Below are 72,089 nucleotides of genomic sequence, written 5' to 3' on the forward strand. Positions count from 1 at the left end.
TCTTCAATTAATTGATTAATACTTTGAGTACAACTTAATACTTAGCCAAGGTGAGCTGTTAACAGCACCGTCACTTGGATCATCTGCTAACTAGGAGTTTAAGCTCCCACTTTACAAGATTAAACCGGGCCGTTAACGACACCGAGACTTAACAAAATTTTTAATCAATCTCTAGCCGATGACGGTGATGGTAGTTATCTCTTCTACCACTTTAACTGCTTCAACTGCCCTGTGGATTCTGCAAAAGTTAATTATGCTCACTGCTTCAATTACAATCAATAAGTTTCAGACTTCTGCTTAGACCTCTGCTTAGACTCCGTCTTCGGCTTCTGCTACTACGATTTCTACCCCAACTCCTCCTTGAATTGCGACTGTAGTTCCACCCTCTATCTCTTCTTTTTGCCTTACCGTTAGGCTCCCCTTCTTGCTCAAGCACAAGAGGGAGATATTGTTTTCTTTTCTTCCTTGCTCGTCCGAGAACGAGAGAGAGAGAGAGAGAGAGAGAGAGAGAGAGAGAGAGAGAGAGAGAGAGAGAGAGAGAGAGAGAGAGAGAGAGAGTTGTTTCCCTCCTTGCTTGTCTGTTGTGCCGTCAAAGAGAGATAAAGAGAGAGATTGCTCTTCCAACTGAGGTTGAGAGCGAAAGCACACCTCTTTGCCCCTTCCTCTTCCGAGTTGTACGTCTTGTCTGAGTTGAAATGCTCAGACAAGAGGTAGAAACTATAGAACAACAAACATTGGCTCAAGAAACCCATTAATTGGGTAGCACTAGAAACAAGGGAGGGTTGGGTAGCAGAGGGGAATTGTGTATGGTTGTGATCTCTCTCTCTCTCTCTCTCTCTCTCTCTCTCTCTCTCTCTCTCTCTCTCTCTCTCTCTCTCTCTCTCTCTCTCTCTCTCTCTCTCTCTCTCTCTCTCTCTCTCTCTCTCTCTCTCTCTCTCTCTCTCTCTCTCTCTCTCTCTCTCTCTCTCTCTCTCTCTCTCTCTCTCTCTCTCTAATCGGTAGTTTTTAATAGAGCAATTTTTCTTTAGAAAATTTATGTATAAAGGTGCGTTTTCACACACACATACACACACTATATCTACATAAAAAGCTCAGCCTCAATTGAGAGAGAGAGAGAGAGAGAGAGAGAGAGAGAGAGAGTCTTCAACTTGAGACACACATCCCTCGCCGCCACCTTAGAGCACCAAAAATTCTTCATTGATGAGTCGGCTCAGACGTTCCCCAAGCATCCATTTTTGTTCGACATCTTTGAGCATCGACAAGTTTTCGGTGGCTTTGGTGTACAAACAAGAGAGAGAGAGAGAGAGAGAGAGAGAGAGAGAGCATACCGGCTTTCTCAGTGCTCCACATCGGCATTCGATACCGACATTGGCGACACTCCTTACACACAATGGTGTAGAGAGTAGACACAAGCTTTGGGGAAACACACGGCACTATCAAGTTTAGCTTGTGTGTCTCTTTGTTTCTTTTGTATATAAGTGAATGTTAGTGAGTTAGTGAATGCATGGAAAGTGTCCAGATGGCCGGCCACATGGTGATGAGTCCATGTGCTTGGATGTGTGTGTGCGTGGTGCGAATACGGTGCGGTGTGTGTGTGCGAGGGAGAAGGAGAGAGTAGGCCGTGTGTGAGTGGATCAAGACTCTAATGAGGAGCTCCTTATTGTTGTATATATGTACAACCAATAAGGTGAGTAGTGAATGGACTCCCATAACACGGACAGTTGGGCAAGGCACAGACGCCTATACCACAACAATCTTCCACTTAAAGGCGAATGTGCCGATAAGTAGGCTCTACTAGCTAAACTACTAGTATGTACAAGAAAAACAGGTGAGAGACTCTCTCTCAACCTACGTCCACTCGCTCGCTCAGTCAATCTACATGCAGCCGTACGGCTCTAGTAGTAGACGAGCGTGCATACCCACACTAGAGACTACATGTAAATCCCATAGACTATTGTGTATGGTGTGTAAAACTGCACTATGCATCATGCTAGCATCAGTCATCAGATGACTGACAATCCCTGCTACAAATGCTTCCACTGTAGCTGCTAGGTCGGGCTTGATACTAGTAGGTCGTACATGAGATGCCCAAACGTTGATGAGATCTACCCAAACCTAGTTGTACTCGCCTCCCCTGCGCTATCTGCAATCACTGCATCATTAGTACTACTCATTGCGTATGGATGTGTCAACACCAACACTGGGATGGCTATGTCCCTCTCACTCATAGGCGGAACTGTGTGTCCTGGCACCAACTCATCTGCCTCTAACATGATAATATTAAAGAACTCCATGTATGTCATCTCTGCTTGTGGCCCTACGGAGCAGATCCGCTCTACCTCTACTTGCACAGACTCTAATTACAACACCTGTTGTGTCTCAATAGAGCACCACCAATCTACCTCTATCTCTACAGAGTCTACTGGCACATCCTGCACACCTAAATGCTTTGTCTCGTGAGCATGGTGGAGCTCACCCATGAAGGAGATATATCTAGTCTCTTGCTCAAAGCATGCCATCAACAAAATTGAGACTATGTAGTCTTGAACCTTAGACACATGCTAGGATATAGCAAGCCGTTGTTGGCTCCTCTAGCAATCACTAATGAACCGTAATGCATCTAGAAATACTGTTGTCTAAGTAGTGTTTGACAACCAAAACATCCTAATTGTCTCACTAAGATCAAGCTCTGTCTCATCTGAGGAACACAGCGTACATGTCGCAGTGTGTATGGTGCACCACAAGGCAATGACAAGCAAATATCTCCTGCACCCTCTATGTCAAATGCCAAACCATCAGCCAAGTGTACACAACCAAAGTGCCCACTAGAGAAGGTGCTAAACCAGTCACGATGTGGTGTGACGTGGAAAATTGCATCCTCGTATAACAACCAATGGGGAGAAGTGTCACTACTCAAAGACATGTAATCAGGAGGAACGGTAAAGGAAAATGTGACATCATCATCACTGGTATATGAAGCTATCACTCTAGCATGTGTCAAAACCTCATCTACACCATGCATAGATCTCCGATGTTGTCTCATACGTATGAAACAACAGCACATAATGTGCCCTGTGTGACCATAATGCCAACGTCGCATGTATTGGCAACTACGAGACTGTAGTCTCTCACGAGTCATCACTGTAGACTCTAAACTATCACATATGTCTGCAAGCATAAGTGAATATCAATAAACCATGGCAAGAAAACCTAGGAGAAACTAGCAGAGTCTCCCCTATAAACTGAGCAAAACCTCAAGTACGATATCTACCATAAACGATGCCAAACTGGCAACAAAATGGGAGATAACTCAACCACTACACAAACATGAAACCCATGATCAAATGCATAGAAATCAATGCTGACATATGCATAAAATCAACTCCACTATTTGCAAACTACAAGCATACAATCTGGGACAAACAACTCAACTGAGCATAAAGCGCATAACCATATATGCAAGTAGTGAGCAAGCTAGCTCAAAATTCATTCCACAAGAGAAACTGCTTGCAAAAAACTGCAAAAAGATATGTGAAACCTATGGACTGAGTGCGTGTGTGCAGATGCGGTAGAGTGTGTGCATGCGGGAAGGGGAGAAGGAGAGAGTAGGCTATGTGTGGGTGGAGCAAGACATTAATGAGGAGCTCCTTATTGTTGTATATATGTACAACCAATAAGGTGAGTAGTGGGCGAGTTCCTATAACCTAGGTGACTAGGCAAGGCACAAATGCATGTACCCCAACACATGGCCTTTACATGGCAATGACAACCTTGTAGTCTTGTAGATGCTCTCGCGACCCTCAAAGTGGGTTACACATTGCATTGAGATGATGGGTGTAGGGTGAATCCACTGGATTGCTTCACGGTTGTACATACATACGCCACTAAGGCCATGTTTGTAACTCTTAATGCACTAGTAACTTGTGTGTAAGTGGAAATTGATAACATAGTGAGCATTTGACTAAGAACAAGTTCCTAATGAGCATAGAGAGAGTTCTTAATTTGAGAAAGCAACATAGAAATTTACACCTAGCTAATTTGGCATTGACAGTAGTTGAAAAGAGAGAGAAATAGAACAATTGACAACATTTGAGGACCGGATTTATATGGAGCCGGGGTCCCCCCTCCATAAAGGCTTTGTATTATAGCTTCTCCCATCAAAGGAGACTTTTGTACAATACAATTCTTGTGTTACTTGACAAAACTTGTTGGTGCAATAAAGATGGAAGCTTCATGCACCAAATTATGCTTAAAAAACACACCTAATGTCCCTAGCCTTAGTGTCCCAAGACCTCACACACCTTCAAAAATGGTGAGAGCTAGCAATGAATGAGGATGATTGAGAGGAAGAAGATGTATCTTACAAGAAAGAAGTATTCTCCTCACATAATCACTCTAATACCATAGCTTAGCTTAGTATTAGCATGGTAGATGAGATGAGCTTGCCATTGAAGCTTAGCTCTTGGTTGGATTTGCATTCCATAGCCAAGAGTTGTTGGTGTAGGCCTCTACTTCTCAATGCTTGGAGAAGGAGATGGAGTTATTCTTGCACACATGAGGTGTGTGTGTGTGTGTGTGTGTGTGTGTGTGTGTAGCATTCTGTTAGACAAAAATGCAGCCCTCTCTCTTTTCTTGGTCGACTCCTCTTGCTAATTACTCATGATGGCCTTCCATTAGCTTTTGTAAAGCTTAGCCAATCACAAAGTAGAAGCATAACTGATAGCCTTGTGACATGTGTCCCCCTTTCCCCTTTTGTGAGAGCTTTAGGTAATTAAATAATTCATTTAAACTCTCATTGGACCTTTTAGTCTTCTGGCCAATAGGAATGAGGCAAGCCATTGGGATGTTGGATGCTCATTGGACCCCTTGGTAGACTATCCAATAGTCTTCTAGGGAGATTAATTTATATTGGTTCTTTTATCAAATTTTCAAATTGATTAGACTAATTTTACTCTAGCCTAATTCTCATTGGTCCACCTCTATGGCCATCTAATAGGTTTTGAGGGTAAATTGGGGGCAACTAGCCTAGGAGCCTGCCATGTGTCCATTCTTCCCTTTGGGAAGAGCTTGGGAGTGTGTGTGTGTGTGTGTGTGTGTGTGTGTGTGTGTGTGTGTGTGTGTGTGTGTGTGTGTGTGTGTGTGTGTGTGTGTGTGTGTGTGTGTGCACGCGTGTGTGTGTTTGTTTGTGTGTGTGTTTCTCTCTCATCCCCTACCATTAGGGCCCACCCCCTCCTTCCTAGGGATGTGGGAAGACTTTTTAGTCTTCCCATGACCATCCAATTTTCCCCTACTTTGACCATTGGACAATTGAATTAAATATCCCTATTTTCCCTCCTTTAGATCCCTGCACAAACCGGTTTGGCAGCCTTACCAATATTCTAGATTTTACTCCCTTGGTACTTCTTCATATTAAATGATCAGTTTAACATGAGAAAATCATTTGGGATAATTAGATATTAGTTTTGACCATTGGACAATTGAATTAAATATCCCTATTTTCCCTCCTTTAGATCCCTGCACAAACCAGTTTGGCAGCCTTACAAATATTCTAGATTTTACTCCCCTGGTACTTCTTCATATTAAATGATCAGTTTAACATGAGAAAATCATTTGGGATAATTAGATATTAGTTTTGATGACATTGCCTCTCTCTTGAAATCATAGTTGTCCTCGACTATGAGGTAGAGAAGATAAAGCCTAGTCATTAGTCTGTTTGCTAGCAGGTAGAGGATCCCTATTTTACCCTATGACACCGTTCCAGAATGGATGACTGGTCCATTTGGTGCTTGAGAGCCTTAGCTGCTGCAAGCATGTCAACACATTAGTCCGTATCAATCTTCCATAGTAGAGTGACAAAATCTACTTGGTGTTCGGGAGACATCGTCTCCACAAACATGATCCTAAGCATGCATACTTATTAACATGTGTGCACAATAAAGAAAAGAGAGTCTTATAGAAACTTTGTTCATTTATACGTATTTACATTTGCTTACTCTAGGGAATCCTTATAAGCGTTGACAAGATTTAGGTTATCCTTTAATTGTATGCCTTGCATCCATCTAGCATCTTCAAAAGGATAATTTTCAAACTTGATAAGATATCGTCGGATAGTCTTACCACCTCGTAAAACCTTGTCTTCGTGTCGGAGAATGGAATCGAGCTGCAGCACCTCTTCTTGGTCCTCGATCTCCAGTGGGTCTTCAAAGGTTGCTTCTTGAGGTGGCTCTCCTTTGTAAGGCTTTAGTAGGCTCACATGGAAGGCATTGTGTATGAGCCAATGGTTGGGAAACTTGAGTTGATAGGTCATCTCATTGATTGGCCTAAGAATCTGAAAGGGGCCATAGTACCTTTTTGCTAACTTAGCATAGTACTTTTGGTGTCTCGTAGGATTCTTGCCTGTCATGTGCCTTAATCGAGCCTTGGGAAACTTAAGCAAGACCCAATCATTTTGTTTAAAGGCTAGGGCTCTTTTGTGCTTATGAGCAGCAGCCTTTTGCCTTTGCTGAGAGATGGATATAGCATCCTTAATCTTTTGAAAAGATTCTTGCAGGTCTCGGCTATATTCATCTACAACGAAGATCTTCCCATGTACCTTGAGTAGCAGGGGCCTATTTTATCTTCCCTCTATAACCTCAAAGGGTCCTTTTCTCGTGGAAGTATGTACAGTGTTATTGTAAGCATACTCCACTAAAGGTAAGTACTTCTCCCAATGGGACTTTTGATCTACTTCCGTGACATAAGCTAATAGATCAAGAATTGTTAGGTTAGCTATTTCACTTTGGCCATCCATTTGCAGGTGATAGGCCGAAGAGAAATTTAGCCTTGTACCTGAATTCTCAAAGAGACCCTTCCAGAAATTACTGGTCACTCTAGGATCACTATCTGACACTATGGACATTGGCAAGCCGTGGTACTTGAAGATTTGTGATAGAAAGAGGGTTGCCATTTCATGGGCCTTGATAGTCTTTTGAGAGGTATAAAATGTGCTTGTTTGCTAAACCTATCTACTATCGTCTATATTCATGTATTCCCATGGATAGACTTGGGCAATCCAAAGATAAAATCCATGGATATGCTCTCCCACAATGAATTAGGGATTGGCAAAGGTTGAAGCAATCCAGGTTGCTTCCCTCTATCAAACTTCGTCTTTTGGCATACCACACATTTTGAAACATACTCTTGTATGTTTGCTTTCATGGCAGGCCAATAGAAGTATCTTTCTATCCCTTTTAGGGTAGACTGAATACCTCTATGCCCCGCATAAGGAGGAGCATGAGATTCATACATTACTTTCTCACATAGTGAGTTAGTAACGCATAGTCTATTGCCATAGAGAAGGTAACCATCTTGTAGGGTAAATGGTTCTTCCTTCTTCCCTAGTGCAAGGGCTAAAATCAAATCTTTGAAATTGGGATCCATAGCATACTCATCTATCATAGAAGATAGATCATTGTGAGTTGCTATGGATACCGCATTCACTCTCGGTCGTCTTGAGAGTGCATTGGTCACTTGATTATGCTTGCCAGCAATGTGAGCAAGATTTAAATGAAATTACAAAAGGAAATTTGTCCACCTCATTTGTTTGTCGGAGACCTTGGTCTGTGTCATGAAGTACTTAAGGCTTTGGTGATCCGTTCACAGAATGAAAGGAGTCCCCAATAAATAGTGCTTCCACGAGTCTAGAGCATGTAGAGCTACTAATAGTTCCTTCTCATATATCCCTAGAGTTTTCTCAACTGGGTCAAGCCTTCGACTTTCGTAGGCTATGGCGTGCCCTTCTTGTAGCAAAACAGCTCCAAGGCAATCACCACATGCATCGCATTGGACCTCAAATGGATTTTGAGAGATCCGGTAGTGTAAGCAAATGTTGAGAGATAAGACTTTTGTTACCATATACATGTGGTAGTGATGTGTGTGAACACACTAGGACCGCCGGGGTATTTTTTCCCTCTTTAGGAGGTTTTTCCCCCGTGCATTGTATATACGCCCATCACTCTAGGGCTATCTATCTTTCCATTGCACACTAAGTAACACACTCTCTATTGTGTGCCTTGAGCTTCCTTCATCTTCTCCAAGCTGTGTGTGTTTCTCTGCGACCCTAATTCCAACAATTGGTATCAGAGCAGGTCACGTCCTCCCGGGCTTAGTCGTCAGCTGCTCCAGCACACGCCTGCTCACTTTCTCCGATTTCAGTGAGCTTTGGCAAGCGTTCGCAGGTCTGCTCAGAATTTTGATTTGGGCTCATTTCGACCTCCATTTCCACTACAGGCTACTTACTGCACATGCTATTTTGTCATTTTGTGCAGAATTTTTGTAACTGCCATTTTCTGCATAACAGGTGCCTTATAGTATTCTACGGTTTGTGCTATATAGCGCAGGTTGGTCCCGCTCCGTTCCTCCTATTTTCGAGCAGTTTTCACATCAGGTGCAACATTTACCATGGCTGACAACAACAACACAGATGTGTTCAAGATGTTTGCTGCTGAGGACAGGTTGGATGGGGACAACTACCCTATGTGGGCTTATATGATGCAACATGTTCTTGTGTCAAAGGGTGTCTAGAACATTGTGCAAGGCATTGATGTACGTCCTGGTTCTGAGGATGTAGGCGATGTTGAGGATGTTGTAGGTCTTGCTGCAAGGATTGCAGCTATTAGAGTTGTTTTGCCTACGGCAGAACAAGCTCGTTGGGATGTTAAGGATGCGGAGGCTCATGCATTGATTGCGTTTTCTGTGAAGCGCACCATTGTTCCTCACATCCGTTCAGCAAAATCTGCAAAACAGGCTTGGGATATTCTAGCAGGTCTTTATGCAACCCGCAATGAGGCTAAAATTGCTTTGCTACGTAAAGAGCTGGAGTCGAAGATTATGCATGAGGAAGATGATATGGACACTTTCCTTGCTAGTGTCAAGGATATCAATGAGCAACTTATTTTTGCAGGTACAGTTCCCTTGTGCAGACTGTTCTTGATGCCTTACCAGATTCTTACCAGACTTTTGCTAGTACTTGGAGACTTATGACCCAAGGAAATCCAGAAGTTGTCAAGTTTGATGCATTATGTACATTGCTGTTGCAAGAGTCACTTTCTAGAAAAACGAGACCAGACAACGTGCAGTTGAACATGCTTTTATTGCTTCTCAAAGAAAGGGTGGTAACAGCAATGCAGCCACTTCTTATGGTTTTGCTGCGAGTGGCAAAAATTCTGTTCCTAATGCTTCTACTGGCAGCAATTCGTTTGGAAATTCTGGTAGTAAGGGAAAAAAGAAGATGTGTTGCCATTATTGTAAAGCCAATGATCACTTGATCAAGTCGTGTCCTAAGTTGAAGTCCAAAGAGGCTAAGAAGAAAGAGGGTGGTTCCATTGCAAATGCTGGTTCCACTACAAATGCAGCCATTGTTGAGTCTTCTGTGAAAGGAGATTGTAATGCTGATGTTGATGCAGAATGGGCTTTTAGCGCAGAGTGCACTTACAATCCTGCTGTCCATGATGCATGCTTGTCAGTTGTTGTTGCAGATTCACATGTGTGGTATTTCGACAGTGGTGCTACAAAGCACATTACCTCACATCGTGAATTGTTTACCTCTCTCGAGTCTGTCCCTCATGGGAATTCAGTCACTTGTGCCAACAACGCCGCTTATCCAATTCAGGGAGTTGGAAATATTGTGCTCACTACTGCTAATGGCAGTTCCTTCACACTTGTTGATGCACTTTCTGTACCTGGGATCAACAAGAATCTCTTGTCTATATCTGCACTTGCTAGACTTGGACTTGTAGTCACATTTGTGGATGACAGATGTACAGTTCATGATCTCAATTTTGGTGATGAAATTGTTGCATTTGGGCTTTTGTGCCGTGGGCTGTATAAGCTCACTTTGTATGACAAGTGTGGATAAAATTTTGCAAATGTTGTTGCAGATTCAAGGGCTATTTCAGATACAAAACTTTGGCATGCACGTTTTGGTCATCTGAATTTTTCCAGTTTGCTGCGTTTACAGAAATCTGATATGCTTGCTTCTTTGCCGCCTCTTGAAGCACCTGTCAAACATGTTTGTGAAGGCTTTATTTTGGATAAGATGAAGCATTCTAAATTTCCAAAGGATGGTTCAATTCGGGCCACATGTAGGTTGCAACTTGTGCATAGTGATGTTTGTGGGCCCATGCAAACTCTGTCCTTGGGCAATTACCTGTACTTCGTGACTTTCATTGATGATTACTCTAGGCATGCATGGGTATTTCCGCTTAAAGCGAAGTCCGAAGTTTTTATGTGCTATGGCTGAAAATGTCTCGAAATGTACTATGGGCACCCTCCATTCCGATCGAGGGGGGGAGTATATGTCTCATGAATTTAATGCATTTATGGCTAGTCGTGGGATAAAACACCAATGTACAGTGCCTTATACGCCTCAGTAAAATGGTGTGGCTGAGAGGAAAAACAGGTCACTGACGGAAATGGCACGATATGGTCAAAAGTCAAGCTTTGCCGCATTCTCTTTGGCTTGAGGCCATCATGTGTGCCACTTATGTACTTAACAGGTGTCCTACGAAAGCTTTGCATTCTATTACTCTATATGAAGCATGGCATGATAGAAAGCCTTCTATTGAGCACATGCGTGTTTTTGGCTGTTTGGATGCACCTTTGTCTAGTCGTACTCGTTCAGGCTCTCACCATGCATCTTATGCATCAGATTGTTATGCTTTGGCTGTGTCTAGCTTACATGATGTTGAGGAGCCTCTGTCTTTTGATGAAGCACAGAATTCATAAAATTGGATGGCTGCCATGCAATCAGAATATGATGCACTTATAGAAAATGACTAATGGACTTTATGTGATTTTCCTCCTGGCAAAAAGGCCATTGGTACGAAGTGGGTTTACAAGTTGAAACGCAAGCCGGATGGTGAGATCGATCGCCATAAGGCTCGACTTGTTGCAAAAGGTTATGCATAGCAAAAAGGCATAGATTATGAAGGGACTTTTGCTCCCACTTGTCATATGACTACTGTACGTTTTCTATGTGCACTGGCAGCTCATTTTAGTTGGGATGTACATCAATCTGACATTGTTACTGCTTTCTTGAATGGTGACATATTTGAGGAAGTTTATGTAACGCAGCCTCGCAAAGTGTGCAAATGTAACAAGGCTTTGTATGGGTTGAAGCAATCTCCTCGTGCTCGGTATGAGAAAGCTGACACTCATTTGGTCAAACAAGGCTTTCATAACAGTCCAACAGAAAGCACATTGTATGTAAAGCGTGAGGGTGATGTACTTCTCATTGTGGTTCTTTATGTTGATGATTTGCTGATCACTGGACCAAATGAGAGACATATTGCTGAATTTAAGGCTGATTTGAATGCTACTTTCAAGGTAAAAGATTTGGGGCTGTTGCATCATTACTTGGGTATACAGTTTAAGCAGTGTGATGGTGGTATTGCCTTGTGTCAGAAAAGTTACATTGAGACATTGCTATGTAAGTTTGGACTTGAGGATTGCAAACCTATTGCCACTCCCATGGAAACATGTTTGAAGTTGAGTCTACATGATGCTGGTGATCCTGCTGATGTCACTCTTTACCAAACTGCTGTTGGCTGCCTCATTTATGTATGCAACACGAGGCAGGATATTCAGTTTGCAGTCTCACAGGTGAGCAGATTTATGCATAGCCCAGGGTCTAAGCATTGGCAGGCTGTCAAGAGGATTTTCCGCTACCTTAGTGGCACTTTTGAAGGAATACGAGCGGAAGTGCGACGCGAGAGAGAGTGCGAGAAGAAGAGCACGACGATATGGTGAACTCGCTCTACTGTAATGTGTAGAGCATAGTGAGTTCTTATTAGGTTTTAACAAAAGAATATGTGTACATACCTGGCAGCCCGCCCACTTACCTAGGCGACCACATTGGGCTTTATACCCCAACAACCTCCCACTTAAAGTCCAATGTGGTACTTTAAGTGTGAGAGAAGCTACTATACAAGCTAATATACAAGAGATGTAGAGAAGTGATGTACTACCCTACACCTAACTGCTTGCGAAAATGCGCAAAGCTCTTTGAGGGAAGTCCTTTTGTAAGTAGATCAGCAGGATTTTCTGTGGTGTGAACTTTGACAAGCTGAAGTTTCTTATCCTCGAGCATTTCCCTGATGAAATGATACTTCACATCCACATGCTTTGTCTTTGAGTGATAAACTGGATTGCGAGCCAATTGTATAGCACTTTGACTATCACAATATAACACAAGCATCTCTTCTTTGATTCCCAAATCTGTTACTAGTCGATTAAGCCAAATTGATTCTTTGCATGCCTCTAATGATGCTACATATTCAGCCTCTGTAGTAGACTGAGTAACACAATCTTGTAATCTAGAACGCCATGATACTGCTCCACCAGCCAATGTAAAGACATACCCTGACGTAGACCTTCGGTTGTCTAAGTCACCTGCATAATCTGAGTCTGTAAAACCCTTTAAACTTAGCTCCTGACTCCCATAGCATATACGCATACTCTTTGTAGCTTTCAGGTATCTCAATATTCCTTTCACTGCCTCCCAATGTTTCTTGCCTGGGTTTGACATGTATCGACTTACTACTCCCACTGCAAATGCAATGTCTGGGCGAGTAGCAATCATTGCATACATCAAACTACCCACTGCAGACGCATATGGAATCTTATCCATTTCAGCCTGTTCTTCCTCAGACAAAGGACAATCTTGTTTGCTAAGTTTCACATATGGTGGCAATGGAACACTCAATGCCTTTCCCTTCTCCATATTGAAATGTTGCAAAACCTTGTCAATATACTCTGTTTGAGATAACCAAATCAACTTCTTTGATCTCTGTCTCTCTCAATGCGCATACCAAGTATATGACTTGCCTCACCCATGTCTTTCATGTCAAACGATTTTGCCATCTTTGACTTCAAAGCTGAAATTTCTTCCAAGTGCTTGCCAGCAATCAACATGTCATCCACATACAAAATAAGGATCATCCAACTACCATCCTTAGCCTTCTTTGTATATAGACAGTGATCGAACTCACTACGTTTGTAGCCTTGAGAAAGCATAAACTTGTGGAATTTATGGTACCATGCCCTCGGTGATTGTTTTAAGCCATAAAGACTCTTTAACAATTGGCATACCCAATCTTCCTTGCCTTTCTCAACAAACCCTTCTGGTTGCTGCATGTAAATTTCCACATCTAAATCACCATGCAAGAACGCTGTCTTGACATCCATTTGGTGCAACACCAAATCTAATATGGCAACCAATGCAAGAAAGCATCTCAATGTAGTCATCTTGACCACCGGAGAGAAGACTTCATCAAAGTCAATGCCTTGTTCTTGCTTAAAGCCCTTGGCAACAAGCCTTGCTTTGTACTTTGGCTGACTATCATGAGCGGTGATCTTATACCTGTAAACCCATTTACAAGGTAGAGCCTTTTTGCCCTGTGGTAATTTAACTAGCTTCCATGTCTTGTTTTTATGCAAAGTTGTCATCTCTGACTGCATGGCCAATTGCCAACTCCCGGAGTCCTTCATTTGCACTGCTTCCTTGTAACATGAAGGCTCATTGCAATCAGTCACCATGACATAGTTCATAGATGGAACAAACCTATCAGGAGGTCGCGTGACACGTCCAGATCTATGCACAATAGGTGGCTCAGGCTCAGCCACAACCTGTGGTTCCACTCTATCGTGTCCTTGCTCCTCTTGAGCCCTAACATTTTGTCTTGCACGTGCAGGTCCATCTTCTTGGAAGACAACTCTTCTAATCTCCTCAACCCTCTCTGGTTTAGAATGATATTTGGATTCATTAAAGTGAACATCATTGCTGCGGACAACCTTTCTGGATTCGGGATCCCAAAGTCTGTACCCCATCTCACCAGAATTACCATAGCCTAGAAAGATGCACTTTCTACTCTTTGGGTCAAGTTTGTTCCTAAATTCCTTTGGAACGTGAGTATATGCCTCACAGCCAAAGACTCTGAGATGCTTGTATGAGGGCATTTTGCCTGACCATACCATCTCTGGCACTAAATCCTTCTGCAAAACCTTGCTAGGAGATCTATCTACAAGATGAACAGCTGTTGATACAGCTTTAGCCCAAAACCCATTTGGCAGCTGTGCATTAGACAACATACTTCTGACCTTCTCTTGTATGGTCCTATTCATCCTCTCAGCAACACCATTTTGAGGAGGATTGTAAGGAGCAGTAAGTTCACGTTTTATACCTTTTGACTCACAAAAGTCCTGAAAGGCCTTTGAAACATACTCTCCACCATTGTCAGTGCGTAAGCATTTAAGCTTCTTGCCAATCTGATTCTCCACAAGTGTCACAAACATTTTGAAAACACTAAACGCTTCATCCTTGTGCTTGAGAAAGTAAACCCATACTTTCCTCGAGTAATCATCTATAAATGTCATAAAGTAAGAAGCTCCCCCTAGAGATAGGTTGGGCATAGGTCCACACAAATCACTATGAACAAGTGCCAACTGTGTATCTCTTCTACTGCTTCTATGCTTATGTGGCTGCTGTGTTTGCTTACCATACAGACAGTGTTCACAGAATTCAAAATCATTAAATGAAAAGCCAGGCAAATAACCAGAACGAGACAAGATTTCCATTCCCTTCTTGGACATATGTCCTAACCGGCTATGCCACAAAGAAACGTTCGGCTGCTCGGTTACATTGATTACATTTTTAGAGATATTTGATACATAAATCATGTAAAGTCCTCCAGACTTTACTCCATGTGCTACTGTCATAGAACCCTTGGATATCTTCCACATGTTCTGTCAAAAAGTGGTGATGTAGCCAGCATCATCAAGTAAACCTGTGCTAATCAAGCTCTTTGTAATTGCGGGAACATGTCTCACATTCTTCAGCGTGAAAGAAGAGCCATTCTGAAACTTCAATTGAACATCTCCAACACCTAAGATCTCACATGTCTGCCCATTGCCTAGCCGAACATGATCTTTAGTGGTCACATAAGAGGTAAACCACTGCTTGTTTGGAGACACATGAAGTGATGCCCCTGAGTCTATAATCTAGTCACTCAGTGCATTTCCATCAGATGCTGTAAGAAGAGCTGAGTCCATTGTATTCTTCAAGAAGTAGATGTCTCCTGACACTAGACTGTCATCCTCTGCAACAGTGTTTGTCACATTTATTTCTTGAATCTTCACTGAGGACTTGTTCTTCTCACCATGTTCTTCAGCTTTCTCTTTGCCTTTTTCTGCTTTCCATTCTCTGCAATCTCTTTTCATGTAACCCTTCTTGCCACAATGGTAGCATTCTATGTCACTCTTGCCTTTAGCACTGCGGGACTTGCTACGAGACTGATTCCTCTTTCCACCTTTGTACTTTTCTTTGGTCCTTCCCCTGAAAACTAAGGCTCTGGTGTACTCAAAAACAGACCAAAAAATAGCTCAAAACACACTGTCTCTCTGACATTGTAAGCTACGGGTAAACCTGTCCTGCACCTGTACTGTCTCTGAATGTCCTGCCACTGTCCTGTAAGCATAGACTGCGACAATGCCTCAACGGCAGTAAAGCAAAGATGCAATCCCAACTATCTAACTCACAGTCAATACATCCTAGCTGCCTATTTAAGGGTGCTCGAGGGATCGCTCCAAGACCTGTATCACCGAAAGGATCTCAACATTCGAGAATCCCCCAGCTCAATAAAACCTCACTCGACCCTCAACAAAGGCTGCAGTAAATCTGACAGTACATAGACTTCCCACAAAGTCATACATCCACAAATTTCCCACTGTATGCTGTAACCGCAGCGGCGGTTGTTTGCTGCGTGACTCACAGCTAGCAAACCCTCAACAGACATACATCATCTCTGACAATACATCCCATGTGGAAGTACCTGCAATGTCAGGATGAAATCTGGAATATCAAGCAGCAAACACAAGCTACCTGATGAACTAGTGGATGTCGCCTACAGTCTGTGTGTAGATACGCCCGTGTCGTATGTGACACGCCTCCAAGAACTGTGAGCCGTCCTTCGATGTGTAGACAGCCACAAATCAACACTCTGGGAGTGTCGATATCCTCAGCACCTGCAATCGTAGGCCAAAAACCCCAAATTTGCAGAGTCGGATCTGCACCCGTCGAGACCACGTAGTCGAAAATGGCCTGCGTAGACCTTTGTCAAAGCCGAACGGTGGCCGAGATGACCTCAGAATGAAATTCTGACAACACCAAGACCTTCGCGCTCACCCACGAGATTTGGGGCCGTGTCTTCGCCTGTCGAATTTCACTCCAATCTGAGTTGGTGACTCTAGCCTCCTGCAATGCTGCCCCGAGCCTCAATCTGAGCTCTGATACCAGTTGAAGGAGTACGAGCGGAAGTGCGACGCGAGAGAGAGTGCGAGAAGAAGAGCACGACGATATGGTGAACTCGCTCTACTGTAATGTGTAGAGCATAGTGAGTTCTTATTAGGTTTTAACAAAAGAATATGTGTACATACCTGGGGGCCCGCCCACTTACCTGGGCGACCACATTGGGCTTTATACCCCAACAACTTTACATCTTGGCTTGTTTTATCCCAAGGGGGGATCATTGCCACCAGACTTACATGCTTTTTTGAACTCAGATTGGGATGGTTGTTTTGACACGAGAGTGTCCACAAGTGGTTTTTGTTTCATGCTTGGCAGTTCATGTATATCTGGTTGAGCAAGAAGCAACCTACTGTGGTCACTTTGAGTTATGAGGCTGAGTACAGGGCACTCTTCACAGCTACGGTTGAGTGTGTATGGCTCAGACTCCTTATGGTTGATTTGGGTGTTGGACAGGACACTGCCAACACTATCTACACTGACAGTCAGAGCGCATTGGGAGTTGCGAGGAACCCAGTTTTTCATGCTTGCACAAAGCACATTGAGGTGCATTACCACTATGTCAGGGACAGGCTCTCAGCAGGAGAGATCGGCTTGGCTTATGTGCCAACACAGGACAACCTTGCAGATCTTTTCACAAAGGCATTGTCTCGTGAGAAGCTTGAAGCTTTCCGCAAAGCTTTGGGCTTCCTCCTCTTTATGGACTGATCCTGTCCTCGGGGCATGGCACTTCCCTTTACTCATGTGCCACCTCTCGTTCACCGCATCACTCTAGGGGGGATTTGTTACCATATACATGTGGTAGTGATGTGTGTGAACACACTAGGACCGCCGAGGCATTTTTTCCCTCTTTAGGAGGTTTTGTCCCCCGTGCATTGTATATACGCCCATCACTCTAGGGCTATCTATCTTTCCATTGCACACTAAGTAACACACTCTCTATTGTGTGCCTTGAGCTTCCTTCGTCTTCTCCAAGCTGTGTGTGTTTCTCTGCGACCCTAATTCCAACACTTTTCTTTAAGCTTTTTGGAAGCATTGTTCTCCTTGGTTGACCATATATACCTAACGTTTTTCTTTTTTAGGTCATGTAATGGTGTTGCAATTTGTGAGAACTTTTCTATGAAGCGTCTATCGTATGCACACATACCTATAAAGCTTCTTAGTTCATGAAGATTCCTTGGATTAGGCCATCCTTTTATTACCTCTAAATTTGATGGATCCATTTGGATGCCATCTTGAGAGATTATGTGACCTAAATAATGAATCTCTTATAACAAAAATTCACTTTTCTTTCGATTAATATGAAGTTTCTTCTCTCATAAAACTTGAAATATATTACCTGGAGGTGTTGCTTGTGTTTGTCTAATGAATTAGAGTAGATGATTATATCATAAAGAACACTCCAGTAACGGTTCAGTGAGGCCAGAATAGCTTCTTCATCAAGCAGTTACCATTAAGCGGTTAAATGTGGTTGGTGCATTGGTCAAGCCAAAAGGCATGACAATGTTCTCGTAAAGACCAAAGTAGTGCAAAATGCGGTCTTTACAATGTCTTGATCAACTATCCTTATTTGATGGTAGCCACTTTTTAGGTCAATCCTACTGAAGTAGGTCGACCCCTATAGCTTATCAAATAGGTCTTCTACCCATGGAACGGGAAACCTATTCTTGATAGTGATCCTATTTAGTGCTCTATAGTCAACACACATATGATATGTGCCATCTTTCTTTTGCACTAATAACATTGGTGAACAAAATGGAGATTAGCTAGGCCTAACTATGCCTTTCTCAACCAACTCATGCACTTTCCGCATAATCTCCTCTTGTTGAGCTTGAGAAACTCGATAAGGAGGTTTATTAGGCGGTGAGCTTCCTGCAAGAAGTTTAATTGCATGGTCATCATCCCCTCGTTTGGGAGGTAGCTCACAAGGGATTTTGTCAGTAAAAACATCTTGGAATCCCTTGAGGAACTTGGATAACTCTAATTCCTTTTTATTGGGTATATCTTCTTTTGCTAAAACATAAGGTTCATTTTGAGAATATTTAACAAAAGTCATGTACACGGTGTCAAGAAGTTGGCGGTCTTGCCAGGAAGGCACCGGGCCTCTTGCTGTGAGAGTTTGTGAGGAAGCTCAAGGGTTATGAGAAGGAGCTAAGATGTAGATAACATAGCTTCTAAATCTAAAGAAGAAATGTAGCCAAAGAAGCCGCTCACTTTTACACACGTGATGGAGAGAACTCATGAAAGATAGTCAGAACAAAACAAAAATGAAAACATCGAGATTACGATCATATCGTATCATGGGTAGGATAAAAGGGTTAATGGATGAGTTAATGATATTTAATCTTTGTTGTCCAAATAAGCTACAGATTGCTCTTTGGAACTGTAGCTTTGTGCTTACTATAATGTATATGTTTTGTCTAGCGATTGGGATTAGTTGTGAGTACAAATCCTCTTGATTCATAATAAAATAACCACATTCACATCAAAAGAGAAGTCATAGTCAATAATAGGTAGTATGATGGGATATGGTGAGAGAAGTATTTCGTTGAGCCTTTCAGGACCAAATAGAAACACTATGCGTTGCTGAAAGTGAATCTTTCGACTAATCCAAATGTTGACCCTAATAGATTGCATTGAATGGAATTGAAAGAAATTACCTCTATGTGGATTATGGTTATTCATCAATGATATACTTAGTATGTTCAAAGATAAAGGTGTGAAAGAAGTGAAAGGAGAAGAAGAAGAGAGTTTCTCTCCCAAGCCCTATTGTTGCCCTTAGGAAATAAGGATACTGCGGGGAGAGAAGTGCCTGTAGCAAGGAGATTCTAGAGTTTGTGGAAGAGAATGAGAACCTTAAGAGAGAGAGATACTTGTGGAATATGAAGATATGGTTACTAACCTTGTGTAGATAATTGTTTCCCGCAAGAAGGTTGTACCCATTACATTGACAAGGTTGCTGCTTGAATACCTTCCAATGAAACAATTAGGACACAACAAGAGAGATCAAAGGAGGAGTAAAGATATAATTAGAGATAGATCTAAGTGTGGTGGTGGTATTAAAGATAGATAATGAGAGATAGAGATAGAGTTAGAGACAAGTATTGGACTAGATATGCAAATGAAAGTAAAACTAGCAACATATATCTTACATGAGAGCAATCGCCACCACCTTAATGGAGAGAGAAGATGAGGCAAGACTTTAGCCTTTCTTCAAGAGAAATTGTGGCACTAAGATGAGTGTGTCACAATGGAATTGAGCTAACTGAAAACAAGGACCGTAACGAGCCTAAGGGGAAGGACAATGTCCAAAAGTCTCCCAAAGGCAACGCCAACAACAACAAAGCTAAGGAGAAGGGAGTTTTTAAAGGAAAAAATAAACTCTCTCCTGAATAGCTAGAGCGTTATCGGAAAGATAACCGTTGTTTCAAGTGCAGGGAGCAAGGGCATGCCTATCGTGCTTGCCCCCACAAGAATACACATAATGAGCCTCCTAGAGCTACCTTGGTCAAAATTCAAGAAGAGGATGCTCATCACTAAGGATCTCCTCTATGTCATGCTTGGGGAAAGGTAAGAAAACATGATGCTTTCATTCTCTTTGACCCTGGTTCTACTCATAATTTCATATCCACAAAGTTGGCCACCAAGATAGGCATCCAAGCCTATGAGATGGGAGATGTCCTACCTGCCGATGGTGCTTTCAAGGGGCAAGAAGCCTCAATCACTCCCTTAATTGCGAAATTGAGGCTCCATGTCCAAAGCTATGTGGGCAAGGAGGATTTCTTCATCTCTCCTCTCAAGCATGAGGATGTAATCCTAGGGGCACCATGGTTTAATCACATGGCTACCAATGTTAGATTCCCTGAAAGACAAAATCTACTTTCGGTTCAGGGAAAAATATATGTACATAGATGCTAAGGAGTTGGGTAGTACCATACCCATTGTACATAAGCAAGCTTTCAATAAGTCAATAAAGAGCTCTATTTCCGTTGTCGTGCTGTGGCACGTATATAGTGGGAACGGGCATTAAACGATTTATCTTGTGACTTTTTGATGCATAACTATACTTCATATAATACTCATATGCATAAATAAAAGCTTTCTACCATACCTTAGTATTACCTTTGAAGTAATATAAATGTACATTACTATTAGAAAGTACTGCAAGAGAAGTATCAATGATTGTGCCTCTTTTTGTCTGGGGGAAAATAATTTTTATACTTCTTCTAATATCTCAGCTATACCCTACCATATATAAATTATTTTCTTCTTTTCACATTTATCTAATAATATAACCCTTCAATAATGCATACCTTCTTGGATACATACAAGAGGGAAGGGCCTACTAGAAGACTTTATGAAAAGGAAGATCCCAAGCTTCTTGGACCATCCCAATTTGAAAATTCCGACCTAAGGTCGTGGAGAAAAGGCCAAAACCAATTCAAGCTCTTTTAGTAGGCCAATCTTGCTTTTTGAAGCATGTCAATCCGAGTTACAGGTCAAAAGTTACAGGGAAACCAGTGAAAAACCCTCTCACAACTACACTGCAAGAAGAGATGGTAAACAGGTGAATCAAGTTAAAAGAGGTAATCTTGGTCTTTTTCCATAAAATAAGATATTTGCAGGATAAAAGACATAAGCATGTGAATGTGACACCTCAAAGATGCCTTGAAGGACAAGACACACAAGTTGGGACCCCCTGCTCGAGCCACACAGAAGATGCCTAGGTGGGGCCCACATACATCATGCACCCACATGGAGCCTCAACGACCAAAAATGCTGAATTTCATGATATTTTGAGTCCTAATATTGCCCATTTTAAGAAATATCCAAAGAACATTTGATTTGGGCTAACTCTTTAGCCTAATCAAGTGATTATGTAAAACATGGCTCCCTCACCTATAAAAACGGAAACCTTCTCTTAGCCCCTTGTTGAAAGTTGATTCTTGAAGACAATGTGGTATGGTGTATGACCGCAGATATTTAAGATTTCTCTTAGCCCCTTGTTGAAAGTTGATTCTTGAAGACAATGTGGTATGGTGTATGACCGCAGATATGGTGTGTGGCCTTTGGGAGCTAACATACTCCGCCATATCCTCAATTAAACCCACACAAAATTGTTGTTTTTTCTCTCCAAAATCCATCTTTTTGAAGACAGTGGCTTTGAGGTGTAAATCCCAAAACTTGTCTACATATTTGTGAATAGATTCGTAGGGAGAGAGCTTCAAGCTTCGCCATTCGGTGAGTACTTTGTCTTTGGCATCAATAGCCAAAAATTGCTTCATGATGGAAGCTCTTAAAGCTTTCCATGTTCGTAGAGCTTCACCGTTTGCTCGTAGGCTAGACCACCATTGTTTGGTGGAGTTTTGAAAATGCATAGCTACATGACGTAGCTTAGAGGACTCTGTGAAGCCCTCATCTCCAAACGCCACATTGAATTGTTGGATAAAGCCCAAGACTTTGTCCATAGCACCAAAGGTGCCATCATAGGTAAGGAAAGAGATGTTCTTTCCTCCCTCTTTGAACTTTTTGAGCTTGGATGGCCTTTTCTAGGTGACATAGGATTTCCTATGGCCTCTTCTTTTGGGTGGTTTGAGAGCTGCACAGCTGCACAACTGCACCATCACTTTCTTCAGAAGAAGAAGAGTATGAGGAGGATGGAGAAGAGGGTGACCTCTTTCTCGCCTTTTTCTTCCCTTGTTCCTCCTTATTTGCACCATCACTATCTTCAGAAGAGGAAGAGGATGAAGAAGATGGAGAAGAGGGTGACCTCTTTCTCGCCTTTTTCTTCTCTTGTTTTCTCTCTTCCCTCTTTGAATTATGGTGTAGAGAAGTATGAGATGGTCTTCTCCGTTTAGGGGGTGCTGGAGAGCGTTTTGCCCACCGTCTTCGTGGAGCCATCTCCACTGAGGTGGCAGGAGACTCACTTCTTTCTCGTTCTTTTGGTGGGGGCTCTATCGTTGAAACTTGGGTCCTCCTTTGGGAGGGAGATGCCTCATTGAGTAGTAAGTTTTTGAGCCCTTCATATGGATCCTCCTCTTTTTCCCTTATCAGAGAGAGTCCTCTTTTGGAAGTCTCACCAGGAGCTTTCCTAGTTACTCTCTCTTCTTGATGGGGAGTTTGGAGAATACCATGGGTGTGCAATTGCTGTAGCACTTCACCTTGGAGGGATGGATTGCCCAGGGCTTGTTGAAGCCTAGAAACAAGATAGTTCACAAGCATAGGGGTATCATTAATTTCTCTTTCATTAGCAAAATCAAAGCTATCAACATTCATTTCAATCTCTTTTCCCTTGTCAACCATACTAGCAAATTTTAGGTGTAAATTTTTACTTGTACTTTGGCACTTCAAGCCCTAGTTGCTACTCCTCTTTACCTTCAAAGATAAGCACTCAAGCATCTATATCCGTGGCTCCATTATCCCCGTAGGACTCCATTATTAAGACCATAGGTCTTGATGGTATCCCTGTTAACTGCATAAAGCAGGCATGCTTCAAGGATGAAAAATCCCTATTCTACTTACTCTTTTGTAATTAATAACACCAACCATTTGTAGCAAGCTTGAGGACCTCTCTTCTTGAGCAAGAAAAGAGAAACCAATAGCTCTGATTCCAATCTAACATTTAATGCACTAGTAACTTGTGTGTAGCAAAAATTGATAACATAGTGAGCATTTCATTAAGAACAAGTTCCTAATGAGCATAGAGAGAGTATTTAATTTGAGAAAGAAACATAGCAATTTATAGCTAGCTAATTTGGCATTGACAATACTTGAAAAAAGAGAGAAATAGAATAAATGACAACAGTTGAGGGCTAGATTTACATGGAGCCGGTTCCCTCCATAAAGGCTTTGTATTATAGCTTCTCCCATTAAAGGAGACTTTTCTACAATACAATTATTGTGCTCCTTGACAAAACTCATTGGTGCAATGAAGATGGAAGCTTCATGCACCAAATTATGCTCGAAAAACACACCAAGTGTCCCTAGCCTCAGTCCCAAGACCTCACACACCTTCAAAAATGGTGAGAGCTAGCAGGGAATGAGGATGACTAAGAGGAAGAAGATGTATCTTATGAGAAAGAAGTATTCTCCTTACATAATCACTCCAATAGCATAGCTTAGCTTAGTAATTAGCATGGTAGAGGAGATGAGCATTCCATTGAAGCTTGGCTCTCGGTTGGATTTGTATTCCATAGCCAAGAGTTGTTGGAGTAGGCCTCTACTTCTCAATGCTTGGAGAAGGAGTCTTCTTGCACACATGAGTTGTGTGTGTGTGTGTGTGTGTGTGTGTGTGTGTGTGTGTGTGTGTGTGTGTGTGTGTGTGTGTGTGTGTGTGTGTGTGTGTGTGTGTGTAGCATTCTGTTAGATAAAAATGCATCCCTCTCTCTCTTCTTGGTCGACCACTCTAGCTAGTTACTCATGATGGCCTCCCATTGGCTCCTATAAAGCTTAGCCAATCACAAATTAGAAGCATAACTGATAGCCTTGTGACATGCGTCCCCCTTTCCCCTTTTATGAGAGATTTAGGTAACCAAATAATTCATTTAAACTCTCATTAGACCTTTTAGTCTTCTTGCCAATAGGAATCAGGCAAGCCATTGGTGTAAAACCCTGGGACTGCCATAGCCTTGATCCTCCGCCCAACCTCCCTTTTATAGATCTTGCCTCTAGAATCCCTGTCTCCATTAGCAGCCGGCCCTTGGCCCGCCCTTGGCCCGGTCCTTGACCTCCAGGGTAGCCCTTGGCCTGACATTACTTCCCCCTTGGAGAAGCATTTTCATCCTCAAAAACAAGAGTGATGCTACATTAATGTTTTCCACAGTGGCATCCTTCATGGATCCAACTATTTGCTTGACCAGAGTACGGTTCTGTACGAGGTTCAATGAAACCAAGAGTAACATCTTGATTTTCCATATTGGTGTCCCGTGGAACCGTCTTGGGGTAACTGTCGCATAGATAATATAGCGTGTAAACTCCATGTAGAACTCACTTAAGTAGCTAAATGAGTTATCACAACTAAGATGTACACAGAGAGTACCCCTCTTTCACTTTCCGTGAAAGTAACTTGCTGATGTAACTCATCGGTCAAGTTGAAGTCCTTGACTTGTTCGCAAACTTCATTAGTTAACAACCCCACCATAACTAGTGTCCAAGGTTGAGAACCTGACTTATACATGAAGAGACTAAACCTAATCGCAAACATGATTTATCTGATGGTAAGCAAACTCCAAGTAGAGCAATAAATGCTTATTAATTGGATTGCTTGGTGCTAATGTACACACTTTGTATATCCTTTAGTACAAGATCACACTTTGTAATCTGCCTATCCCCTTGGATAACTAACAGTACTGAGGTGTGTTTCCCCCACAGTTTACAGACAGTCTTCCCAGATGACTGGTAAACGGGATGACAATATCGTACAACATTGTTGAGGAATCAACAATGTCCGGAATAACCATCGTGGTTACTTGAAAAATCCACAAGCACCCAAACCAAGCCATGACCTTTATTGGTGATTGGTAGACCCAAAAGTAAGCTCATACTGCACATAGAGTGCAAAAATGTTTCATAAGCAACAATTGTGATGAATATGCATGCCGCTCCAAATCAACCTTTGCTAAACACTAGGGCCCATAACACCTAGTGTGCATGCATTTAGCAAAAAATAGATTTGAACCTATATATCCATGATCATTCTGGCCAATACTTATGGTGAATGTGATGCTCCTAGCACACATGAAAGAGGAATGTAAGTAGTTTTGGAAAGAAACTAAATACTTTCAGCTGCAATCAGTTGCAAGCCTTGCTGAAACATTGGAACCAGAATAGAAGGTGAAACAACAATCACTTTGAGGTACAACCAATGAAACCTTTTCATAGCCTTGCTATTTGCATAAACAACCAACTGTAATGTTGTTTAGCTGCACTTGTACCGTAACAAGTCATTCTAAGTATCCGACAATTTTTTGCCACCAAAATTTCTCTTGGTACGTCAGGCTGAAAATGGTCTAGAAAACAAATTTGACCACCACCTAGGGACTTTGTCATGACAGATACTTAAAATAGTGGGCGCCAGTGTCAGTCTCGAAGACTCATATTCTCCATGTGGAATATGTCTCATGTAAGGATGTCTAAAACAAGATCATCCTTGAAGTACAAGATGTACTTGTGCGTGGAGATAACTGAAAACACTCTACGACGGGAGTGAGAGGGACCCCCATTAGCCTTGCTCCACACTGGCTAAACTGAACTCCTTGAGTTCCTAGACCATGTTGCATCCCATGTGACAACATGTGCCAAATAAAACCCTACAAGTGGGTCTATAACTGCATAATGTAGAAACTGATTTTGGACACCACAACCCAAAATGCTTGGCTCTTACATGACCTTGTCATTTCTCGAAAGAGCAAACATAGTTTATGCATTCTACGTAGAAAAACAAACCAAAAGAAACAAAACCAAAACAGATGTGTACGTGTAGGTTAAACATAGTGGTCACTTATCCGGAGTGAAGAGTACCTGCCCAAATTTCCCGCTTGTAAAGGCCTAAGAACACTAATTGAAAATTAGCGTAATGCAAGTAGTATTGCACATGGAACCTTGGGCGTTGCTTGTGCAATTCAGACCCCTTGGTGAAAATCAACATTGGAAAACCCCTTGGTTAATCTTTGCATTAAAACTTCTCCACTAGCAGCAAGCCCTTGGCCTATGTCTGTGACCCCCCTTGGGTTTGCCCGTGGCATTACATTCATGTGGAAGTTGAAATTTGGACACTACCCCTTGGCAGTCTGTGGACTTCTTTCCTTGAAAGTGCAAGTGTGAAGATTCCAAGAAGTGACCATCACACTTAATAAGTGATTTAATAATCAAGAGCTGGGTCTTACCCCAAAACTGGACTTGTACAAACACTCTTAGTGCCGTAGATAAAATAGAAGATCCACTCAAGTTGGAATCGTATTCACAATGGGATCTTGTCTAGACTCAAAATCCATAATCAAGGAGTTTTGTGAACAACCATGCTGTCTGAATTGCTTGGGTCATCTATAAACCTTGGTAGAGAGACACATTTGCGAGTGTGAGATTTTCCAAAGCCCAACGTGATCTTCACACTCAAAGTGTGTAGTGCTAAAAAAACACCAAAAATTAGTAATGGCAAGACGCTTGCTTGTTCATTAAAATCAATGGGTACTCAGTTGAAGAGATTTGTTCGATGTTGAAAGCAATCACTGATGGATTACAAACAGGTGGCGCTTAGCCATTCCAAAATAGGTGGCTCTTAGCCCGGCAAAAACAGATGGCTCTTAGGCCTGCCTGTTACCATATCGACATCATAGAAAGATTTTAGAAAATTCATGCCTAGTTTCACCTTTCCCGCATAGAAGTTGGGAAGAGAGAGAGAGAGAGAGAGAGAGAGAGAGAGAGAGAGAGAGAGAGAGAGAGAGCTGGGCTGAGGAAAAACCTGTATTTGAATGTGTTGTATGTCTCGTGCATATAACCCAGTGCAGACCATGTCTGTGTCTTAGCTTATCCTATAAGCTTAGAATAGTGTACTGGCACCACGCCCTCGTAGAGAGAGGTATCAGAAGTCACATTTTGACCGGCTTATCGTGTATGTGAACGTGATGATATCAGGGTGCGTGTGTATGGCACTTTGCCTGTGATTAAACATAAAAAAATATTTGAAGAAATCAGTCAATTACCTTGTTTTTGACAGAGTAGTGAGTGTTATAGCGGAAACGTATACCACGATGGAGTGTCCGATGTCCAACGGACTAGTACGTCATGCATACATAGCAAAAAATAGAATAAAAATCCTGTGGCTGCAATGATAGTCTCAACCTTGTGAGCTGTTAGTATACGTGCCGTGCAGTGCGCCATTACGAAATTGTGAGCTTATATCCACATAGTGCCAAAGATGTGTGCCTGATAATGATCAAAAGTCCATCGATAATACGTGGCACATAAGAGAAGTTGTACTTCACATGAAGTCGGGCAAAGCACTTTGCTTTGTACAACAGGGTCTTATGGAGTTTGCCCAAGCACTTTGCTTTGCACAGTAGAGAAATCTTGTCCAAAATGAAAAGTAAAACATAAGCAAGAACAAACATAACTTGAAATGTACTAACCTTGTCACCCACTTGTGGCAAAGTTGTTGGTAGTGTGCTTGGATCTGCTCTAGTGAGTGAGCGCATGTATCATATACACTCACATGGGATGTAAAAACCTGTAACATCTTGGCAAGTTTTTCCAAGTTCGTGTGCGAATATCATATTCCAAACTGTAAAAGCCGCGATGCCAAATTGCAAAAGGGAAGCCTTGCTTCTCATAAGTACTTATGGACTTTTGGTGTTTAGAGCAAACAGATACTCTTGCCAAAGAAAGTCGGCCGTGTCCAGCAGTCACAAATAGTTGACCTTGTCGAATTGTGCAATGGATTGAAAAATAGAAAAAATAATGTACCTGTCTTACAAGAGATGGACATGTGCTTGGCTTAATTACTATTAGCATGAGGATTAGACGAAGCCTTGCCCCTGTAATTGCAGGCTTTGTCGCATAATGAAATCTTACAACTCACATGCCCTGCCTGGCTTGCCGGTGTGTCTAGGCAACCTTACATATACGCAGTAGCTATGATTGAGAAATGAAAATAAAAGAAACTAAAAAAGTACCTCATCTTGAATTCCAAGCTCGTAGCCCATAACCTTGACGGTTTTCTCCCGAACATTGGCCATTAAGTCTGCTCACCATTGTATGTTGAGCGAGTGGCGGTCCTTGACCCCTATAGATTCTGCTTGATCGAGGGAAGCTCAATTTGCCATGCCTTTGCATGATACAACGCAATAGCTCAACGTTGGATGTTTGGCGACCCACAAAAACTTGTCGAACAAAGGCACCTTGTGCTTGTTGTGCAAGTATTATGATAATGTATGCCGCAACACGTAGGAAATTTCCTTATTGAGGACCCAATCCTCATCAAACTGCCTATAGTGGGCATTGTAATGACCCTTGCTGTAGCGATTGGATCCATGCATGAACATGCTCTGTGAAATGTTCAATAGCAAGCCAGACAAGCCTTGCTCAAGGTATACGACTTTGGCAGGGTTTTTTTTTTTGTGTTAGCCCCTTTGAGAATTGTACCTACTCTGCAATTTTGACTGCCCTGTGCGGCATTGGACCATGCAGCCATGGAACCCCTTGCAAAGGCCTTGACATGAGCATGGAGCCGTGCATGATTGCATGCAGCCGTCTTCGCGAACCCCTCCAAGCCCAATGCGTGGAACCTGCTCCCTATAATGGAAATGGCCAATACAGGCCGTCCAAAGTCAAAAATAAATTTTAAAAAAAAGTCTAAAGCCTACATCAGCAACTCTGCGGGTTCTACGCGAGGGAGAAGATCCCCGTTTGAACGTTGTGTGCTGCTCGCCTAGCATGCTCCATGTGAAGAGAACGGAATTGTAGGTTGTGGCGAATTTAACAAGCCCACCCACGCCCCATTTCGTCATGGTGTCAAGCTTCCCTCTTCTCCTCTAAGCGGCCATGCCCTCAGCTTTGTCGACTCCTTTCGGCTTTGCAAGGGTGGTGTCCCTGCTGTGTGTCGGGTTCTTGAGCCCACCATGAATTCCATGCATGCCCTCATGGAAACGAGAGAGAGAGAGTGGGAAAGAGAGAGAGAGAGAGAGAGAGAGAGAGAGAGAGAGAGAGAGAGAGAGAGAGAGAGAGAGAGAGAGAGAGAGAGAGCATGCAAGGTTCCCCTTCCTCCATAGCCCCTCCCTGCTTTGAGCTCTGATACCAGTGTAAAACCCTAGGATTGCCATAGCCTTGATCCTTTGCCCAACCTTCCTTTTATAGACCTTGCCTCTAGGATCCCTGTCTCCATTAGTAGCCGACCCTTGTTCCGCGGTCCTTGACCTTGAGGGTGGCCCTTGGCCTGACAATTGGGTTGCTGGATGCTCATTGGATCCCTTGGTAGACTGTCCAGTAGTCTTCTAGGGAGCTTAATTTCTATTGGTTATTTTATCAAGCATTTTGAATTGATTAGACTAATTTTACTCTAGCCTAATTCTCATTGGTCCACCTCTATGGCCATCCAATAGGATTTGAGGGGAAATTGGGGGCAATTGGCCTAGGAGCCTGCCATGTGTCCATTCTTCCCTTTGGGGAGAGCTTGGGTGTGTGTGTGTGTGTGTGTGTGTGTGTGTGTGTGTGTGTGTGTGTTTCTCTATCATCTCCTACCATTAGGGCATGCCCCCTCCTTCCTAGGGATGTGGGAAGACTTTTTAGTCTTCCCATGACCATCCAATTTTCCCCTACTTTGGCCATTGGACAATTGAATGAAATTTAGGAGCTTTAGCCTATGGAAGTATTAATGGAGCTGAACCTTAGGTCTTTTTAAGCCCCATTGAAGCACATTGCTCTTTTGCAGAGTGTCCCCCTTTGGATCCCTATTTTCCCTCCTTTGGATCCTTGCAGATACCGGTCTGGCAGCCTTACCAATATTCTAGCTTTTACTCCCCTGGTACTTCCCCATACTAAATGATCAGTTTAACATGAGAAAATCATTTAGGAGAATTAGATATTAGTTTTTATGACAATGTTGGCCTTCAAGTAGGAGATTGTTGGGATTCATGCCAATTGGTTGGATGCCCACTAACTTACTAACCCATCACTAATCTTATTCTTTGATAGCTAATAAATTAAGGAGCTATGAGGTGTGTTATCCTCACTCTATGCTCCACCCACTTTGTGTGCCTGCTCTTCGTCTCTCTCACACTCCACACACATCGCACACTCTACACATCATCTGATTATTATCTAATTTGGTCGGCTCACCTAGGTGCATACCAAAAATAGAGAAATATGGAGCTTGGATGATTGGGCTTTGAGCATGTAATACAACTAAAGAATTTTAATGCTATAGCATATGAGTTAATGAGTAACATTTATGCAGCTTTGTCACACAAGCACTGGCATAAAACATCGAGAATTTTAGTGCATGAGAATCACGAGTGGTTCTTGCAACAAGCTGAGACGTAGTTGTTGTGGATTACTGCAAGTGGAAAGGCCCATTGATCTGTAATGCCCAACATGGCCATGGCAAGAAAGATTTGGGCTGTTTTAACCTGATACAAAGGGAAGGACTTTTTCCAAATGCAAGCACCTATGCTTGCACCTTGAAAGAGTGCGGCCATATGCAAGACCTTTGCATGCATGAGAGAATTCATGATGAGATTGCTACTCAAGGGCTCTTGGAGAAATTATTCGGTAGATATATGTGGTACCTTTGCAAAAGCACAAAAGTTTCTTGATGAGCTTTCTGTGCAAAATGTTGACTCTTGGAGCGCATTGATTACAGGATATGTGCAACACGGCTGTGGCAACAAAGCTCTAGGCTACTTTAACCAGATGCAAAGTGAGGATTTTTTGCCAAACAAGTCTCTTTGGAGTGATCTTATAGCATGATTTTGTTGTGTTTTGGAAGCTCTGGGTTGCTTCTAATAAAATACAAAGTGAGGGTTTCTCGACAAACGAAGTCTCTTGGAGTGCTCTTATAGGAGGGTATATATTTAGCAAGGACTACCCGAGGAAGCTCCGAACTATTTTGGTTGGATGCAGCACAAGGGCACCTCCCTAACTGCAATCAATTTTCTTAGTGCTCAATGCATGTAGTCACTCATGTTTTTTCGATGAGGGCCAAAGGCTTTTCGATAGCATATGGCATTCTACCAGACAAAGAGCACTACACTTCCATGGTTAAAATTTCTTGATGGGCAAGGTATTCTTGGCAAGGTTGAGGAGTGAATGTTTGTGCGTGGCTAGTACAAAGGGTATATGCAGGCTTCATATGTTGAAAGAATGAGTGTGGCCAATGGAGAAGAGAAACTTAGCTGAACACAATGAGTAGCAATGCTTGGATGCAAGGGTGAGATGGGGTGCTGGACCAAACAATTATGAGCCAAGAAGGACATATGCCATCACCGAAGTATGCTTGCATCTTGAAGGGATAGCGTAGTATGCAAGATGTTGACTTGGGCAAAAAAAAACCATGATGAGATGGAGTCAAGGGAGGAAGGTTTATCACTTGCTATGCTTTGATCCTCATGTCTGTCAAAGGTTGGTATACTTTTGATGGTGCTTAATGAGCTTTGTATCCATGAAGGACTTCTATACTACATGCAATTGTCAAATATGCCGGACATGGGTAAGGCTGCAAAACTTCTGACATGAGCAGGGCGGTAAAACTTTAGTGGCTTCTGGTGCTCATTGATGCCGTGTAGCTGCAACTACTCCACTGTCATTTCCCCTTGCTCCACAACCCATGATCCCACCTCCATTGTCATGTTTATTTTCATGCAGTACGCCATATTCCCATGTATCGTGTAGCTCTAGCATCTCCAGCATCATTTCTCCTTGATTTGTAGTTCACAACCCCACTCCCACTATCATGTTTATTTTTAGCAGTGGACCATACGGAAGGTTGAAATGCAACTTGTATGCATTAATGTGAAACATTCAATCCTACGGTGAGTAAGCACTACCATCTTTTGATCTTTGACACTAAGAACGCATTGAATTAACATAGTAAAAATTGCATGCTACCATGGGGATGGCACATTCTCACGTATTATGATAATTTGAAAAGGGATGTGCAAATTCTCCCACGCAAGAAACTTGCATGTTTTCTTTTTTTTAACCCTTCTTGTGGTTTTTTGCGAGGTACACCTCACACTATAAGAGGAAAATTCAAGAACCGCTAGCATTGCCGCGGAGAAACGAAGAAAAATAGAAAGAGAAAATATTGTGTGTACGGCAATAACAGCGGCAAAATATGCGGTAGTGGTTAAACATCAATATATGTAGTAATAGTTGCAGGAATATATCCGTGACTATTACCACGTATATTACCGCTAAACACCTTTTCAAAAATAAAGGTGCTCATTTGGGCCACCCAAATTTGGGTAGCCCAAATGAGCTCCTTTATTTTGACCTGCATAAAAGATATGAAACATCAAAATTGAAATTGATTATACTTTACCTTGACAATTTAATGTGCAGAAGATCAACTATTTAAAAAAGTTACAAATAAAATGAAAATAGTTGTATATACATTGTGCCACATTGGGACTTTATGAGAGTTTTGACAAATAAAATTCTATCTAATCCTCCTCCTCCTCATCGTCGTCCACATGCACGTACGTTTGATCACCCTGATTCTACATAAACCCAAACCAAAATAAACAAATATCAATAGCTCAAAACAATTGATACAATATTATTTGTTTAAACGTACCACTTGTAGTGATCCAACCACTGCGTCGAATTGCAGCTCGTGAGAGATGTGTTTGTTCTCCAACAACCATCGCCAAGTTTCAAATTTTGTATGTCACTTCCAAAACTTGACTATCTCTCTGGTTGGTTGACCAAGAGTGATATTTTTCTAAGTTAGCAATAACAAAAACAAATCATCAACTAAAATCTTTATAATCATCGATTTAGGTTGTAATTTACCCAATCTTACATATTTGTCCTTCCATGCTGCTTTGCCTTCCAAGCCATAGTGCGTGGGAGTTTGCCTAGTCCAAGCTTCGCGTTGTTGTCTGTAGGATGAGCCCGTTGCAGCCTGATTGCTCTTTTCTTGGATTGCCCACTCCCACTCCACATATGCTATGTTGCCACTGCGATAGCTCCTATCTGGACCTCTAACTTGGTTGGCTGATGCACGCCGTACACTGGACTGCTTGTTTTTCAAAAATATTTTTATGTAGCCCTCCAACCATTGTTGTGAAAAATGTTGATCAGAGGCATTTGAAAATCTAGCATGCAACACGTCCTTAATGCAGTGTGCATGATCAGACAATTGGTCTCTAAACTTTACAAAACAATTCTTATACATCGAATGTATAAGAATCTGAAGATGGCATCAAAACGCCCTGCCTTGTGCTGTACCGAAGTCCACCTCCCCGCCATACTTTACCCTATAGTAGCGTCTATGCGTGTCTGGCACGGGTGCATTAGTATCCTTGTCCTCTGTATCTGGGGCGTCACACTCTCAAATAGGAAACCCTCCCTCCCTCCCCCCCCCCCCCCCCCCCCCCCCCCCCCCCCCCCCCCCCCCCCCCCCCCCCCCCCCCCCCCCCCACCACTCCATCTCTCTCGGCGCTCGCTGCACTGAGACGAGCGTCAACAGTGCTCGGGCAAAGCAGGAGCGGAATGGAGTGGCGTGGGACCTTGCGATGCCATGGGAGTGGGATCCTGCGATGGAAGGGGAGTAGGATGGTAAGAAGGGGCAGTAGACTGTGGTGCCATTGGTGCGAGGCTCTAAATGTAAGGAGTCCTTCCTTGACTCCCCCATGGTGTGGACTATGGAGAAAGACCATAGCTCGCACGCTGTTGCGGAGTGTACCAGCCAAACAATCCCTCCGTCAAACAAAGGTATCGGTCTTGTAAAGAGAGTGTTTGTTGTAGGTCTGGATCTGCCACCGGTGGAGGAATCTGAGTAGAATAGGTGTAGAATGGCCATGCCTGCAAATAACAAAGAGAAACCTATAACGCTCATGGTCACAAAAAACTAGCCACAAATAGTCTTAATTTCTTTTCTTGGTCTCACTGCCTGAAGACTCGGGTCCACTAGAGGCGATATTCACCCCGGATGGGAGCCCATCTGGGATGTGAACCAACCAGAAGAAGAACCAGATGGCTACTCCCCACCAGGTGGTCTCTCGTCTGGCATCTACATTACAGAGAGCAATATGAGATTTGGCTTTCTCCCCCTACTCACTCATCTATATATATGTACGCAAGTATATATGCACACAAGCATGTAGATACATATACATACCAGTAGACCATAGGAGGGGCTAGTAGTATCAAAGGTCATTTGGCATCTCTTTAGATATCATCACAGTTTCAACAGTGGTAAAACCAAAGGTACGTTGCAGTAATCCATGCATGAGTGGATCAATGACCGCAACGCCACAATTAAAAAAGGAGTATACCCAAGAGGAAGCATCTAACCTTTGGGTGCTATGGTCCCGTACTTAGTGCCCACATACATTCATATACAAATATATACGTACATCCCCCCTATAATTTAAGTATATACAATTACATAAATGTAGCCATTGGTTTGAGTAGAGTTAAAGAGCTGTGGTTGTAAATGTAGCTATTGTTTTGTGTTGTGCGCAATTCAAGAGTGATTTTGCCTCTGTAGAGTGCTTTGAAGAAGAGCTTCTATATTGTGCTTCTTGCGCAACATCTCTTCACAGCAGCTCCTTGTTCGAAGGATTACTGTGCACATTACATGCATGCCTCCATTCTGAGGTACTGTGCCGTTGAAAGCTTTCCAACCTAATGCCGCATGAGTAGAGAGAAAGAGAGGGAGAAAGAGAGAGATAGACAAACAGAGAGAGAGAGAGAGAGAGAGAGAGAGAGAGAGAGAAAGATAGAGAAGGTAGGGATAAGAGAGTAGAAAGTCATTTCTGAACCCCATCTTGGGCACGTAAAAAATATATTTTTCAAAACACCGTATAGAAGCCTCTGCACTCTCGCATGGAGCGCCCCACAAAATGGTGGCCATCACTTACAATCAATGCTCTTTACTTACTTGCAAGCTCACATGCGCAAACGGCTTGTCCATGAGCCGTTTGCACATGTGAGCTTGCAAACAACTACATACCTAAACTCATTTAAGCTACATGCAAACTAATGCGAAAATAACCATAAACCTAATGCTAAATTTAAACCATAATAATCCCTCTTTTTCTCTATCTCTATATATATCTCTCTCTCTCTTTCCCTCTCTATCTCTCTCTCCCTCTCATTCTATCTCCCTCTCTCTCTCTCTCTTTCTCTATCTCTCTATCTCATTCTATCTCCCTCTCATTCTCTATTCTCTCCCTCCCTCTCTATCTCTCTCTCTCCCTCTCCCTCTCTATCTCATTCTATCTCCCTCTCATTCTCTATTCTCTCCCTCCCTCTCTATCTCTCTCTCTCTCTCCCTCTCCCTCTCTTTCTCTTTCTCTATCTCTCTATCCCTCTTTTTTCCTCTCTCTCTCTCTCTCTCTCTCTCTTTCATTTTTTTAAACTCTATTTCTTTCTCTACTCCCCCTCTTTTTCATTTCTCCAATTTTTTCCTCTTTTATTTACTTTAACCTATTTCTTTTTCTATTCTAATCACAATCCATTTGCAAACAAATCTACTCTTACATCCATTTGCAAACTAAGCTACTCGAGTATCCATTTGGAAACAAAGCAAACAAGTTTACAACAACATGCGAGAAGATTTATCTACTCCACTAAGCAACCTACATCAAAAAATCATTAATGACAATCCTTATTTAATCAATTGGTCAAATGAATGAGATATGTACACTTCTTAATCTCCTATTGTTTCTATCTTTATGCATATGTGTGTGTGCACACGGGTGTGTGTGTGTGTGTGTGCGCACGCGTATGTGTGTGTGTGGAGTAGAATACAATAGGAAAAGAGGGGGGGAGGTTATGTGGTTACCTTAAGTCATAGAGACGGTTGACCTTTAAGTTGAGTGTCCTATGTCGATCATGGTAAGCCCCTTTCAAAGACTCCTTCCCAAACGATCCGAAATGTGTGTGTGTGTGTGTGTGTGTGTGTGTGTGTGTGTGTGTGTGTGTGTGTGTGTGTGTGTGAGAGAGAGAGAGAGAGAGAGAGAAGGAGGGGAGAGATGGGCAAGGGAGACAGAGGTAGAGGGTGTGGGAGGTAGAGTAGGGAGGGTTGGGCAAGTTGCAGGTGCGATAGCGGAGAAGAGGAGGACAAAGTATGCAGCAAATACGCGGCATACTCTGTCCTTCTTTCTTTTTTAGGCACGAGTGATTCCTGCAGATATTACCGTGTCTATTACCACATGCATTACCACATCTATTACTATGTAACGTCATTTCAAACAGATACAAATGTATGCGAGTTAGCGGGGGGGGGGGGGGGGGGGTACAAACCACCCCTCTCTACCCTTAGATAGACATAGGTTCATACATAGCCTTTTGAAATTTTTTTTAAATCTTTTCTTTTTTTAAATTATGCCTATTGAATATTTTATACTAACATGTACTTAATTAATTAGCATATGTTTATTTGTAACACTTTTAGATGTTTTTTATATGAATTTTTTAATCCTTTTGTATCATTTACAATTCAAAATTAAGCCATTTAGTATGCACTTTGTTTAAAAAATTTATAGCATTCATTGCACTTTATTCTCTTTGTATTTTTAATAATTTCTCTCTTTTTATTGAAATATGTAATTGACACTATTTTCTCTAGTTAATTGTTTATTTTTTAGGACACATATGGCTAAATTTATTTTTTTGAATTATAATCTCTCTTCTGCGCGTGTGTCTCTCGCTTGAGGAGGTGTCCCATTGGTTTTTGTTTGGTGGTGGTGCGTCGGTGCGCAAGGCCAAACGACAGAGACAAGAGCTATTGGACGAATTAGGTGTGGTGCATGATGACCCTCCTACTAGCTCTACTTCAACACATCCTCCGCCGTCTCAGAAGCACTTTGAGGTAGAGGATGAGCACATATTAGACATGTGTGACGAGTTATTGGCTCATGAATGCAACGTGTGCGAGGAGGATTGTTAGCCATGCACTCGACGGGCAAGTAGAACGAAGGACAGATTGCTGATGAGTGCCCGAACACCTCTTTACGATGGTGCACAGTACTTGATGCTCCGGGCATCGTTGGAAGGTCTCAACTTGCAAGAAAAATTTGGTTGGAGCAATGCAATTGTCGATGCACTCCTTGGATAAGTTCATTATATGGCTTTTTATACATCTCTCTCGCTTCATGGTGCCTCCTTGCAATTGTATTAATTTGTTTGTTTGTTGTAGTTTGATGGGTGCCAAAAGATTACCACATGCCTCCGGATCGTCGACAAGCTAGATCATATGTCACTACACTTAGCATGGAGTATGAGCGCATCCACGCCTGCACCAACGATTGCATACTATACCGCAATGAGCATGCACATGCTACTCATGTCCCTTGTACGGGGAAGCACGCTACAAGACCGGAGTGAGCGGAAGGCACCTACCCCCCAAGGTATTGAGACATTTTCCATTAATCCCTTGCATTCAACACATGTTTAAAAGCAGGTCTATCGTGGAGCTTCTCACATGACACGCCAACCACCGCTCAAATGATAGAATGATGCGTGTCTCTGCCAATTCACCTACATGGAGGCACATTGAAACTCAATGGCCAGAGTTTGGGTTGAAGCCTCGACACTTGAGACTTGGGCTAGCAAGTGATGGTGCTAACCCCTTTGGCACTAAGTCTACTTTATGGAGCACTTGGCCTGTGGTGATCGTCAACTACAGTTTTCCACCATGGGAGACAACCAAGAAGGGCGATATACTTCTTTCCTTGCTTGTGACAAGAAATTACAAAGTGGAAAATATTGATATCTACCTCGAGCCCCTCATTGAGGAGTTTGAGGAGTTATGCAGAGGCATCCGTGTTGTAGATGTCTCACTTACAAAGGGGGGGAGAGAAGCCATTGTGAGGGGAATCCTTATGTGGACTATGCACAACTATCTTGGTATCTCCCTTTCCCTTCTCTCTCTGTTTCTCTCCCTTTAGTTTGAAGCTTCTCTCTAACGATATGATATGTATGCAGGGTTGTCCACATTGGGCCACAATGAATGTCCTATTTGCGGGTCATCATTGGTGACACAAGGCCGGATGCCTTGTGCAAGGTAATCTATCCAAACAACCATTGTTTCTTACCCCAAGGTCATAGCAAACACAAGGCTCCAACAAATGGGAAGACGCCTCTAAAGCTCACGATGGCAAATTGGGCAACTATTTGAGAAGAGCACTATAACAACAATCTGGCTCCAAGTACTCCACCAAAAGGTATGTCAAGGTATTCCATATTTTTAAGGCTTCCATATTGGAAGGACTTAAAAATACAACACCTCTTGGATCCCATGCACATATTCAAGAATTTAGCCCATACTTTGTGGGACCACATTATTGGCAAAAAGAACTCATTGGGAGCAAGGGAGGATTTGAGGGTCTTGAAACGTCTCACCACCTCTGCTACTCCAGGCGCCGTGACTTCAATGGGAAGATTGTGCTTCCAAAACCGCCATGGATGCTAGCCGAAGAAGAATTGGACGAAGTGAAGGGTACCATTGCGTCTATTCGCACACCAACATGTACATGAGGTTACTAAAGGGAGCTTTTACAAAATCAAAGAGAGGTGGAAGCGTTCAATTGTATGGGTTGAAGTCCCATGATTGGCACAAGATGCTTCAGGTAATGTCTCTTTCTCTATACACATATGATTTGCTTGTATGAATTTCTCTCACTTTCCCTTCCTCTAATTTACATTGTAGTTCATTCTGCCGGTGAGTATGTGTATATGCCGGGACAAGAAAGTCAGGGATGCTATTTTTAAACTTGGAGAGTTAGTAAGATACACCACAAGACTCCACTCAACTACACTTTTTTATGTACACAATAACCTCAACTAGCACTTAGTGTATTCTTGTGTGTTTTCTTGCAAATTTGTGAGCTCCAAGGAAATTAAAATAGATGCTATCCTTATTGCTCAAACACTTGCAGCAAAAACTATGTGTGCCATTGAGGATGCATTTCCTCGATCTTAATCAAATCCACCTCTTGTTTCACGTGGTTGAGGAGATCGCTATATGTGGAGTAGTACATACACGATGGATGTTCTTTCTAGAGAGGTTTTTAAAGACTCTCGAAGATTTTGTGCAGCTACGGTCTCAACCAAAGGCATGTATGGCCAAGGGTGGATCGTGCAAGAGGCATTTGTTTACATCTCAGAGTATTTGGCACAAGTTGATCCTTCAATGCCTCACATGTGGTTAGACAAGGAGAATGGAAGGATGAATTCATACTTGCCGAGTGGAATGGGAAAATTATTTAACATGGATATGAATCTATCATGAGTGGTCAATAACTTTTGTATTCTCAATGCAAAGGTTATGACTAAGTGGCCGGACTTGTAGACAATGGCAAAGGCAAGGCATTTGCAAGAGAGAGAAGCATGGAAACAAGTACATGGAGGAAGGAGAGCACCCCCAATGCGTAGACACCTAGCATGTTTCCTAGATCTTATTGGTGCAGAGTGGATTCATGAAAGAATGACCGAAGCAAAAGCCCGAGGAGAAGACATCACCGACAAAGAATGGGAATATGTACGAGGCTACGTACCAAAGGTAGAGTACTCATAGACCTAAACCATATTGTATAATTTTTTCTTGATTTTATTTTTGTAATTGATAAAATATATTTTTTTATTTTGTAGTGCCTTTCCTTTAACTCTATGTGGTCAAAGGGTCGTCACTTTCATACGCGCCATGGACTGTGGCATCATGGGCAATTTTGACACGGACGGTGAATGAGCCAAGTACTATGGAACTATTGAAAGGATACTAAAGGTTGATTTTAGAACTTTTCATACCTTCATCTTCGAGTGCAAGTGGTTTGAAAATATGTCTAGACGGCATGAGAATGGCCTCTACATGTTGGACTCTAGTGTGCATCACACAAGAAGGTATGACAATTTAGTTTTTTCGTGAGTGACTATCTTTTTTATTCTTATTTGCTTGTAACATTAATTATACCAATGTTACTCACTTTGAGCTTCTCTTCTATAGGTCATCTATATCCCAACAATCCACCAACCAAAACCTTGGTTCGTAATTCCCATAACACCTCGAGGGAGAACCATTTTGGCTACTAATGAAGTGGAGACCACTTTCGACCCTCTTCCACCTCTTACTTTGGATGGGGGGGAGACAGAAGAGAGGGGGATCAATGATTTAAGTCCAGCAACCGCAAGTCTTAGCGAGGATGATTGTCATGATGATGATGATGATGAGATGGAGGATGACAAATTCGAAGATGATGAAGCCAACGCATCCACAAACGACAATTCCATTTCTTTCTTTATTTATTTAGGAGCCACGGGCTTACAATTGGATGACGCTTCTTGTAGAGATCTTTTGGAAGATGATTCATAAACATTTTGTATACTTTAATTAGTTATGAATTTTTTTGGTCGTGTCATCCATTCATCTCTCCCCCCCCCCCTCTTTAATCTCTCTAATTTTGTGAAGCATGCTAAATTATGTTAATCAAGTGATAGTGATTAGTTTAGCTATAATCAAGTGTAATCCCACATAGCTAACTATTGTTCCATGTTTTCATATCTTTCTTTTATCATTTAAAATCTCATATAATGTTCTTTAATTTTTATTAAGGGGAAGGGAAACACCAAAATTTGAGAGGGGGGGGGGGGGGAATGCTTAAATCAAAATTTGAAAGTTTAGGCGCTAAATTGGGCTTCAAGAATAAACATGGTAGTTTTTGCGGCAATAACAAAGGTAACTATCATGATAATAAGCGCAAAAATAAACTTGGTAATATTTGAAATGAAAAAAAGCCCTCCCCCCCCCCCCCCCCCCTCTTCATTCTCTAGATGATTTTGGACCCTCTCTCTACAAACCGCAGTAAAAGGCCGCGATAAACAATTAGAGATTTTCATAGTGTCAGAAACACCATGATCAGTACTCCAAACACACTCTTAGGTGAGAAAATCTAAACACACTTTGATAAAAAAGAATCTCTCTCTCTCTCTCTCTCTATCTCTCTCTTACGCCTAATTTTAATGTCTCTCTCACCCGCTCCCTTTTCCTCCCTTTGTTAATAAATATCTTAAGACATAAATAATAGCATCTTAGACAAGCATAGTGACTTGAGAGATCATTTGGCAAATATCTGCTCATTTGGCATATAATACTCTACTAGCTCCTACTGGCTCTACTTTAAATAAAATCCCTTGTTTCATTGGAATATTCCCCCTATCGTGTACTCCTGTCTCCCTCTCTTCATCTCACCCGTGTCCTCCCTCCTCCTCCTAGGACCTAGCCACGGCTCTCCCCTCCAGTCCCCTCACAGACCTGCTCTTCCTCCTCTCTTGCTTGCCCTTCTCCTGCTGCTCCTCCCTCAAGAGGCATCTTCTTCCCCTCTGCCCTGCTCTCTTAAGTATTGACCAATCCACCGTCCAACAAGACATGTTTCTCTAGCAGTCCATGACCGGCAATCTCATCGTGAATACTTCCACCCATATTAGTGACTGTACATCGAAAGCATAGGGGATTGCATTTGGAGTGAGACAACTGGAAGGAGAGCACCATCTGCCGTTAGATGAATGCAAAAAGAGCGAAATTGATGCATGTGTATACACATACACATGTCATTTTCATCAGTGGCTTACTATTTTGAGAATAGATACTTGCTGATATTTAACACTGCATGGATGATAGGTATAAGTTAAAAAGGTTTTAAGTAAGACATAGATAACAACTAATAGGTTTGTTGACACCTGTAATACATATTCAAAGCTAACAAATGTGTTGTTTTGTTTATATGGATATAGGTGAAGACTCTATCTTTACTTTGGATCTTTTTGGTTTTGTTGCTGTCCATCATTATTGAACATGGCCTCTTTCATTTAAGAATAAATTGTTCTTGACTATATTATGTACAAAACACTAAAATGATACCTGATGATGTACAAAAATGAATCAAAGTTTGAGTTATTTTTGTGCTAATCATTGTCCTTTGTTGAAAACCAACTGTCTTTTAAATTTTTATGTTCTTTTGTATATAAGTATAAGTCTAAAAACATCAACACACACGTTCTAAACACAAAGTTATCTCAGAAAGATGAAAAACCAAGACATTGACTTTGAAGATTTTTGTTTACACACACGTGTGCGCACACACACACAAGGAGAGAAAGAGAAAAGCGAACCACTTGTAGTTCTACACATGCAACAAGAAAGGCGGCATGCACAAACTCATGGAGGAATTTCTTGCTTGAAATCACTCACCCATGCAGAGATTCTACCTATTGTTGACTTTTCCATTCGCGAAGTGTTGAAATGGCACATACAGCTAACGAAGCACTGAGATAGTGGACAGGAGTCGGGACCAATTTACAGGCACACATGATTCTCTAGAGGTCTAGAACATCCTGGTGCGAACTGTGGGTCGGCTCACTGCTTACAGCACACATATACACGCCTACCACACACACACACACACACACACACACACACAAACAAAATGAGCTGGGACGGGGGCGATGAGTGGAAGAAGCGACCGACTACTCCCTTCTTTCGACTGGTCAACCCAGAACTATATGCAACACCCAACTTGAAAATTGGTATTCTGGGCACATGCGCCTTCCTTTTTGTGATAGGGGGGCTCTTGTGGCAGAGGCACACCTATGAGCTGCAGCAGGCTCCCTTTCGCAGCGCTCCCAAAGCTTCTGATGATCGTCTCAAGGAAAATCACTAGGTTTTTGTCACTGTAAGTTACACCTTCCTCATAGCCAAATATCTTTGCGTGCCTGGAACATCAGTTGCTTGTTTATACATGAAAATAAAATTTTTGCCCTATTCGGTACTCCCACCTTGGTGTAACGATGTCTATAGTGGGTGAAACACGGATAATCTTTGTGGATTTTGTGCTATCATTTTGCCGAGCTTTGAGTCGACCATATCGTTTTCATGTACACGCCCATGTGCGAGTGCATGTGCACACACAAGGCAACACCCATTACGATGTTTTCATCAAGGGGCGCCCTCCCATTTCTCTTGGGTAATGAATTTGTGATTTTTGCTTCATAGGAACTTCAGTCAAGTGTCATGATATCAGGATCAAGGTTGTGTGTCCAACAACTCTTCCTCTTCTCCATTTGGCTAGGGCTCACTCGTTGTGGTTGAGGCCAAGTCATAGAATAGTAAGGTAATTATTGAAGCCTACATGATTAATCACCTTAGGATGGTAGTAGATTTGATAGGGGCTCTTAATCAAGCTGTCCATATAAGTAGTCAATGATGTCGAGTTTCAGCGTAGCTTTGGCATGTGAGCTGCAACATAGCTGCAGCACAATAGTCACGCCATATGCAAAATGAAAAGCAGTGAAACCCTTGACTTTGAACAAAAAAGCCAAAGTGTTGATACGAAGCTGAGAAAGAGGACTGAATCTCTAGAGAGAGAGAGAGAGAGAGAGAGAGAGAGAGAGAGAGAGAGAGAGAGAGAGAGATTTACTTTGTTTTAGAGAGAGGAAATTGGCCTGCATGTAGAGAGAATCTGCTAGGTGAGAAAATTCAACGTTGCGCTTTTTAAAGGAGATATTTTAGGGAGAGTCACCACGTAGCAGGAGAGAACTGGTACTTTGACTATAGTTTTCAGAGGGTTGGATAATCATAGATAGCCAGAAAGAGCAATAACCAATTTCTTTTTGGCCTAGTTCCTCACACACAATGCACCCATTGAATAAATAATTTGAGGTTCACTTTTCTTACACATAACTTAGGTGGTGACTTCTGGAATTCAAGGAGTTGTGCTCACTTACAAGGTTGCACTGCCAGTGGCCACCTTTTTGCCACCTTTAAACCTTTGAATTCTATCACATTGCATGTGCAAATCGGCCCTAGGTCTTCACCGTGGTGGCCACAGCAGCCCACATTCGGTCGATTCAGATCGTGGATAATATCAGCCTTGGAGGTGCTTCATGTTGAAGAGTATTTGGGGGAATATTTTCTCTAGAGTCGAGATGAGGTATATCATTTGCTGTACTTGCCATTATGCAATGAAAAGCAAATACCTCTCCGGTCTTCTCCCCAAGTTAAGTGGATGTCCACTCAAGATGGTGGTGTCTTTTCTGGGAATGTCAGAATCCCATATGCCATGAGCATGGCCATATCTCGTGTGAACTCCTCTAATGAGTGCATAGGTGTGTCCATAGCAAACCACAAGTCACCACCCCCTCTGGAGTGCGCAACCGCCAAATGATGGCTGGAATGAATGGATCTCCCAAGGATCGTACACCCGTAGATGATCAAGCCAATGTCAAAGATACCGTGTACTGCAGCAGTCACTGAGAGATCGCACGGACCACCACCGGATGGTGTCCTGGCAGGAGATTACTTCTTCCTCTCTGAAAAACACAAGCCAACGCACTTGCGATGTGATGAAAACGCTCTCTTCATCTACTACAAATTTCAGCCATAAACACCTGCTGTTTTCTCTGTTTCCAACCCTCCGACGGCTGTGCACACAGAGATAAACTGTAACAGACTTGGACACTCCCAAGTCAAGAATCAACCGCGACAGCACCAAATAACCACTTCAAAACAATTCACAGATCACAATAGATTTGCACTGGCCCGGCGGAGTTCCGTGCCTAGAGATATTGGCCCCAAAGACTGGCGCCCCTTTCGGTATTTCTTTTTGTATTAATCAATCATCAAAGTACAAGAGAGCGGTTAGGGTTTCACTCTCAGACTCTGCGTCCAGATGCTCTGAGAAGTGAGGCCCTCACCACTAATTTAAAGGTTACAAGGGATGCCCAAAAGCAGAGCCCCAAAAGCTTTCAAAATCAAAAGCATCAGTTCTCTCTCTCTCTTAGAGAGTCTTTTCTCTTTTTTTTTTTATAAAAAAAAAGCAAAAGCAAAATTCGCGTCGCTCATCATTTTCCATTTTTTTTTTTTAATAATCCGCCTCCACGATTTCCGGAATTTAGGGTTTTTGGCAAAAATTAGGGTTTGCAGGAATTTTAGGGTTTCTGGCAGAAATTAGGGTTTCTGTTGTCCGCCACGTCATCACTTTGTGACATACCCCCCTCTTGAAAGCATTGTAATCGACCGCGATTACGCCTGCAAAACCGACAAAAGCCATAAACCGTCTTAGCAGACACTGACTGTTAGTACCTACGTACTAGGAACGCACATCTAGCACATGTACAAAATCGACAGTCACATCACACGACATCACAGGACATCACCAGACATCACAGGACATCACATGACATTCAACATTCATTCGGATCTTAGACCATGATTTATCGGCAACGTAGCTAGCAATCACATCTAGGTCCAATCGGGACCTCATCGATGTCCGATTGACTAACCCCTATTGCAACCATGTCTATTCGAGATCAATCAGACCAAAATGCTGCAGTCATTTCGGCTATCAGTTCCTGCACTCACAAGAAGTCAAGAACAAATCAGTATCATAATCAGGAATTCCATTTCATAAAGTCATCCATCAGAATACTGTCAGCTCTCAGTATCCCTGAAGCTCAAAGAGACATCAGTGACTTTAGTATCAAAATCGAGGCATCTGTTGACAAAGGAGTGGAGTGACTCCCCTCTTGTGCATCCCACTGCACCAGATCTCCGGCCAAGCTGAATTCTGGGTTCCGTTTGGAGTAGACTATGCTAAACCAAAACATCGAGGTAAAGTTTCACAATCCAAGGAGTATCTGCTAGGTCCTCCTCCTCCATCCACTTCGCATCAAATGCAGGAAAGTTCTTGAACTTAACCAAGAACCGCCTTCGGACTTTACCTTTCTTCGTATCATTATGTGCCAAAATCTGTTAAGGAACAAGGATCTCCTCGTTTTCTTTCACTTTGGGTTGCTCATCAGGCTCCCCATCATCAGGCACATCACCCTTAACAGGTTTCAAGAGACTCACATGCAATGCATTGTGAATCCTCCAAGTATCTGGCAGTTTCAGTCGGAAGGAGACTTCATTTATCTTTTCAGTAATCTGGAAAGGGCCGTAGTATCGCATACTAAGCTTTGGAAAAAGCCTCTCCTTTCCCTTGTTCTTTCGTAGGCGTGCCTTCTCAAAATGTAAGAGCACCCAATCATCCTCCTTCAATTTCATGTCGCGACGATGGCGATCCGCTGCCTTTTTCTGTCGTTCTTGAGACTCCTGCAAAGTCTCGCAAACTTGGCAAAAGCCGTATCCAAATCTCGCGAATATTCATCCGCTTCAAATTTCTAATCTTTCGTGCTCAGGAAGGATGGAACCTTCGCAGCAGTTTCAACGATCTCTCATGGCGTCTTCCCCGTCGAAGAGTGTATCGTGTTATTGTAGGCAAATTCCACCAAAGGTAAGTTCTTTTCCCATTGAGTCTTCTGATGCGAGATACAAGACTTCAATAAATCTAAAATCACTGAATTGGCAATCTCAGATTGCCCGTCAGTCTGCAAGTGGAACGATGACGAGAACTGCAACCGCGTGCCAATGTTCTCCCAAATTGCCTTCCAAAACAAACTCATAAATCTGGGGTCTCTGTCGGAGACAATCGTCTCAGGCGTGCCATGTAATCGGAAAATCATCGTGATCATTCTGTATTCTCGGGAGATAAAAAAAAATGAAATCCATTTCAATATTTTCCCAGGGGCGGGTGGGTATGGGTAAAGGCTGTAACAATCCCTGTGCCTTATGCCTGTCAAACTTGACCTTCTGGCATACCAAGCAACTGCGCACAAACTCTTCCACATCCTTCTTCAGTCTCCGCCAAAAGAAATCTCTCTCTACCCCTTTCATGGTGGTAGCAATGCCGCGGTGACCCGTAAAAGGTGGACAGTGGCAATCAGTCATAACCTTTTCCCTCAACGGCTGTGAAACTCACAACATAGTCTTTTTTATCAAGTAGCCTTCCCGAAGGGTGTATCCAGCTACTGTCTCCCCATCCCGTATCCGTGTGAAAATATCTGCAAAATCTGTATCTGTGGCATACTGATCGACCATATCCTCGAAGCTCCTATGATGTATCGCGGAAATAGCCAGAACCAACGGTTTTCGAGACAAAGCATCTGCCACCACATTCTTCTGTCCCTGCACATGGACAATCTGGAAGTGGAACTGTGACAAGATGTTCACCCACCGCATCTGTTTTTCCGAAAGCTGCTTCTGTGACAAGAAGTAGCGCAAACTCTGATGGTCTATAAAGACAGTAAAATCCGCTCCGTGTAGGTAATGCCGCCACTGAGTAAGAGCGTGGATAACCGCCAAAAGCTCTTTCCCATAGATCTGTGCTGTCATCTCCGGCCTAGAGAACAAACGGCTCTCGTAAGCTATGACATGGCCTTCTTGCATCAAGACCGCACCCAGACTACGACCACAAGCATCACAAAATACTTCAAATGACTTCTGCAAGTCCGGCAAAGTCAAATCTGGTCCTGTAGTGAATTTCTCTTTCAATGTCTGAAAGGCAGTCACCTCTGTGGGTCCCCATGAAAAAGGTACTCCTTTCTGTGTCAAGGTATGCAAAGGGGAAGCAACCTCTGCAAACTTTCGTATGAACCGCCTGTAGTACAAACAGAGTCCCAAGAAGCTTCTAGCTTCATGGACATTCCTCAAATCGGGCCAATCACGGATAGTCTCTATCTTGGCCGGGTTCATTTGCACTCCTGCGGCTGACACAATGTGTCCCAAAAAGTGTATCTCTGGTAGGAAAAATTCACTTTTCTTTGCATTAATCACTAACTTGTGATCTCGTAATGCCTGAAAGACCTGAAGCAGATGATCTCTGTGTTCTGCCTCATTCTTGGAGAAAACAATGATGTCGTCAAAGAAAGTGCCAACAAATAGCCTGTACTCTCGAAAAATCCTATCCATCATCCGGTTAAATGTCGCAGGAGCATTGGTTAAGCCAAAAGGCATCACCAAAAACTCAAATAACCCAAAAGTCGTCCGAAAAGCTGTCTTGTAGACATCTCCTGGCGCTATCCTGATCTGATGATATCCACTCTTCAAGTCAATCCTGCTAAAGCACGAGGATCCCTGTAACCTGTCGAGTATATCATCGATCCTAGGAATCGGAAATCTGTTCTTGATGGTGATTTTGTTGAGAGCTCTATAATCGATGCACATTCTCCAAGATCCGTCTTTCTTCAAAGCCAACAACACTGGAGAGCAATACGGTGAAGTACTAGGCTGGACAAGACCCTTTTCCAAGAGGTCTTTCACTTGGTTCATAATCTCTTCATTCTGTGCTCGGCTGACACGGTAGGGTGGCCGGTTCGGTGGTGTACTACCAGGTATCAGATCAATGGTATGATCTTCAGGACGAGCAGGTGGTAACTCTCGTGGCAGGCCTTCGGAGAAGCAATCGGCGTGAGAGTGTAGAAAATCTTGGCGTTCTTTATCAAGTTTAGACATATTTGTCCTATCATCACCACTCAACTCTTTCATAAAGATCGAGTAAACAAACAGACTGGATTTCATTAATTTTGAAATGGCCGAAGCCGATACAATAGGGATAGACTCGCCCTTCAGTTTAATATCAAGTACAATTGTTCTGCCCTTTTCTGTAGTCAAAGTCGCTTTTCTCGCCCGATAATCGACCACGGCGTTGTTCTTGTGGTACCAAGGAATCCCTAAGAGAACATCACAACCCTCCAAAGGCATTATGAAGAAGTCCTCATGCCCCAAATACCCCTGACAATGCAATCGAAGTTTGCCAATGACAGGTGTAATGGCTACGTCCCTGCCGGGTGCCGCTAGAACTGCCTCTGCAAGTGGTCCCATCCGATCAGGAGTAATCTCGAGCCGCGCCGCCAATTCCGGTGAAATGAAGTTGGCCTTGGCTCCTCCATCAAAGAAAATCAGGGCCTCTTGATCTTTCACTTTGCCCCAAGCTCGGCAAAGTTCTGTACTCTCATCCATGGTGTCGGGATCAGTACCCACACAATCTGGAACCAGTCCTGTTTTCATCTTGCCTTTTCGTACACGGTCCTCAGCTGCTCTCGAACTCTCAGGCCTTTCGTCGTCCTTGTCATTCTGTTCTTTCTGTGCCTTTTTAGGGCACTTCGCGGAGATATGTCCAGTTTCCCCGCATCCAAAGCACTTCCCCTCCCTGATGTAGCGAGTCCGCTCCTGAGGAGTAAGTCTGGGTCGTGCATCCTTTTTCTCTGGGTTGCTCTTTCTTTTTCTACTTTCATTCCCAGAAGTCTGTCCGGTTCGTTGTGTTGTGACCTCATCTGTGGGGTAGGTCAGACTGCCAGAGTGAATTGCAAAACCCCGCTTCGCATGACTCATCAACTCCTGAATAAAAGCTGACTTCTGTTCCAAGCAGTGGTCTCGGATCTCTGTAGGTAGACCCAATGTAAACCGCTCAATCTGTTCTCTGAACGAGATCTTCTTGAATGAAGAGGCAGGTAGAAAAGAGTTCCAGAATCTTTCACAATAAGAATTCACTGTATCGCTCTTGGTCATCCGGAGATGGTTCCAAGCAGCTCGTATATCTCGCTCAAACTCTTGAGTCAACCAAGAAGAAATAAAAAGCCTCTTGAATTTCAGCCATGTAATTGGCACAGTCTTGCTTAATAGAAGCGTGGACCACCAAGTGCGAGCATTCCCCTTAAAGTAAGAGGCAGCTCTCCGAATCTTGGAGTGCTCTGAATAGCGTCCTCCCGCGAAAGCGATAACTGCTGTATAAAAGACAAAGCCTTCGAAGCATCGGAGTATCCCGAAAAAGTATCAAACTTAAGTGCTTGGCCACCTTCCTTAAACTCTCGAACTTTCTTGCTTTTATCTTCGAGAAAGTCATACTGGTTGGCTTTGTAAAAATTCCTCTTGTTCGCATAAAAGTTTCCGTTGTCAGAGTCTGAACTGTCCGTAGACGAGTCCTCTGTAGAAGTGTCAGTCTCTGGGCAAGATTTAGCCTTCTTTGCCTTTCTCTTGCCCTTTCCAAAGCGTTGCTTCTTGCTTCGCTTTTTACCTTTTCTGTCTTCTTCGCTCGAATCTGAGCTGCTAGAAGAACTGTCACAAGAAGAAGAAGAAGAAGAACTGGGTAGGTCTTTAAACTTGACACGCTTCTTCAATTTCTTTGCCTTGTCGAATGTCGACTGACGACCCAAATATCTCGGGAAGTCAGTACCTTTGTTCTGCTTTTTGCCGTGCTTTTTGCCTTTCTTTTGCACGTCGAAAAGCTGAGCAATCCGTGCATCAACCACGTTCTCCAGTTCCTTCTCCGTATATTTCTTGGAGGCAGAAGGTTTCTTGAGAGCGGGTTTCGGGAGTGGTGTTGTGGTTCTCTGCAACTCCATCTGTACCTCTTTCAAAGAGGTCTGGTTCATATATTTTGCCATCTTCGGGTCCTTGGCAAAATTGAGCATCATCTTTGTTGCATCGCCAATCAATTGACGACGGTCCATCTCTCTTTGCTCCGCCTGAGTAGGACGAGGCGGGCCATACTCTGTGTCTGAATCTTCGTTGTGATCCCAGCCCGCATCTCCAGATGCAGAGGGAGTCGACTGATCATTGCCTGAAGCCATAGGTGCCGCGGAAAAAAATTCGGGAATCGGATTTCCCGTAGAAGAGAAATCGGCCGTGCTCTGATACCATTGTAACAGACTTGGACACTCCAAGTCAAGAATCAACCGCGACAGCACCAAATAACCACTTCAAAACAATTCACAGATCACAATAGATTTGCATTGGCCCGGCGGAGTTCCGTGCCTAGAGATATTGGCCCCAAAGACTGGCACCCCTTTCGGTATTTCTTTTTGTATTAATCAATCATCAAAGTACAAGAGAGCGATTAGGGTTTCACTCTCAGACTCTGCGTCCAGATGCTCTGAGAAGTGAGGCCCTCACCACTAATTTAAAGGTTACAAGGGATGCCCAAAAGCAGAGCCCCAAAAGCTTTCAAAATCAAAAGCATCAGTTCTCTCTCTCTCTTAGAGAGTCTTTTCTCTTTTTTTTTATATAAAAAAAGCAAAAGCAAAATTCGCGTCGCTCATTATTTTCCAAATTTTTTTATTTTTTTTTAATAATCCGCCTCCGCGATTTCCAGAATTTAGGGTTTTTGGCAAAAATTAGGGTTTGCAGGAATTTTAGGGTTTCTGGCAGAAATTAGGGTTTCTGCTGTCCGCCACATCATCACTTTGTGACATAAACCCTCCCGCCACCCTCTGCACCGCTCTGGACCATGCAGGGAGCGTACGAGCAGCTGACAATCACTGGACAGCGGCAAGGCACCGGATGCCAAGCCGGTGTGGAAGGCAAGATCTCTCGGAGTTTGGATAGCACTGCCCCCCTCTTGCAAAAACGCTGACCTGCTTGGCAATTCAGCCCTAAAATGTAGATCTGGTGCCCTCCAGCAAAAACACAAGGGTCTTCCTATGCATGTGGTGCGAAAACAATGATGTTCCTGCCCTGCACTTGCTGAAAACGCTGGTGGTTTCTTGCTGGACAGCTCCACCAAAAATGCAAGTGATTGCTGAAAACACAGGTAGAAGAGGAGGCATTTTTGGCGAGAAAACTGCCTCAGAATAGTAGCGTTGGCAGCCAGAAGCAAAAACGCAAGCAAAGCTGATGAGATCTTGCAAAAACGCAGGTGGCAGAGCATTCCTTCGCGAGAAAGGCTGTCCAATATGATGGCACCACCCCCTCTTGCAAAGATCGTTGGCTGTTTTGCAGAAACGTTGGCCCTTGGGAGGAGTACCCGATGCGGATGATGCGCCTTGGACTCAACTGGCAACTGATACCATGTGAGTGCGCGTCCTTGTCTTGTCGTTTCTTCTTTATCCAACCCCATAGCTCATAGTTACATGGGACGACGGGTCGGGGTCAGGAACGGGGACGGGACGGCAAAAGTCAGGAAACGGGGACGGGTGTTAGGTGCAACGGAATGAATGTTTGCGCTTTGCTCAAGATGAGTGCTCCGAACTGTGCTCAAGGTTCCTTTTCATTCTTATGGAAGGGAGAGCCTTCCGTTCTTAATGAGAGAATGCTATGATCACAAACAAAGTGAATGGACACTGTGCGTGCAAGTGTTTGGGACTGAGAGATAGAGAGAGAAGAGAGATACGACACCAGAGACGACGTAGAACCCTCCTTCGAAGGCCCCACTCTCGTCGGCGAGAGTGGTCTACTTATGATTGCACAAACTGGTACAAACTGAATGCATAGGACTGATGCAAGTCTAGGCTATGTCGACGACGACGACGACGACGACGACGACGGGGATGACGACACCGACCTAAGGGCTGAAATCTGCAAGTTTAGGGCTGAAAACTGACATTCTTAAGGGCTGAATCTGCTACTCTTTAGGGGCTGAAAACTGCAGGTTCTTCATGGCTGAAAAAACGCTGCATGTTGAGGTTGCAAAAGCTGGAAATCTGCAAACGCTGTGGTCTGCAAAAACGCTAGGTTGATGTGTCTCCAAAAACGCTAGCTTGCTGGTCTTTCCGGGATGATACAAAACGCTAGGGCAAGGGGGTACTGTGGCTTGTGTTTGATGAAAAACGCCAAGGCTGATGCAGGCTTGGGCGATGATGCTTGATGCAAAAGGCTAGGTGAGGGGTGGTCTTTGCTTGGAGGAAATCCACCAAGTTCTTGCTTGAGAAGTTGCCTGCTGAGCTTGGTTCCTGTTGCCTCTTCTGCCATTTAGTGCTAGTGTAGGTTTGCTTATATACAAACTTACTCAATTTGCCCTACCTACTTTCTAACAAAAGTCACGTAAAAATAATAAGTGAAAAATATCAAAAATAGGTAAAATAGGCTAAATGCACTGGAAAATTCCCCTGAAGGATTCTGTTGGGAATGCTTATGATCATGGTGTGTGCAACTAGAGGATATGCATCTACACTAAGTGACTGGGCATGCACGGTCTACGAATAGACTGACAAAAGTGCCAGATCACTTCTATTCTAGGCTGATCGGACTGACTGAACCCTGATCATGTTGTAGCTTGTCCACGGACACAGGGTTGGATGTGTCACGTGACATCCCCTCCTTTTCAAAGTGAGGTACTGGTACCGAACTGTATGCGGTCGAGGGAGATCGCCACTAGCATCTGGAATCTTGGAAGGGACTCTTCGCCGGCATCTTGTCTTCCTCGAAGACTGTGCATGCAATGTAGATGAACAAAGAGACGGAGTGCCAAACCGTTCACCACACACACGCAAACAATGAGATCGAATCTTTCTCTTATGATCTAGAGCAATCAAGTGTGGCAATTCACAACGGAAATGCTCATGCTTGGTGTTTATACTTTCATGTGCTCTGTCTACAACTGTGTCGTGCCAAGGAAGAGACATGAAATGTGACTTCTTTACATACATACTTTTCAGCTTTTCATGAACAATCCGCATACATTCGTGCTCATTCATGAGTGAAACGTGCTCAACGTACAATATGTCATGCCTAGGAAAAGGGATCACAGAAAGACGCTGACTGAACTACAGGAAATGATCATGAATGAAACACTCGAACAATGCGTGCGTATCAATCATGCGAACACATAATACTTCTTGTAAGGGCTCGTTGGACCTAGGCTTGAGAGCCAAGATCGGTTCTTCTTGAGGGGGTTCTTTGGACCTAGGCTCGAGAGCCAAGAGCGATCCTTCGTGATTGATCGAATCTACAACGAGGTTAGCTTCGCTAGAAAAAGCATCCACTAACACATCATCCTTGTGAACAATCACATCATCTTCATGCAACTCATCATGCTTGTGAGAAATCACATCTTGATCATGCATGTCAGTGTCATCCAAATCATCATGCAAATCATTGTCATTCAAATCATCATGCTTATCATTGTCATTCAAATCCTGTGTGTCATGCTTGGGAGAAGAAGAGACTGAGAGAGTCTCCTTTCCCCAAATCTCTTGCATCTGTGCCTGAACTTGAGAAAAGAGTTGCCAAAACTCTTTGTTGTGTCAGTCGCTTTGTTCTTGTCTTGCTTTGGCTTCCTTTCTTTGTGCTTCTCTTTCTGCTCTTCTTTCTGCGTTTCTGCGTTCCATTTCTGCCATTCTTTCTGCATGTCTTGCTTCGCGTTCTAACTTCCTTTCCATAAACATCTGGTCCAAGGCCTCCATAGGAGTTAGTGCAATCCTTGACGTAGATGGGGAAGGGGGAGGGTCGGAAAAACCTCCTGGTGGGGAAAATTCTACTTTGCCTCTCATGCTCATCACCTCCAAGCGAAGTATCCATTCCGCTTCGAGTGATGACCATTCTGAAGTCGTGGGTTCTTGTGGGTTCGTGTGGTCTGGGTTCTTAAGTTCACGAGGAACTTGGGTTCGTGGGTTCTTGGGTTCTGAAGTTCACGAGGAACTTGGGTTCTTGTGGGTCTTGGGGTTCTTGAGGTTTTCTTTCGCTTGCAAACCGTGTTCGAGAAGGATCTTCTCTTCACCCGAGTTTTGCTCTTTTCCGTGGGCGCACCCCTTGGCGGCCTTGCGCTCACACCAAGGTTGCTTTTTTTCCACCTCAAGTCGAGTGGCTGGCCGTTAAGTGCACGGTCCGCTCTCAATGAGTGAAAAGAGACACAAGGGGAGGCTAGACAAGCCCTTGTTTCTTGGGATTCCTGTCACTCTTCAAAAACACGATTAGGAATCGACACGCCCAAGTGAACTTGGGGTCGTGCGACCGCAACAAGCAAAAAAAAATTCTTGTGATTCTTTCCTTGAGTGATACAGAGTATTGCCAGAGCTCTGATACCAATGTTAGGTGCAGCGGAATGAATGTTTGCGCTTTGCTCAAGATGAGTGCTCCGAACTGTGCTCAAGGTTCCTTTTCATTCTTATGGAAGGGAGAGCCTTCCGTTCTTAATGAGAGAATGCTATGATCACAAACAAGTGAATGGACACTATGCGTGCAAGTGTATGAGACTGAAAGATAGAGAGAGAAGAGAGATACGACACCAGAGACGTTGTAAAACCCTCCTCCGAAGGCCCCACTCTCCTCGGCGAGAGTGTTCTACTTATGATTGCACAAATTGGTACAAACTGAATGCATAGGACTGATGCAAGTCTAGGCTATGTCGATGACGACGACGGGGATGACGACACCGACCTAAGGGCTGAAATCTGCAAGTTTAGGGCTGAAAACTGAGGTTCTTAAGGACTGAATCTAATATGCATCTATGCTAAGTGACTGGGCATGCACAGTCTACGAATAGACTCACAAAAGTGCCAGATCACTGCTAATCTAAACTGACTGGACTGATTGAACCCTGCTGTGGTGTAGCTTGTCCACGGACACATAGGGTTAGGATGTGTCACGTGACAACTTCGAAAAGGGCAAGAAAAAGACAAAGAAGGCTAAATCTCGCCCAGAGACTGACATTTCTACTGAGGACTCGTCTACAGACAGCTTAGATTCCGATGACGAAAACTTTTATGCGAATAAGAAGAATTTTTACAAAGCCAACCAGTATGACTTTCTCGAAGATAAAAGCAAGAAAGTCCGAAAGTTTAAGGAAGGTGGCCACTCGATTAAGTTTGATACTTTTTCAGGATACTCAGATGCTTCAAAGGCTTTGTCTTTTATACAGTAGTTTGACATCGCTTTCGCGGGAGGACGCTATTCAAAGCACTCCAAGATTCGCAGAGCTACCTCTTACTTTAAGGGGAATGCTCGTACTTGGTGGTCCACGCTTCTTTTAAACAAGACTGCGCCAGTTAAATGGCTGAAATTTAAAAAGATTTTTATTTCTTCTTGGTTGACGCAAGAATATGAACGAGATATAGGAGCTGCTTGGAACCATCTTCGGATGACCAAGAAAGATACAATTAATGCTTACCGTGAAAGATTCTAGAGCTCTTTTCTACCCCCGCCTCTTCATTCAAGAAGATCTCGTTCAGAGAACAGATTGAGCGGTTCACCTTGGGTCTACCTACAAAGATCCGAGATCACTGCTTGGAGCAGAAGTCAGCTTCTATTCAAGAGTTGATGAGTCATGCGAAGCGGGGCTTTGCCATTCACTCTGGCAGTCTGACCTACCCCACAGATGAGAACATGACACAATGAGCCGAACGGACTTATGGGAATTAAAGTAGAAAGAAAAAGAGCAACCCAGAGAAAAAGGATGCACGACCCAAGCTTACTCCTCAGGAGCGAGCTCGATTCATCAAGGAGGGGAAGTGCTTTGGATGCGGGGAACATGGACACATCTCTGCGAAGTGCCCTCAAAAGGCACAGAAAGAACAAAATGATAAAGACGACGACAGGCCTGAGAGTTTGACAGCAGCTGAGGAACGTGGCTAGAAAGGCAGATTGAAAAGCAGAACGGGTACCACATGGCGTGGGACTTGCACCGAATCAAATGTCTGAAAGTACAAACTTTGCCGCTTTTGGGGCAAAGTGAAGGATCAGGAAGCTCTTTTGAAGGAGCCAAGGCCAACTTCTTTTCACTTGGAATTGGCGGCTCGATTTGGAATTACGCCCGACAGACTGACGCCACATGCGGAGGTAGTTTGACTGGCACCCGGATGGGATGTTGCCATTACACCGAGCATTGGCAAAACTTCGTTTGCAATGACAGGGGTGTTCAGGGCATGCGAGTGATGTTCTACTCAAGATCCCTTGGTACCACAAGAACTACGCCGTGGTTGAGTACCAGGCCGAGAAAGAGACTTTGATAAATGAAGGGCTCACAGATTGTACTTGGTGAACTTCAGTTTCTTTACTCATTCTTCTGGTGGAGAACTGAACAATGGATAAAGGTTGAATATGTTTTGACCTGATCATAAGAACGCCAAGATTTTTCTCCACACTCATGCCAATTGCTTTTCAGAGGGCCTGAAGATCAAACCATTGACCTGATACCTGGAAGCACGCCACCGAACCGGCCACCTTACTGTGTGACCCGAGTACAGAATGAAAAGATTATGAACCCAGTGAAAGACCTCTTGGAAAAGGGTCTTGTCCAGCATAGTACTTCACCGTATTGCTCTCCACTGTTGTTGGATTTGAAGAATGACGAATCTTGGAGAATGTGCATCGATTATAGAAGCTCTCAACAAAATCACCATCAAGAACAGATTTCCAATTCCTAGGATCGATGATATACTCGACAGGTTACAAGGATCCTCGTGCTTTAGCAGGATTGATCCGAAGAGTGGATATCATCAGATCCGAATCGCGACGGGAGAAGTCTACAAGACAGCCTTCCGGACTACCTTTTGGATTATTTGAGTTTTTGGTGATGCCTTTTGGCTTAACCAATGCTCCTGCGACATTTAACCAGATGATGGACATGATTTTTCGAGAGTATAGGCTATTTGTTGGCACTTTCTTTGATGATATCATTGTTTTCTCCAACAATGAAGCAAAACACAGAGATCATATGCTTCAGAGATACATTTTTTTTGGGACACTTTGTCTCAGTAGCAAGAGTGCAAATGGATCCGGCCAAGATAGACACTACCCGTTATTGGCCCGATTCGAAGAAAGTCCATGAAGTTGGAATCTTCTTGGGACTGTGTTCGTACTATAGACGGTTCATTTGAAAGTTTGCAGAGGTTGCTTCCCCTTTGCATATCTTGATACAGAAAGGAGTCCCTTTTCTCGTGGGGATCCACAGAGGTGACTGCCTTTCAGACATTGAAAGAGAAATTGACTACAAGACCATATTTGACTTTGCCGGACTTGCAGAAGTCATTTGAAGTATTTTGTGATGCTTGTGGTCGTAGTCTGGGTGCGGTCTTAAAGCAAGAAGGCCATGTCATTGCTTACGAGAGCCGATTGTTCTCTAGGCCGAGATGACAGCACAGATTTATGAGAGAGCTTTTGGCGGTTATCTATGCTCTTACTCAGTGGCGGAATTACCTACCCGGAGCGGATTTTACCGTCTTTACAGACCATCAGAGTTTGCGCTACTTCTTGTCACAGAAGCAGTTTTCGGAAAAGCAGAAGCGGTGGGCGAACATCTTGTCACAGTTTCACTTCCAGATTGTCCATGAGCAGGGACAGAAGAATGTGGTGGCAGATGCTTTGTCTCGGAAGCCGTTGGTTGTGGCTATTTCCGCGATACATCATAGGAGCTTTGAGGATATGGTCGATCAGCATGCCACAGATACAGATTTTGCAGATTTTTTTTTTCACACGGATACAGGATGGGGCGAAAGTAGCAGGATACTCTATTCAAGAAGGCTACTTGATGAGAAAAACCATGTTGTGCGTTACACAACCGTTGAGGGAAAAAGTTATGACTAAATGCCATTGTCAACCTTTTACGGGTCACCGCAGCATTGCTACCACCATGAAAGGGGTAGAGAGATACTTCTTTTGGCCAAGACTCAAAAAGGATGTGGAAGAGTTGTGCGCAGTATGCCAGAAGGTCAAGTTTGACAGGCATAAGGGATAGGGATTGTTACAGCTTTTACCCATACCCACCCGCCCCTGGGAAAGTATTGAAATGGATTTCATTTTTGATCTCCCGAGAACAAAGAATGATCACGATGATTTTCCGATTACATGGCACGTCTGAGACGATTGTCTCCGATAGAGACCCGAGATTTATGAGTTTGTTTTGGAAGGTACTTTGGGAGAACATTGGCACGTAGTTGCAGTTCTCGTCATCGTTCCACTTGCAGACTGATGGGCAATCTGAGATTGCCAAATTCTGTGGTTTTAGATTTATCGAAGTCTTGTATCTCAAATCAGAAGACTCAACAAGCTCGTTGGGATGTTAAGGATGCGGAGGCTCATGCATTGATTGCGTTTTCTGTGAAGCGCACCATTGTTCCTCACATCCGTTCAGCAAAATCTACAAAACAGGCTTGGGATATTCTAGCAGGTCTTTATGCAAGCCGCAATGAGGCTAAAATTGCTTTGCTGCGTAAAGAGCTGGAGTCGAAGATTATGCATGAGGAAGATGATATGGACACTTTCCTTGCTAGTGTCAAGGATATCAATGAGCAACATATTTTTGCAGGTACAGTTCCCTTGTGCAGACTGTTCTTGATGCCTTACCAGATTCTTACCAGACTTTTGCTAGTACTTGGAGACTTATGACCCAAGGAAATCCAGAAGTTGTCAAGTTTGATGCATTATGTACATTGCTGTTGCAAGAGTCACTTTCTAGAAAAACGAGACCAGACAACGTGCAGTTGAACATGCTTTTATTGCTTCTCAAAGAAAGGGTGGTAACAGCAATGCAGCCACTTCTTATGGTTTTGCTGCGAGTGGCAAAAATTCTGTTCCTAATGCTTCTACTGGCAGCAATTCGTCTGGAAATTCTGGTAATAAGGGCAAAAAGAAGATGTGTTGCCATTATTGTAAAGCCAATGATCACTTGATCAAGTCGTGTCCTAAGTTGAAGTCCAAAGAGGCTAAGAAGAAAGAGGGTGGTTCCATTGCAAATGCTGGTTCCACTACAAATGCAGCCATTGTTGAGTCTTCTGTGAAAGGAGATTGTAATGCTAATGTTGATGCAGAATGGGCTTTTAGCGCAGAGTGCACTTACAATCCTGCTGTCCATGATGCATGCTTGTCAGTTGTTGCTGCAGATTCACATGTGTGGTATTTCGACAGTGGTGCTACAAAGCACATTACCTCACATCGTGAATTGTTTACCTCTCTCGAGTCTGTCCCTCATGGGAATTCAGTCACTTGTGCCAACAACGCCGCTTATCCAATTCAGGGAGTTGGAAAGATTGTGCTCACTACTGCTAATGGCAGTTCCTTCACACTTGTTGATGCACTTTATGTACCTGGGATCAACAAGAATCTCTTGTCTGTATCTGCACTTGCTAGACTTGGACTTGTAGTCACATTTGTGGATGACAGATGTACAGTTCATGATCTCAATTTTGGTGATGAAATTGTTGCATTTGGGCTTTTGTGCCGTGGGCTGTATAAGCTCACTTTGTATGACAAGTGTGGATAAAATTTTGCAAATGCTATTGCAGATTCAAGGGCTATTTCAGATACAAAACTTTGGCATGCACGTTTTGGTCATCTGAATTTTTCCAGTTTGCTGCGTTTACAGAAATCTGATATGCTTGCTTCTTTGCCGCCTCTTGAAGCACCTGTCAAACATGTTTGTGAAGGCTTTATTTTGGATAAGATGAAGCATTCTAAATTTCCAAAGGATGGTTCAATTCGGGCCACATGTAGGTTGCAACTTGTGCATAGTGATGTTTGTGGGCCCATGCAAACTCCGTCCTTGGGCAATTACCTGTACTTCGTGACTTTCATTGATGATTACTCTAGGCATGCATGGGTATTTCCGCTTAAAGCGAAGTCCGAATTTTTTATGTGCTTCAAACAATTTCTAGCTATGGCTGAAAATGTCTCGAAATGTACTATGGGCACCCTCCATTCCGATCGAGGGGGGGAGTATATGTCTCATGAATTTAATGCATTTATGGCTAGTCGTGGGATAAAACACCAATGTACAATGCCTTATACGCCTCAGTAAAATGGTGTGGCTGAGAGGAAAAACAGGTCACTGACGGAAATGGCACGATATGGTCAAAAGTCAAGCTTTGCCGCATTCTTTTTGGCTTGAGGCCATCATGTGTGCCACTTATGTACTTAACAGGTGTCCTACGAAAGCTTTGCATTCTATTACTCTATATGAAGCATGGCATGATAGAAAGCCTTCTATTGAGCACATGCGTGTTTTTGGCTGTTTGGATGCACCTTTGTCTAGTCGTACTCGTTCAGGCTCTCACCATGCATCTTATGCATCAGATTGTTATGCTTTGGCTGTGTCTAGCTTACATGATGTTGAGGAGCCTCTGTCTTTTGATGAAGCACAGAATTCATAAAATTGGATGGCTGCCATGCAATCAGAATATGATGCACTTATAGAAAATGATTAATGGACTTTATGTGATTTTCCTCCTGGCAAAAAGGCCATTGGTACGAAGTGGGTTTACAAGTTGAAACGCAAGCCGGATGGTGAGATCGATCGCCATAAGGCTCGACTTGTTGCAAAAGGTTATGCATAGCAAAAAGGCATAGATTATGAAGGGACTTTTGCTCCCACTTGTCATATGACTACTGTACGTTTTCTATGTGCATTGGCAGCTCATTTTGGTTGGGATGTACATCAATCTGACATTGTTACTGCTTTCTTGAATGGTGACATATTTGAGGAAGTTTATGTAACGCAGCCTCGCAAAGTGTGCAAATGTAACAAGGCTTTGTATGGGTTGAAGCAATCTCCTCGTGCTTGGTATGAGAAAGCTGACACTCATTTGGTCAAACAAGGCTTTCATAACAGTCCAACAGAAAGCACATTGTATGTAAAGCGTGAGGGTGATGTACTTCTCATTGTGGTTCTTTATGTTGATGATTTGCTGATCACTGGACCAAATGAGAGACATATTGCTGAATTTAAGGCTGATTTGAATGCTACTTTCAAGGTGAAAGATTTGGGGCTGTTGCATCATTACTTGGGTATACAGTTTAAGCAGTGTGATGGTGGTATTGCCTTGTGTCAGAAAAGTTACATAGAGACATTGCTATGTAAGTTTGGACTTGAGGATTGCAAACCTATTGCCACTCCCATGGAAACATGTTTGAAGTTGAGTCTACATGATGCTGGCGATCCTGCTGATGTCACTCTTTACCAAACTGTTGTTGGCTGCCTCAATTATGTATGCAACACGAGGCAGGATATTCAGTTTGCAGTCTCACAGGTGAGCAGATTTATGCATAGCCCAGGGTCTAAGCATTGGCAGGCTGTCAAGAGGATTTTTCGCTACCTTAGTGGCACTTTTGAAGGAATACGAGCGGAAGTGCGACGCGAGAGAGAGTGCGAGAAGAAGAGCACGACGATATGGTGAACTCGCTCTACTGTAATGTGTAGAGCATAGTGAGTTCTTATTAGGTTTTAACAAAAGAATATGTGTACATACCTGGCGGCCCGCCCACTTACCTAGGCGACCACATTGGGCTTTATACCCCAACAACCTCCCACTTAAAGTCCAATGTGGTACTTTAAGTGTGAGAGAAGCTACTATACAAGCTAATATACAAGAGATGTAGAGAAGTGATGTACTACCCTACACCTAACTGCTTGCGAAAATGCGCAAAGCTCTCTGAGGGAAGTCCTTTTGTAAGTAGATCAGCAGGATTTTCTGTGGTGTGAACTTTGACAAGCTGAAGTTGCTTATCCTCGAGCATTTCCCTGATGAAATGATACTTCACATCCACATGCTTTGTCTTTGAGTGATAAACTGGATTGCGAGCCAATTGTATAGCACTTTGACTATCACAATATAACACAAGCATCTCTTCTTTGATTCCCAAATCTGTTACTAGTCGATTAAGCCAAATTGATTCTTTGCATGCCTCTAATGCTGCTACATATTCAGCCTCTGTAGTAGACTGAGTAACACAATCTTGTAATCTAGAACGCCATGATACTGCTCCACCAGCCAATGTAAAGACATACCCTGACGTAGACCTTCGGTTGTCTAAGTCACCTGCATAATCTGAGTCTGTAAAACCCTTTAAACTTAGCTCCTGACTCCCATAGCATATACGCATACTCTTTGTAGCTTTCAGGTATCTCAATATTCCTTTCACTGCCTCCCAATGTTTCTTGCCTGGGTTTGACATGTATCGACTTACTACTCCCACTGCAAATGCAATGTCTGGGCGAGTAGCAATCATTGCATACATCAAACTACCCACTGCAGACGCATATGGAATCTTATCCATTTCAGCCTGTTCTTCCTCAGACAAAGGACAATCTTGTTTGCTAAGTTTCACATATGGTGGCAATGGAACACTCAATGCCTTTCCCTTCTCCATATTGAAATGTTGCAAAACCTTGTCAATATACTCTGTTTGAGATAACCAAATCAACTTCTTTGATCTCTGTCTCTCTCAATGCGCATACCAAGTATATGACTTGCCTCACCCATGTCTTTCATGTCAAACGATTTTGCCATCTTTGACTTCAAAGCTGAAATTTCTTCCAAGTGCTTGCCAGCAATCAACATGTCATCCACATACAAAATAAGGATCATCCAACTACCATCCTTAGCCTTCTTTGTATATAGACAGTGATCGAACTCACTACGTTTGTAGCCTTGAGAAAGCATAAACTTGTGGAATTTATGGTACCATGCCCTCGGTGATTGTTTTAAGCCATAAAGACTCTTTAACAATTGGCATACCCAATCTTCCTTGCCTTTCTCAACAAACCCTTCTGGTTGCTGCATGTAAATTTCCACATCTAAATCACCATGCAAGAACGCTGTCTTGACATCCATTTGGTGCAACACCAAATCTAATATGGCAACCAATGCAAGAAAGCATCTCAATGTAGTCATCTTGACCACCGGAGAGAAGACTTCATCAAAGTCAATGCCTTGTTCTTGCTTAAAGCCCTTGGCAACAAGCCTTGCTTTGTACTTTGGCTGACTATCATGAGCGGTGATCTTATACCTGTAAACCCATTTACAAGGTAGAGCCTTTTTGCCTTGTGGTAATTTAACTAGCTTCCATGTCTTGTTTTTATGCAAAGTTGTCATCTCTGACTGCATGGCCAATTGCCAATTCCCGGAGTCCTTCATTTGCACTACTTCCTTGTAACATGAAGGCTCATTGCAATCAGTCACCATGACATAGTTCATAGATGGAACAAACCTATCAGGAGGTCGCGTGACACGTCCAGATCTATGCACAATAGGTGGCTCAGGCTCAGCCACAACCTGTGGTTCCACTCTATCGTGTCCTTGCTCCTCTTGAGCCCTAACATTTTGTCTTGCACGTGCAGGTCCATCTTCTTGGAAGACAACTCTTCTAATCTCCTCAACCCTCTCTGGTTTAGAATGATATTTGGATTCATTAAAGTGAACATCATTGCTGCGGACAACCTTTCTGGATTCGGGATCCCAAAGTCTGTACCCCATCTCACCAGAATTACCATAGCCTAGAAAGATGCACTTTCTACTCTTTGGGTCAAGTTTGTTCCTAAATTCATTTGGAACGTGAGTATATGCCTCACAGCCAAAGACTCTGAGATGCTTGTATGAGGGCATTTTGCCTGACCATACCATCTCTGGCACTAAATCCTTCTGCAAAACCTTGCTAGGAGATCTATTTACAAGATGAACAGCTGTTGATACAGCTTCAGCCCAAAACCCATTTGGCAGCTGTGCATTAGACAACATACTTCTGACCTTCTCTTGTATGGTCCTATTCATCCTCTCAGCAACACCATTTTGAGGAGGATTGTAAGGAGCAGTAAGTTCACGTTTTATACCTTTTGACTCACAAAAGTCCTGAAAGGCCTTTGAAACATACTCTCCACCATTGTCAGTGCGTAAGCATTTAAGCTTCTTGCCAATCTGATTCTCCACAAGTGTCACAAACATTTTGAAAACACTAAACGCTTCATCCTTGTGCTTGAGAAAGTAAACCCATACTTTCCTCGAGTAATCATCTATAAATGTCATAAAGTAAGAAGCTCCCCCTAGAGATAGGTTGGGCATAGGTCCACACAAATCACTATGAACAAGTGCCAACTGTGTATCTCTTCTACTGCTTCTATGCTTATGTGGCTGCTGTCTTTGCTTACCATACAGACAATGTTCACAGAATTCAAAATCATTAAATGAAAAGCCAGGCAAATAACCAGAACGAGACAAGATTTCCATTCCCTTCTTGGACATATGTCCTAACCGGCTATGCCACAAAGAAACGTTCGGCTGCTCGGTTACATTGATTACATTTTTAGAGACATTTGATACATAAATCATGTAAAGTCCTCCAGACTTTACTCCATGTGCTACTGTCATAGAACCCTTGGATATCTTCCACATGTTCTGTCAAAAAGTGGTGATGTAGCCAGCATCATCAAGTAAACCTGTGCTAATCAAGCTCTTTGTAATTGCGGGAACATGTCTCACATTCTTCAGCGTGAAAGAAGAGCCATTCTGAAACTTCAATTGAACATCTCCAACACCTAAGATCTCACATGTCTGCCCATTGCCTAGCCGAACATGATCTTTAGTGGTCACATAAGAGGTAAACCACTCCTTGTTTGGAGACACATGAAGTGATGCCCCTGAGTCTATAATCCAGTCACTCAGTGCATTTCCATCAGATGCTGTAAGAAGAGCTGAGTCCATTGTATTCTTCAAGAAGTAGATGTCTCCTGACACTAGACTGTCATCCTCTGCAACAGTGTTTGTCACATTTATTTCTTGAATCTTCACTGAGGACTTGTTCTTCTCACCATGTTCTTCAGCTTTCTCTTTGCCTTTTTCTGCTTTCCATTCTCTGCAATCTCTTTTCATGTAACCCTTCTTGCCACAATGGTAGCATTCTATGTCACTCTTGCCTTTAGCACTGCGGGACTTGCTACGAGACTGATTCCTCTTTCCACCTTTGTACTTTTCTTTGGTCCTTCCCCTGAAAACTAAGGCTGTTCCTTTGCCTTTGTCCATTGTCTTTCTATTGGTTTCTTCAGTAAGCAGACTTCCTTCTACACCTGCTATGTTCAAACCATCTGGAGGTGCAGAATTACTCAAAGCTGTGCGAAAAGTGTCCCAACTTTTTGGCAATGTGATCAACAGGAACATAGCTCTAACAGGTTCATCAAACTTGACACCTTGAGCTGACAACTGACTATAGATTGTGTTGAATTCATTCAGATGATTGGACATAGGTGTCCCTTCTTTCATCTTCAAGTCAACAAGCTTCTTAAGCCAGTATACCTGTGAAGCTGCACTCTTCTTCTCATAAAGATCACTCAGCTTTAACCATGCTTGATAAGCCAACATCTCGTCTGCTACATTGAAGTAAACGCTTTCTGCCAAAGTCAGCATAATGGTAGAAAGTGCCAATTCATCCATTTCGCTCCATTCATCTTCGTCCATATCTTCTGGTTTTATCCCCTTGAGCTTTATAGGTTTTATCTGCTTCTTTTGTACCAACACGTGCCAAATCTGCTGCTTTCACAATGGAAAATTGGTTCCATCCAGCTTCTTGATATTGTAAAGAGCAGTGTCCTGTGATCCAGCCATAGCTACGCTTCACAATGGTTTACTTTCCTGGGAAAAATTCGGCTGAGTTTCCCCTGTAAACTGACCTCTGAACCAATATCAACCTGTCAAATGAACCAAGAAAGCTTCAGATTCTGCATAAATTTCGGCTGAGTCTCCTTTGTAAAATGGCTCTGGTGTACTCAAAAACAGACCAAAAAATAGCTCAAAACACACTGTCTCTCTGACACTGTAAGCTGCGGGTAAACCTGTCCTGCACCTGTACTGTCTCTGAATGTCCTGCCACTGTCCTGTAAGCATAGACTGCGACAATGCCTCAACGGCAGTAAAGCAAAGATGCAATCCCAACTGTCTAACTCACAGTCAATACATCCTAGCTGCCTATTTAAGGGTGCTCGAGGGATCGCTCCAAGACCTGTATCACCGAAAGGATCTCAACATTCGAGAATCCCCCAGCTCAATAAAACCTCACTCGACCCTCAACAAAGGCTGCAGTAAATCTGACAGTACATAGACTTCCCACAAAGTCATACATCCACAAATTTCCCACTGTATGCTGTAACCGCAGCGGCGGTTGTTTGCTGCGTGACTCACAGCTAGCAAACCCTCAACAGACATACATCATCTCTGACAATACATCCCATGTGGAAGTACCTGCAATGTCAGGATGAAATCTGGAATATCAAGCAGCAAACACAAGCTACCTGATGAACTAGTGGATGTCGCCTACAGTCTGTGTGTAGATACGCCCGTGTCGTATGTGACACGCCTCCAAGAACTGTGAGCCGTCCTTCGATGTGTAGACAGCCACAAATCAACACTCTGGGAGTGTCGATATCCTCAGCACCTGCAGTCGTAGGCCAAAACCCCCAAATTTGCAGAGTCGGATCTGCACCCGTCGAGACCACGTAGTCGAAAATGGCCTGCGTAGACCTTTGTCAAAGCCGAACGGTGGCCGAGATGACCTCAGAATGAAATTCTGACAACACCAAGACCTTCGCGCTCACCCACGAGATTTGGGGCCGTGTCTTCGCCTGTCGAATTTCACTCCAATCTGAGTTGGTGACTCTAGCCTCCTGCAGTGCTGCCCCGAGCCTCAATCTGAGCTCTGATACCAGTTGAAGGAGTACGAGCGGAAGTGCGACGCGAGAGAGAGTGCGAGAAGAAGAGCACGACGATATGGTGAACTCGCTCTACTGTAATGTGTAGAGCATAGTGAGTTCTTATTAGGTTTTAACAAAAGAATATGTGTACATACCTAGCGGCCCGCCCACTTACCTGGGCGACCACATTGGGCTTTATACCCCAACAACTTTACATCTTGGCTTGTTTTATCCCAAGGGGGGATCATTGCCACCAGACTTACATGCTTTTTTGAACTCAGATTGGGATGGTTGTTTTGACACGAGAGTGTCCACAAGTGGTTTTTGTTTCATGCTTGGCAGTTCATGTATATCTGGTTGAGCAAGAAGCAACCTACTGTGGTCACTTTGAGTTATGAGGCTGAGTACAGGGCACTCTTCACAGCTACGGTTGAGTGTGTATGGCTCAGACGCCTTATGGCTGATTTGGGTGTTGGACAGGACACTGCCAACACTATCTACACTGACAGTCAGAGCGCATTGGGAGTTGCGAGGAACCCAGTTTTTCATGCTTGCACAAAGCACATTGAGGTGCATTACCACTATGTCAGGGACAGGCTCTCAGCAGGAGAGATCGGCTTGGCTTATGTGCCAACACAGGACAACCTTGCAGATCTTTTCACAAAGGCATTGTCTCATGAGAAGCTTGAAGCTTTCCGCAAAGCTTTGGGCTTCCTCCTCTTTATGGACTGATCCTGTCCTCGGGGCATGGCACTTCCCTTTACTCATGTGCCACCTCTCGTTCACCGCATCACTCTAGGGGGGATTTGTTACCATATACATGTGGTAGTGATGTGTGTGAACACATTGGGACCGCCGGGGCATTTTTTCCCTCTTTAGGAGGTTTTGTCCCCCGTGCATTGTATATACGCCCATCACTCTAGGGCTATCTATCTTTCCATTGCACACTAAGTAACACACTCTCTATTGTGTGCCTTGAGCTTCCTTCGTCTTCTCCAAGCTGTGTGTGTTTCTCTGCGACCCTAATTCCAACACTTTTCTTTAAGCTTTTTGGAAGCATTGTTCTCCTTGGTTGACCATATATACCTAACGTTTTTCTTTTTTAGGTCATGTAATGGTGTTGCAATTTGTGAGAACTTTTCTATGAAGCGTCTATCGTATGCACACATACCTATAAAGCTTCTTAGTTCATGAAGATTCCTTGGATTAGGCCATCCTTTTATTACCTCTAAATTTGATGGATCCATTTGGATGCCATCTTGAGAGATTATGTGACCTAAATAATGAATCTCTTATAACAAAAATTCACTTTTCTTTCGATTAATATGAAGTTTATTCTCTCATAAAACTTGAAATATATTACCTGGAGGTGTTGTTTGTGTTTGTCTAATGAATTAGAGTAGATGATTATATCATAAAGAACACTCCAGTAACGGTTCAGTGAGGCCAGAATAGCTTCTTCATCAAGCAGTTACCATTAAGCGGTTAAATGTGGTTGGTGCATTGGTCAAGCCAAAAGGCATGACAATGTTCTCGTAAAGACCAAAGTAGTGCAAAATGCGGTCTTTACAATGTCTTGATCAACTATCCTTATTTGATGGTAGCCACTTTTTAGGTCAATCCTACTGAAGTAGGTCGACCCCTATAGCTTATCAAATAGGTCTTCTACCCATGGAACGGGAAACCTATTCTTGATAGTGATCCTATTTAGTGCTCTATAGTCAACACACATATGATATGTGCCATCTTTCTTTTGCACTAATAACATTGGTGAACAAAATGGAGATTAGCTAGGCCTAACTATGCCTTTCTCAACCAACTCATGCACTTTCCGCATAATCTCCTCTTGTTGAGCTTGAGAAACTCAATAAGGAGGTTTATTAGGCGGTGAGCTTCCTGCAAGAAGTTTAATTGCATGGTCATCATCCCCTCGTTTGGGAGGTAGCTCACAAGGGATTTTGTCAGTAAAAACATCTTGGAATCCCTTGAGGAACTTGGATAACTCTAATTCCTTTTTATTGGGTATATCTTCTTTTGCTAAAACATAAGGTTCATTTTGAGAATCTTTAACAAAAGTCATGTACACGGTGTCAAGAAGTTGGCGGTCTTGCCAGGAAGGCACCAGGCCTCTTGCTGTGAGAGTTTGTGAGGAAGCTCAAGGGTTATGAGAAGGAGCTAAGATGTAGATAACATAGCTTCTAAATCTAAAGAAGAAATGTAGCCAAAGAAGCCGCTCACTTTTACACACGTGATGGAGAGAACTCATGAAAGATAGTCAGAACAAAACAAAAATGAAAACATCGAGATTACGATCATATCGTATCATGGGTAGGATAAAAGGGTTAATGGATGAGTTAATGATATTTAATCTTTGTTGTCCAAATAAGCTACAGATTGCTCTTTGGAACTGTAGCTTTGTGCTTACTATAATGTATATGTTTTGTCTAGCGATTGGGATTAGTTGTGAGTACAAATCCTCTTGATTCATAATAAAATAACCACATTCACATCAAAAGAGAAGTCATAGTCAATAATAGGTAGTATGATGGGATATGGTGAGAGAAGTATTTCGTTGAGCCTTTCAGGACCAAATAGAAACACTATGCGTTGCTGAAAGTGAATCTTTCGACTAATCCAAATGTTGACCCTAATAGATTGCATTGAATGGAATTGAAAGAAATTACCTCTATGTGGATTATGGTTATTCATCAATGATATACTTAGTATGTTCAAAGATAAAGGTGTGAAAGAAGTGAAAGGAGAAGAAGAAGAGAGTTTCTCTCCCAAGCCCTATTGTTGCCCTTAGGAAATAAGGATACTGCGGGGAGAGAAGTACCTGTAGCAAGGAGATTCTAGAGTTTGTGGAAGAGAATGAGAACCTTAAGAGAGAGAGATACTTGTGGAATATGAAGATATGGTTACTAACCTTGTGTACATAATTGTTTCCCGCAAGAAGGTTGTACCCATTACATTGACAAGGTTGCTGCTTGAATACCTTCCAATGAAACAATTAGGACACAACAAGAGAGATCAAAGGAGGAGTAAAGATATAATTAGAGATAGATCTAAGTGTGGTGGTGGTATTAAAGATAGATAATGAGAGATAGAGATAGAGTTAGAGACAAGTATTGGACTAGATATGCAAATGAAAGTAAAACTAGCAACATATATCTTACATGAGAGCAATCGCCACCACCTTAATGGAGAGAGAAGATGAGGCAAGACTTTAGCCTTTCTTCAAGAGAAATTGTGGCACTAAGATGAGTGTGTCACAATGGAATTGAGCTATTCTCACTCACTCCTAACTTGCCCCAATGAAGAGAAGGTTTCCCTTTTTATAGGTGAGGGAGCCATGTTTTACATAATCACTTGATTAGGCTAAAGAGTTAGCCCAAATCAAATGTTCTTTGGATATTTCTTAAAATGGGCAATATTAGGACTCAAAATATCATGAAATTCAGCATTTTTGGTCGTTGAGGCTCCATGTGGGTGCATGATGTATGTGGGCCCCACCTAGGCATCTTTTGTGTGGCTCGAGCAAGGGGTCCCAACTTGTGTGTCTTGTCCTTCAAGGCATCTTTGAGGTGTCACATTCACATGCTTATGTCTTTTATCCTGCAAATATCTTATTTTATGGAAAAAGACCAAGATTACCTCTTTTAACTTGATTCACCTGTTTACCATCTCTTCTTGCAGTGTAGTTGTGAGAGGGTTTTTCACTGGTTTCCCTGTAACTTTTGACCTGTAACTCGGATTGACATGCTTCAAAAGGCAAAATTGGCCTACTAAAAGAGCTTGAATTGGTTTTGGCCTTTTCTCCATGACCTTAGGTCGGAATTTTCAAATTGGGATGGTCCAAGAAGCTTTGGATCTTCCTTTTCATAAAGTCTTCTAGTAGGCCCTTCCCTCTTGTATGTATCCAAGAAGGTATGCATTATTGAAAGGTTATATTATTAGATAAATGTGAAAAGAAGAAAATAATTTATATATGGTAGGGTAGCTGAGATATTAGAAGAAGTATAAAAATTATTTTCCCCCAGACAAAAAGAGGCACAATCATTGATACTTCTCTTGCAGTACTTTCTAATAGTAATGTACATTTATATTACTTCAAAGGTAATACTAAGGTATGGTAGAAAGCTTTTATTTATGCATATGAGTATTATATGAAGTATAGTTATGCATCAAAAAGTCACAAGATAAATCGTTTAATGCCCGTTCCCACTATATACGTGCCACAGCACGACAACGGAAATAGAGCTCTTTATTGACTTATTGAAAGCTTGCTTATGTACAATGGGTATGGTACTACCCAACTCCTTAGCATCTATGTACATATATTTTTCCCTGAACCGAAAGTAGATTTTGTCTTTCAGGGAATTTAACATTGGTAGCCATGTGATTAAACCATGGTGCCCCTAGGATTACACTCATGCTTGAGAGGAGAGATGAAGAAATCCTCCTTGCCCACATAGCTTTAGACATGGAGCCTCAATTTCGCAATTAAGGGAGTGATTGAGGCTTCTTGCCCCTTGAAAGCACCATCGGCAGGTAGGACATCTCCCATCTCATAGGCTTGGATGCCTATCTTGGTGGCCAACTTTGTGGATATGAAATTATGAGTAGAACCGGGGTCAAAGAGAATGAAAGCATCATGTTTTCTTACCTTTCCCCAAGCATGACATAGAGGAGATCCTTTGTGATGAGCATCCTCTTCTTGAATTTTGACCAAGGTAGCTCTAGGAGGCTCATTATGTGTATTCTTGTGGGGGCAAGCACGATAGGCATGCCCTTGCTCCCTGCACTTGAAACAACGGTTATCTTTCCGATAACGCTCTAGCTATTCAGGAGAGAGTTTATTTTTTCCTTTAAAAACTCCCTTCTCCTTAGCTTTGTTGTTGTTGGCGTTGCCTTTGGGAGACTTTTGGACATTGTCCTTCCCCTTAGGCTCGTTACGGTCCTTGTTTTCCATGGGTTTAAGATTTCTCTTAGCCCCTTGTTGAAAGTTGATTCTTGAAGACAATGTGGTATGGTGTATGACCGCAGATATGGTGTGT

Source organism: Adiantum capillus-veneris, chromosome 25 (assembly GCF_014529385.1).
Source record: "Adiantum capillus-veneris isolate H3 chromosome 25, ASM1452938v2, whole genome shotgun sequence".
Lineage (NCBI taxonomy): Eukaryota > Viridiplantae > Streptophyta > Polypodiopsida > Polypodiales > Pteridaceae > Adiantum > Adiantum capillus-veneris.